This window comes from Pelophylax lessonae (genome assembly GCF_965119305.1).
Source record: "Pelophylax lessonae genome assembly, chromosome: 4".
NCBI classification, from domain to species: Eukaryota; Metazoa; Chordata; class Amphibia; order Anura; family Ranidae; genus Pelophylax; species Pelophylax lessonae.
Window position 1 is genome coordinate 405,842,276 of NC_138771.1, and position 72,089 is coordinate 405,914,364.

Sequence of the window (72,089 nt, forward strand, 5' to 3'; positions counted from 1 at the left end):
GTGTCATGAGGAAGTACACATCGGTGCAGTGGTGGTGTAATGAGGAAGTACACGTCGGTGCAGTGAAGGAGTGAAGAAGTAAACATCATTGCAGTGGAGGAGTGAAGAAGTACACATCGGTGCAGTGGAGGAGTGAAGAAGTACACATTGTTGCAGTGGTGGTGTAATGAGGATGTACACATCGATGCAGTGGTAGTGTAATGAGGAAGTACACGTTGGTGCAGTGAATGAGTGAAGAAGTACACATTGGTGCAGTGGAGGAGTGAAGAAGTACACATCGGTGCAGTGGCGGTGTAATGAAGAAGTACACATCGGTGCAGTGGCAGTGTAATGAGGAAGTACACATTGGTGCAGTGAATGAGTGGAGAAGTACACATCGGTTCAGTAGCGGTGTAATGAGGAAGTACACATCGGTGCAGTGGTGGTGTAATGAGGAAGTACACGTCAGTGCAGTGAAGGAGTGAAGAAGTACACATCGGTGCAGTGGAGGAGTGAAGAAGTACACATCGGTGCAGTGGCGGTGTAATGAAGAGGTACACATCGGTGCAGTGGCGGTGTCATGAGGAAGTACACATCAGTGCAGTGGTGGTGTAATGAGGAAGTACACGTCGCTGCAGTGAAGGAGTGAAGAAGTGTAATGAGGATGTACACATCAGTGCAGTGGTGTAATGAGGAAGTACACGGTGCAGTGAATGAGTGAAGAAGTACACATCGGTGCAGTGGAGGAGTGAAGAAGTACACATCGGTGCAGTGGAGGAGTGAAGAAGTACACATCAGTGCAGTGACAGTGTAATGAGGGAGCCATCACTGCACACCACCAACTATTAACAGTGAGGCATTTCTCGGCCCGCAGGTGCACATACACATGCCCAAACTAGGCTGCTCATGATTGGTGGTGTGCAGTAAAAGCTTCCTGGGGGGATTGCTCAGGTGGGTTGGGACTAGGATGTGAACACGCCTGAGCCCATCCCTAATTACATCCTGAAAGTCTAACACGCTGGTTGTACCAAAGTCGATTGATGGATCGACTTGGGTACAATCAGCCTGCCTATACATGGTTCAAATCTTGTGCAAATAACATTGCCATGATTTTAGTGAAGCTGTCTTTGAAATTAACTCCCCCCAGAGCTGGAGTTTGGTTTTATTTACAACACTTGAAGGGGAAGGCAAATAAATGTTCCAGCCAGCCTCACGGCAGCTCCAATAATGCTTTCATTTCAGCACAGCTTGTCTGTCAAATATAGGCCTGCCTAGTTGCATGAACGTGTTGCCTTCACACATTCTCTCTCTTTCTGGCCATCCTCAGTGTCCCTTGTAGCCCCACACCAGAAGACTTCCTGCGCCGGTGTCCTCCTGTCCTGTCCTGCCGAAATTGGTTTCCCCGAGAAAACGAATCGGAACTCCGCGAACACCGCCTCCGAGTTTTCCATCTTGCCGAGATCTCCGACCGGAAGTGACGTTGGTGGACCACCTGTGTTCCGTGAGAATTACCTACCCGTGAGAATTACCTACCCCTCGTCACTTCCGGTTGCACGGCACTGTATGTAATGCGGCGTTTACATTAAAACAGCTGTGCTGCAATACGAGTGATCTCCACTCCTATCCCTGTCACTTCCCTCATCTCGGCTACCAAATATAAAAGCGGCGGCGGGTGTATGAAAAGATAAATCACGGAGCCGCCAGCCGCTTTTATATTTACTAGCACAGATCAGGGAAGTCACAGGGACAGGAGCGGAGATGACTCGTATTGCAGCCGAGATGTTTTAATGTAACCGCCGCGTGGGTAGGTTTTATCCATGGAACACAGTGATAATTTCATACTAGTGCGCATGTGCACTAGTCTGCTCCTCATCTCTTCCATCAGGTATCCGGGGCTGTGAGCATGCGCACTGCTGCGCTGCTCAGCTTTTCCTGGCCGGAAGTGACGAGGGTAGGTTTTTCTCACGGGGTAGGTAATTCTAACGTTACACCGGTGTTGTGACAGAATGCTATACCCCCTCAGATTGCTATACCCTCGTCACTTCCGCCCCGGTGCGCATGCGCACAAGGCATTCTGGAGGTCCGCTGAGAAGAGTTCTTACAGGGGGCGGGGCAGGAGGCGGTACATGCAAATATCATCTAGTTCTTACAGGGGGCAGGGAGGATTAGTAGACATCGAGTTCTTACAGGGGGCGGGGCAGGGAGGATTAGGAGATTTGCGGCCGTGTAATAAATTTATTAAAAGTAGTTCCTTCGGTACCGCTGTATACTAAATAATAAAATAATAATAAAATAATGAATATTACTATTAAAAAAAAAAATTATATATACACACATATTCCTTCGGTACTGCATACTAAGTAATACAATAATAATAATAAAATAATGAATATTAGTATTAAAAAAAAAATATATATACACACATATTCCTTCGGTACTGCATACTAAATAATAAAATAATAATAATAATAAAGTAATGAATATTAGCATTAAAAACAATTATATACACACACACACACACACATATATATATAAGAATAAAAAAAATATGTATATATATATATATATATATATATATATATATATATATATATTGAAGATAAATATTAAAAACCAAATATGAAATATCAGAATAAAAAAAAATTAATTACATATATATATATATTTTTTTTTTCTAATACTGATATTTCATATTTGGTTTTTAATATTTATCTTTAGTGTGTATGTATATATATTTTTTTTTTTTATTCTTCCATTTATATATATGGAGCAGTGGGGGCCCGTCATGTAACTATAGGTGCAATCACGCTAGGGAAAGTAGAGGGGCCACAGCTCAGGCCCTGAATAAGTCCAGGGTCCCAAATTTGGCAAAGAGATAGGGGAGATCTTCATTTACCACTCTTAAAATGTTGGAGTAGCTAGCCTCAAATTTTTTGGTCAACTTTTTCAGGGGCCTCTTGGCAGGGGCGTCACAAGGGGGGTACGGGAGGGCGTCGAAAACCTTGGCTACCGAGCGGGAGGGGGGGTCGGCGGGACCGGGCGCACCCGATCGGGGGGCGGCCGCGCCGTCCTGCACCCCCCAGGGTGCGGTCGCGGGAGTTGCTGGCGATGTGCGCACCGCCGCCGGGGCGGGAGGCCATGGTCGCGAGGTCAGGACGCCCTCGGATGACGGCCCGGGAGGAGGAGTGGGGCCGGAGGCCACCGTTCTCCCGCAGGGCGTGCTCCTAGGGCGGACCCGGCCGTCCGGCGGCGTCTGTCTGGCCGTCTGGAAGCTGATTCGGGTCCTGGCAGACTCACTTGGCCCTCTGCGGTGGAGGTCCGGCAGACCGGAGGAGGAGCGCCTCCGACCACGGGGGCCGCAGGGAACCATCGCCTGGTTGGCGGGACCGGCGCTCCCGAGGCGGACGGGAGGGGGGGCGAGGCGCCCTGGGCGGTGGGCCAACATCTGTCGCTTCGCCGTGGTCGAGGGCTCCGATAAACCACCCTCTCATATATCCGCAGCAGCAATTCCCTCCGACCCCCCCTGCCCGACCGGAGTTCCAGGCGCGACCGGCCGAAAACCAGAATTTCGGTCCGCTCCCCTGGAACTCCCTGCCGGCCCTGGCCGGCAAATCCGTCCTCATCCGCCACTTCCGCGGGCCGCCGGCGGAAAATCGCGCAAAGTCCCGGGGCCAGCTTGGATCGCGCGGCCAGCCTGGCGCGCGGTACCGTTTCACGGCCAGGGGACGGCAAAGTCCCGGCGGGCCAGCTTGGATCGAGCGGCCAGCATGGCGCAGGGTGCCGTTTCGTGGCCGGAGGGCGGCAGCCCTGGCGGGCCAGCTTGGATCAAGCGGCCAGCATGGCGCAGGGTGCCGTTTCGTGGCCGGAGGACGGCAAAGTCCCACACAGTGCCAGGGTGTCTCTCCGGTCACCCTGGCACGGAAGCCGACTTCTCCCCACTGACGCCAAGAGCCACGGCCAGCAGGGCGAGCAGCTCCAGGCTCTCCCCGCCGGTCACCCTGACACGGAAGCCGTTTTTTCCCCTTTGACTTTTTCAACTTTTTGGCCCCCGGGGGGTACGGCCGGAGGTGGCCTTGACGTGCCCCCTTAAGGGGGACTTCCAGAAAATTTATCTCGGGACCCCTTGTGTCCAGGGACCCCCTCCGCTTCCAGCTGGGAACCCCAAATTTTTCAGGGAGGTCGCCCGCCCCCCTGGCGACGTAAAACACGGAGCTCGAACCTCCGGTCGCCCCGGGGTCCAGAGTTACGGCGGGTGTCCCAAAACCTTTGAACATCCGGACTTTGGACTTATTCTTGGACCTAGAGAGACAGAGCCAGCGGGTGCCTCGACGCACAGGCCGGACTGGGAATAAAATTCAGCCCTGGAAAAAATTTCATACCAGCCCATAGCATTATTATACCGGCCCAACAGCATAACGCCATTATTTTCTTGTTCATAAAAGGGAAAACCATGCATTTTAAAGCAAATTTGAAGAGTGTATTATATACAGATAAGATAGATATGAAAGCATATAGGGCTTTATATATAAAAGAGCAAATTCTAGTTAAAAGTGGTAAAAGTGCGGACATGGTAAAGGAAATGTCAGAGGCTGTGCGGACATGGTACAGGACATCAGGACATCCTGTACCATGTCCGCACAGGCCCATATGTCCTGTATCATGTCAGCACAGGCCCTGATGTCCTGTACCATGTCCGCACAGGCCCTGATGTCCTATATCATGTCAGCACAGGCCCTGATGTCCTGTACCATGTCTGCACAGGCTCTGATGTCCTGTATCATGTCCGCACAGGCCCTGATGTCCTGTACCATGTCCGCACAGGACCTGATGTCCTGTACCATGTCCGCACAGGCCCTGATGTCCTGTACCATGTCCGCACAGGCCCTGATGTCCTGTACCATGTCCGCACAGGCCCTGATGTCGTGTATCATGTCAGCACAGGCCCTGATGTCCTGTACCATGTCCGCACAGGCCCTGATGTCCTGTACCATGTCCGCACAGCCCTGATGTCCTGTACCATGTCCGCACAGGCCCTGATGTCCTGTACCATGTCCGCACAGGCCCTGATGTCCTGTATCATGTCCGCACAGGCCCTGATGTCCTGTATCATGTCCGCACAGGCCCTGATGTCCTGTACCATGTCCGCACAGCCTCTGACATTTCCTTTACCATGTCCGCACTTTTACCACTTTTAACTAGAATTTGCTCTTTTATATATAAAGCCCTATATGCTTTCATATCTATCTTATCTGTATATAATACACTCTTCAAATTTGCTTTAAAATGCATGGTTTTCCCTTTTATGAACAAGAAAATAATGGCGTTATGCTGTTGGGCCGGTATAATAATGCTATGGGGCTGGTATGAAATTTTTTCCAGGGCTGAATTTTATTCCCAGTCCGGCCTGTGCGTCGAGGCACCCGCTGGCTCTGTCTCTCTAGGTCCAAGAATAAGTCCAAAGTCCGGATGTTCAAAGGTTTTGGGACACCCGCCGTAACTCCGGATCCCGGGGCGACCGGAGGTTCGAGCTCCGTGTTTTACGTCGCCAGGGGGGCGGGCGACCTCCCTGAAAAATTTGGGGTTCCCAGCTGGAAGCGGAGGGGGAGAACCGACCCCGGACGCGGGAGCCCCCGGCGGCCGGGGGCGCCGCGATTTAGCTGCGGCCTCGGCGGATCGAACTTGCGGTTTTTACCGGTCGATATCTCTGGAACCGTAGCGGCAGGGACGCGAAACTCGCTGGACCGGGGGTTCGGGACCCCCTCTGGGTCTGGTGCAAGTTTGGGGTCCCTGGACACAAGAGGTCCCAAGATAAATTTTCTGGAAGTCCCCCTTAAGGGGGCACGTCAAGGCCACCTCCGGCCGTACCCCCCGGGGGCCAAAAAGTTGAAAAAGTCAAAGGGGAAAAAACGTCTTCCGTGTCAGGGTGACCTGCGCGGAGAGCCTGGAGCTGCTCGCCCTGCTGGCCGTGGCTCTTGGCGTCAGTGGGGAGAAGTCGGCTTCCGTGCCAGGGTGACCGGAGAGACACCCTGGCACTGTGTGGGACTTTGCCGTCCTCCGGCCGCGAAACGGCACCCTGCGCCATGCTGGCCGCTTGATCCAAGCTGGTCCGCCGGGGCTGCCGCCCTCCGGCCGCGGAACGGAACCGCGCGCCATGCTGGCCGCTCGATCCAAGCTGGCCGCTCGATCCAAGCTGGCCCGCCGGGACTTTGCCGTCCCCCGGCTGCGAAACGGCACCGCGCGCCAGGCTGGCCGCGCGATCCAAGCTGGCCCCCGGGACTTTGCGCGATTTTTCGCCGGCGGCTCGCGGAAGTGGCGGATGAGGAGGGAGTTCCAGGGGAGCGGACCGAAATTCCGGTTTTCGGCCGGTTGCGCCTGGAACTCCGGTCGGGCAGAGGGGTCGGAGGGAATTGCTGCTGCGGATATATGAGAGGGTGGTTTATCGGAGCCCTCGACCACGGCGAAGCGACAGATGTTGGCCCACCGCCCAGGGTGCCTCGCCCCCTCCCATCCGCCTCGGGAGCGCCGGTCCCGCCGACCAGGCGACGGTTCCCTGCGGCCCCCGTGGTCGGAGGCGCCCCGCCTCCGGTTCGCCGGACCTCCACCGCAGAGGGCCAGGTGAGTCTGCCAGGACCCGAATCAGCTTCCAGACGGCCAGACAGACGCCGCCGGACGGCCGGCAGGTCCGTCGCGGCCGGGTCCGCCCTAGGAGCGCGCCCCGCGGGAGAACGGTGGCCTCCGGCCCCACTCCTCCTCCCGGGCCGTCATCCGAGGGCATCCCGACCTCGCGACCATGGCCTCCCGCCCTGGCGGCGGTGCGCACATCGCCAGCAACTCCCGTGACCGCACCCTGGGGGGTGCGAGACGGCGCGGCCGCCCCCCGATCGGGTGCGCCCGGTCCCGCCGACCCCCCCTCCCGCTCGGCAGCCACGGATTTCGACACCCTCCCGCACCCCCCTTGTGACGCCCCTGCCAAGAGGCCCCTGAAAAAGTTGACCAAAAAATTTGAGGCTAGCTACTCCAACATTTTAAGAGTGGTAAATGAAGATCTCCCCTATCTCTTTGCCAAATTTGGGACCCTGGACTTATTCAGGTCCTGAGCTGTGGCCCCTCTACTTTCCCTAGCGTGATTGCACCTATAGTTACATGACGGGCCCCCCACTCCTCCATATATATAAATGGAAGAATAAAAAAAAAAAAATATATATATATATATATATATATATATACATACACACTAAAGAAAAATATTAAAAACCAAATATGAAATATCAGAATAAAAAAAAAATCAATTACATATATATATAATTTTTTTTCTAATACTGATATTTCATATTTGGTTTTTAATATTTATCTTTAGTGTGTATGTATATATATATATATATATATATATATATATATATTTTTTTTTTTTTATCTTCTATATATATATATATATATATATATATATATATATATATATATATATATATGTATATTTTTTTTATTCTTGTATATGTGTGTATATATATATATATTTTTTTTAATACTAATATTCATTATTTTATTATTATTATTTTATTACTTAGTATGCAGTACCGAAGGAATATGTGTGTATATATAATTTTTTTTTTTTAATAGTAATATTCATTATTTTATTATTATTTAGTATACAACGGTACCGAAGGAACTACTTTTAACCACTTGCCGACCGCCGCACGACTATCTACGTCGGCGGTCAGCCCCTCACAGGCAAACTAACGTAGGGCTACGTTGCTTGCTTGTGAGGGTCTAGGGAGCGAGCGCGCGCCCCCGGAGGCGCGCTCCCGCTCCCGCGTGGTCACGGACCCCCCCGCGCGTGTGACCAGCGGACCCGATGTCCGCCGGCCACTCGGCGATCGGCGGGGGAGAGGGAGAATGTCAGGCAGCTTGTGTAAACAAGCTGCCTGTCATTCTCCTTGCTGCAAAGACACTGATCACATGGATCTACTATGTAGATCCGTTGATCAGTGTCCTTACAGCTGAAGCCACAGCCAATCACAGTAGAAAGCACGCCCCTAGGGACACACACAGCCCCTCCCTCCCAAATAAAGTTAACCCCTTCACTACCAGTGTATTTTTACAGTAACAGTGCATTTATATAGCACTGATTACTGTAGAAATGTCACTGGTAACCCCAAAAGTGTCAAAAATGTCAGTCAAGGGTCCGATCTGTCCGCCGCAATGTCGCAGTACCGCAAAAAAAATCGAAGATCGCCGCCATTAGGCGTTAAAAAAAAAAACAACAAAAATGACAAAAATCTTTCCCTTTGTTAGTAAGCGCGATAACTTTTGCGCAAACCAATCAAAATACGCTTTTTGCGATTTTTTTTACCAAACATAGGTAGCATAAAACAAATTGGCCGAAAATGTTAAAAAATTTTGATTTTTAAATTTTTTTTTGGGGGGAATTTCATATAAAAAAATGTGAAAAATATTGTTATTTTTGCAAAATTGACGCTCTTTTTTTGTTTATAGCGCGTGATCAAAAAAATCGCACAGGTGATCAAATACCACCAAAAGAAAGCTCTGTTTGTGGGAAAAAAAGGATGCCAAATTCGTTTAGGTACAGCGTCGCACGACCGCGCAATTGTCCGTTAAAGTCACGCAGTGCCGAATCGCAAAATACCCCCTGGTCAGAACGGGGGTAAAATCTTCCGGGGCTTAAGTGGTTAATAAATTTATTACACGGCCGCAAATCTCCTAATCCTCCCTGCCCCGCCCCCTGTAAGAACTCGATGTCTACTAATCCTCCCCGACCCCTGTAAGAACTAGATGATATTTGCATGTACTGCCTCCCGCCCCGCCCCCTGTAAGAACTCTTCTCAGCGGACCTCCAGAATGCCTTGTGCGCATGCACACCGGGGCGGAAGTGACGAGGGTATAGCAATCTGAGGGGGTATAGCATTCTGTCACAACACCAAACAGGTGTTTCCCACAGGAAGTGACGAGGGTATGGTTTCTTCACGGGGTATGGAATTCTAACGTTACACCGGTGTAACGTTAAAAAACCATACCCCGTGAAGAAACCATACCCTCGTCACTTCCTGTGTCAAACAGCTGAGCAGCGCAGCAGTGCGCATGCTCAGAGCCCCGGAGACGTAACAGAACAGCAAAGAAGAACACAAGTGCGCATGCTCAGAGGGTAGGAAAAACTCACGGCACTGTGTGAAATGTCATACTTGCGGCGGTATAATTAAAACAGTTCGGCTGCAACATTAAACATCTCCTCTTCTATCGCTGTGACTTCCCTGATCTCCCCTAATAAATATAAAAGCGGCGGCGGGTGTATGAGATGAAAATGACGCCGATCTCGGCTCCGTGATCCGCTTTTATATTTATTAGGCGACATGCGGGAAGTGACAGGGGAAGGAGCGGAGATGACTGATGTTGCAGAGGATTTGTTTTAATGTAACGGCGGCAAGTGTAAGGACCGTGAGAAATCCATACCCTCCGTAGTAGCACCGGAAGTGACGAGGGTATGGTTTTCTCACGGGTATGGTTTTTTCACGGAACACCGGTGTAACGTGAGAATTACCTACCCCGTGAGAAAAACCTACCCTCGTCATTTCCGGCCAGGAACAGCTGAGCAGCGCAGCAGTGCGCATGCTCACAGACCCGGATACCTCTAGGAACAGATGAGGAGCTGTGTAGTGCGCATGCGCACTAGCATGAATTGATGAGGGTGTCCGTGAGAAAAACCTACCCACGCGGCGGGTACATTAAAACAGCTGGGCTACTATACGAGTAATCTCCGCTCCTGACCCTGTGACTTCCCTCATCTTGGCTAGTAAATATAAAAGCGGCTAGTGGGTCCGTGAATTATGTTTTCATACACCCGCCGCCGCTTTTATATTTACTTGCCGAGATGAGGGAAGTCACAGGGTCAGGAGCGGAGATTACTCGTATTGTAGCCCAGCTGTTTTAATGTACTCGCCGCGTTACACACACTGAGGGTGAACCGGAAGTGACGAGGGTAGGTTTTTCTCACGGGTAGGTAATTCTCACGGAACACCGGTGTTGTAAGGATAAATAATACGATAATTGCTAAAGATAATAAAACAAGGAGTCGCTAAAGTCCTGCATATATTACACGGCCGCACCTCCGTCCCGCCTCCTCTATTCAGCTCTGCAGATGACGCGGCGGTATCTTCCGTCCCACCTCAGCCCCGCCTCCTCTCATTCAGCTGCCCGCTATGTGTTATAAGTTTACCAAACCAAGATAATGTCTTATGCGCATGCGCACTTGAGACTCCCATAACCGGAAGTGACGAGGTCCGATTTTTTCACGGGTCCGAGAAAATTTTAGAAAACAGGACAAAGGACTTCAACAAAATGGTTGCTCGGTGGAATGAACTTCCTGGTGTGCAGGTCTATGTATAGGAAGCGGAATGTTGTTTCCTGGGAACCCGGAAGAGATTTGTGCAGTGTGTCCGTAAAGCAGCAGACAGAGATGTATAGGTGGAATTGTTAGTGTGGAGGATGGAAGTGTCTCCTCTGTGTGTGCGGACTGTCTTCACATTCGGATTGCTTGCTTTAGCACTAGGTGAGCCTGTGTGTGTGTGTGTGTGTGTGTAACCGAGGGGTGGCAGTGTGTTTGTATGCAGGGAGACATCCATGAAGAATATGTCTGCTGTGAATGGCTGGACTTTGTAGTCCCACACCAGCACTGACCAGCATTGTATCTCCTGGCAGGGTCAGCTAGTATTGCGGAAAGGACAGCATGTAGTATTTTAATTCCACACTGTATTGGCTGTGACATCCTCTGGAATAGGTATGAGCTTCAACCAGAACTTGGCTTGTTTGCAGTTTGGCACAAACATGTCATTGTTGGCCAGTTCATCTGCCCGATCCCCCAGCTGATGTTTGTAAATAAATCTCAGCCCTTTCTTTCCTGATCACTCAGGCTGCATGTCTGCATACAAATCTAGTATGATTTTCAAGGGGTGTCCCCCCCCCCCCCCTCCACAGGGAGAGATCAGTCTACACATTTCAGTTAGCACAGGTTTCCTTTTAAAGTGCTTGTTAACCCAGCATTTCAAATTTCTGATATGTGCATGCTGTACCGTGTACTTTCATTAAAATAATATCCTGTTCTTTTTTTTTTTTTTGCTTCATTTGTGTGAAATCCCTGGTGTTCCTGTCAGTCCCTGTGCTTTCCATTTAACCACTTAAGCCCGGGAAGATTTTACCCCCTTCCTGACCAGGGGGTATTTTGCGATTCGGCACTGCATGATTTTAACGGACAATTGCGCGGTCGTGCGACGCTGTACCTAAACGAATTTGGCGTCCTTTCTTTCCCACAAACCGAGCTTTCTTTTGGTGGTATTTGATCACCTGTGCGATTTTTTTTTTTTTTGATCATGCGCTATAAAGAAAAAAAGCGTAAATTTTGCAAAAATAACAATATTTTTCAAATTTTTTTTATATGAAATTCCCCCCCCCCCAAAAAAAAATGTAAAAATCAAAATTTTTTAACATTTTAGGCCAATTTTATTTTTTTTTTACCATATGTTTGGTAAAAAAAAAAAAAAAAAAAATCGCAAAAAGCGTATTTTGATTGGTTTTTGCAAAAATTATTGCGTTTACTAACAAGGGGAAAGAGTTTTGTCATTTTTGTTGTTTTTTTTTTGCGTGAAATTGCGGGACTGCGATATTGGGGCGGACAGATCGGACCCTTGACTGACATTTGACACTTTTGGGGTTACCAGTGACATTTCTACAGTAATCAGTGCTATACATATACACTGTTAGTGTAAAAATGACACTGGCAGTGTGTCCTAGGGGCGTGATTCTAACTGTGATTGGCTGTGGCTTGATGTGTAAGAACAGTGATCAACGGTCCTACATAGTAGAACCATTTGATCACCATTCATACACAGGGGAGAATGACAGGCGGCTTTGTTTACATTAGACGCCTGCCTTTCTCCCACTGTCACGGACGATCGCGAGTGATGTCCGCCGGGCACACGCGTGGGGTGGTCCGTGACCGCGCGGGAGCGCGCATCCGGCGGCGCTCGCTCCCAAAACCCTTACAGGCTAACGACGTAGCCCTAAGTCGTTTTGCCTGTGAGGGCTGACTGCCGACGTAAATAGTCATGCGGCAGTTGGCAAGTGGTTAAAACTGACCACCCTTGGCAGGAGAGCTCATTGTAGTCCTTGAACTGTCCTGGGAACTCTCCTCGTGATGATCAGACATGTCCTGACATGCCCCCCCCCCCCTCCAAGCCTTTCACTGGAAAGCTCAGTGTGCTGATGCTTCTCCTCCCCCAGCTCTTATGCAGCTGAGGACAGAGGAATCGTGATCACTTATAAAAAGAGAAAAAAAAATGGAATTTATAATGTGTGTGTTTTTTTTTTTTAACCGCTTCCGGACAGCCCGCCGCAGATTTACTGCGGCAGGACGACCCTCCTGCATGAACCAACGTAGGTCTACGTCGGTCGCGCGCCTGTAGCTAGGGTGCTTTGATGCACGGGGCAGGTGGCTCCGATTGTCGCGTGACACCCGCGATCCTTCCCCGCTGAAAAAGAAGAACGGTCAGCTGTTGTAAACACAGCTGACCATTCTTCTCCCTGTAATGATCACAGAGCTCGTGTGATCCTTCTATATACGAGCACAGGTTTCTGTGATCATTTCAAACCCCCATACAGTTAGAAACACACCCCTAGGTACACATTTAACCCTTTGATCACTCAGTGTTAACCCCTTCCCTGCCAGTGTCATTATTACAGTAACAGTGCATATTTTTAGCACTGATTACTGTAGTAATGTCACTGGTCCCCCCAAAAGTGTCAAAAATGTCAGAGGTCCGATCTGTCTGCCGCAATGTCGCAGTCCTGCTAAAAATCGCAGATCGCTGCTATTACTAGTAAAAAACCCCAAAAAACAATATTATTGCAATATTATTATTGTACCAAAAATATGTAGCAGAAAACAAGTTGGCCTAAAATGTTAAATTTTGATTTTTAATTTTTTTTTGGGAATGTTATATAGCAGAAAGTGAAAAATATTGTCGTTTTTTTTTTTTCAGAATTGTCGCTCTTTTTTTGTTTATAGCGCAGAAGATAAAAATTGCAGAGGTGATCAAATACCACCAAAAGAAAGCTCTATTTGTGGGGAAGAAAAGGACATCAATTTTATTTGTGTTCAGTGTCGCACGACTGCGCAATTGTCCGTTAAATTAACACAGTGCCAAATCGCAAAAATGGCCTGGTCATTAAGGGGGAAATTCTTCCGGTCCAGAAGTGGTTAATATCTATACACAAATGGTGATAATTTACAATCACTTTAAACTCAAGGGAAAAACTTTTTTTTTTTTTTTTTTTTAATCCTAGTCATCAATAGCCACAAATAATAAAAAAATCAACATTGTGTGTACAATTGGCCTTTGCAAACCAAGGTATTGCCTTGTCAAATTAGCAGTGACGTCATTATGTCATGTATGTGGCCTGTGCAGAGAGCAGAGCTGTGTAAGTAAAGCCCCGTACACACGTACCGATGGTCGGCTTACAAATGTTCCTCTTTTCTCCCCGGGATGTCGGTGTCTGCTGAAAAGTGCAAAGACAGCACAAGGACAGCACAAGAATTTTGTCCGCCGACTGCAGAAGTGATGTCATGTAATGGTTAACTTTCCCTGTGTTTTCTATTTTCTGAGCATGCCCAGTCTTGCAAATCTGCGGTCTGTCGGCCGAATTGTGTACTGACAGGCGAACAATCGTCCGTTCTGGTGTCGGCATACAAATATTTTCATGTTTGCACAAAAGACTTTTGTCCGCGGATTGTGCGCAGACATCTGTCGGAGGCACCATACTAACACGCGTACAATCGGCAGATCCTTCGTCCACCGACGTTTGTATGCCGACGATCGGTACGTGTGTACGGGCCTTTAAGCCCCGTACACACGTACCGATCGTCGGCATACAAATGTTCGTCTTTTCTCCCCGGGATGTCGGTGTCTGTTGAAAAGTGCAAAGACAGCACAAGGACAGCACAAGAATTTTGTCTGCAGACTTCAGCTGACTGCAGAAGTGATGTCATGTAATGGTTAACTTTCCCTGTGTTTTTAATTTTCTGAGCATGCCCAGTCTTGCAAATCTGCGGTCTGTCGGCCGAATTCTGTACTGACAGGCGAACAATCGTCCGTTCTGGTGTCCGCAGACAAAAATTTTCATGTTTGCACGAAAGACTTTTGTCCGCGGATTGTGCGCAGACATCTGTCGGAGGCACCATACTAACACGCGTACAATCGGCAGATCTTTCGTCCGCCGACGTTTGTATGCCGACGATCGGTACGTGTGTACGGGCCTTAACCCAGAAGAGCCACAGACTACAGCCTGCCTGCAGAAAACTACTGGAGGAAGCTGGTACAAGACCAGCCACCCTGCTGTAGGAGAGCGAGCAGCAGTGATCAGTCTTTATTACAGGGAGCTCCTGCACACTGTATTACTGCATTGTTATGAAAGGAATACACAAAGTACAAGATGCAAGGAAGAAGATTTCAGTGACTGTAGTTGAATGTATATCTACCTGGATTGCTGTTAGACATGGATTTCTGGTGACAAATATTTTACCTGCAGAACCCTAAAATCAGTCAGTCTGAGCTGTTCTTATAAGGAACATGGTGTAAAGCACCCATAGCAACAAACCACAATTTGCTGGCTTTGCTAGGCATGTGAGTATTTTTATGAAGGACGCCCAGTAAAAAAAGGTAAGAGGGAATTGCAGATATGTAAAGGTATCAATCAATATATGCAGCTGGTTGGAGAAATGTAACACGCTGTAAGGGCTCATTCACACAGGCTCTTAGCCCCATACAGCGTGAAGAACCATTTGTTTATTTGTATGTACACTCTGAGCTGCACACATAAGTACGCATATAAGGCACGCTACATTCAGCTGTATTTGACAGGAATGTGGGGATGGATGCATGGCACAGACATGCAGGTTTTGCATCTCCTCGTGCTGTACAAGGCTCAGCACCCCTGTGAATGAGCTTTAAACAACACATTGATTTTACTAGATATGTCACGTCATTTCATTTTTGAGTTAAGCTGGCCAAAAACGTATCAAAATTTGTCTGATTCAGAAGGGGCCGACCAATTTTCAAGAGACATGCTGGAAATATTTTCTAGGGTCGAGTCCAGCTGTCAGAATACAATAGTCTAGCAAGAGGATTCCGTCATCCATCTCGCTTGTGCAGATGGAGGCCCACTGGCTGAAGGCTAAAAGAAAACTCCCTGTTTATGGCCAGTTTTAGTATATCAATGGTTGTTTGATAGAAAAAAAAATTGTAACATTTGTATGATTTTTACTCAGGGAGTTATAATGAAGATCTCTATTCAGAAGATAATGACACTGGAGTTGGGCACGATTTGGATGCCATTGCTGAGTCCACGAACCGTGAACGAGTTGGTGTTCCAGAGACTGTTCAGTACAAGACGGCTGAAATAGCAGATGCAATGCAGAGTTCAGACATTCAGACAGACCCAGCAGTGCTATTTTCTATGGTACCAAAGGAGATGAAGGACAAAGTTGTCATGGAAATTTCTGATGATACTGTGTATGAAAGCCAGAAAGCTGAAGGAGAGTGCAGTACCAATGAATGTCCACTTAGCACTTCAGATGAGCAAGTGAAAACAAAAATGCAAAACACTGCTTCAGATACATCAAATACAGAACAGATCAAAACAGAAGACTCAAACAGCACAGATGGCAATAAACCTCTGAAAGTAAACTGTGTGGAGCGAAATATCACCGGAATTGACAATTTCACTTTGCAGGTCCTCAATTCTTCCCAGGTATGACTATTCCTAATATGTAATCCAGCACTAGACTAAAGCCTGGTACCCACTAATAGACAGAACACACTCCGATCAGTGCTCTTAACCATTGGTTGAGAGCACTGACCTGGAGCTGATTGGCTGCAGGTCTTCCAGCATGCTTGTCCCAAAGAAGCCGGCCGAGCTTCTGGCTTCTGTCAGACTGGCTGACATACACATGGGCCGAATGTCGGCCTATATTTATTCAACTGGCTGATGTCTCCCGACATTCGATTTGTGTGTACAAGGCATAATTCTTAAAGCCAAACAGCCAGTTGGTCCAATAAGTTGCAACTGGTGCTGGCTTGCTAGTGATTTACCTGGTGTCTTTTTTAGTGGATTGACTGTCCTGACATCACACAATGGTCAGGTGTGCGTGCATGGCCTACCATCTCATGAAATGTTTGTGATTCAGTTTTGTGTCTAAAGAGGAATATTCATTTTTAGGCCATGAGCAGCGGTGGAGCCCATAGGTAGTCTAATCACAATCATATCTAGGGATTAGCAACAGTGACAGACCAAACAAGATATTTCTAACCTATCTCATTTCTTTGTCCCCTGAAAGTGGTTGGATTCTATTGTCTGAGGATGCTCCATAGACAAGAGATTGTGTCCTATATTGGCTGCAAATGGCCAGACTAGGTGACTGTCATTTGATGTCTGTGGTCTTTTGTGCTATGTTGTGCAATGTTTGCAAAATATTACAAGATTGTAAGTAAAGATAAATGGTGAATCAAAAGTTCTGCACAATTATTTATTAAATTAATTTTGACAAAGCACAATATACTCTAAATTATTAATGAAGTAAAAATGACAAATCTTTGCTAAGGTAATAAATTCAAAATACACTGCTCAAAAAAATTAAAGGAACGCTTTTTATATGGAGTATAACATCAAGTCAGTTAAACTCCTGGGATCTTGATCTGATCAGTTAGGTAGCAGAGGGGGTTGTTAATAAGTTTCAGCTGTTTTGGTGTTAATGAAATTAACAACAGGTGCACCAGATGGGCAACAATGAGATGACCCCCAAAACAGGAAGGATTTTACAGTTGGAGGCCAATTATTATTTTTTTTTCCCTACTCCACTTTTTTGACTGTTTGTTCACTTTCCCAGTTTTGCATTTGGCTAGGGTCAGTGTCACTACTGGTAGCATGAGGCGATACCTGGACCCTATAGAGATTGCACAGGCAGTCCAACTCATCCAGGATGACACATTAATACGTGCCATTGCCAAAAGGTTTGCTATGTCTCCCAGCACTGTATCAAGAGCATGGATGAGATTCCAGAAGACAGACAGTTACTCTAGGAGAGCTGGACAGGGTAGTAGAAGGTCCTTAACCCATCAGCAGGACTGGTATCTGCTCTTTTGTGCAAGGAGGAACAGGATGAGCACTGCCAGAGCCCTGCAAAATGACCTCTAGCAGGCCACTGGTGGGAATGTCTCTGACCAAACAATCAGAAACAGATTTCTTGAGGGTGGCCTGAGGGCCTGATGTCCTCTAGTGGGCCCTGTACTCACTTTCCGTCCCCGTGGAGCTCAATTAGCATTTGCCATTGAACACCAGATTTGGCAGGTCTGCCACTGGCGCCCTGTGCTTTTCACAGATGAGAGCAGGTTCACCCTGCGCACATGTGACAGATGTAAAAGGGTCTGGAGAAGCTGCAGAGAACATTCTACTGCCTGTAACATCATTTAGCATTACCGGTTTATTGGTGGGTCTGTGATGGTCTGGGGAGGCATATTCATGGAGGGACGCACAGCAATCTACATGCTAGACAATGGTGCCCTGACTGATATTAGGTATCAGGATAAAATCCTTGGACCCATTGTCAGACCCTACACTGGTGCAGTGGGTCCTAGGTTCCTCTTGCTGCATGACAATGCCCGGCCTCATGTGGTGAGAGTATGCAGCCAGTTCCTCGAGGATGAAGACATAGATACCATTGAATGGCCCCCACACTTGCCTGACCTAAATCGAATTGAACACCTCTGGGACATTATGTTTCGGTCCATCCGACGCCAAAAGGTTGCGCCTCAGTTTGTTCAGGAGCTCAGTGATGCCCTGGTCCAGATCTGGGAGGAAATATCCCAGGACACCAACCATCGTCTCATTAAGAGCATGCCCTGACATTGTCAGGCATGCATACAAGCACATGGGGGCAAAACAAACTACCTGGTACCATTTTGAGTTGCTGAAATGAAATTTCAGCAAAATAAACTAGCCCGTTGCATCATTTTTTCACTTTGATTTTCAGAGTGTCTTTAAATTCAGCCCTCTGTAGGTTGATCATTTTTATTTCTATTAACCACTTAGGCCCCGGAGAATTTGGCTGCTCAAAGACCAGCGTGATTTTAGCGGACAATTGCACGGTCGTGCGACGCTGTACCCAAATAAAATTGACGTCCTTTTTTTTCCCACAAACAGGGCTTTCTTTTGGTGGTATTTGATCACATGTTCGATTTTTATTTTTTGCGCTATAAATCAAAAAAAGAGCGTCAATTTTAAAAAAATAATATTTTTCACATTTTTTTATATGAAATTCCCCAAAAAAAATGTAAAAATCAAAATTTTTTAACACTTTAGGCCAATTTGTTTTCTGCTACATATTTTTGGTAAAAAAATCGCAATAAGCGTATTTTGATTGGTTTGCGTAAATGTTATTGCATTTACTAACTAAGGGAAAGATTTGTCTTTTTTTTTTTTTTTTTTTTTTTTGCGGGACTGCGACATTGTGGCGGACAGATCGGACCCCTGACTAACATTTTTCACACTTTTGGGGGTACCAGTGACATTACTACAGTAATCGGTGCTATACATATGCACTGTTACTGTAAAAATGACACTGGCAGGGAAGGGGTTAACTTAGTGATCAAGGGGTTAAGTTTGTCCCTAGGGGCATGATTCTAACTGTAAAGGGGCGTGGCTTGTGATGTAACCACAGAGACATACGATCCTACATAGCAGGATCGTATGATCTCTGCAGTTACACCAGGGAGAATGACAGGCCGCTTTGTTTACATCAGCCGCCTGCCTTTCTCCCTCTCCAGCGGGAGATTGCGAGTGGCCGGCGGACATCGGAGCCGCCGGTCACTCGCGCAGAGATGGCCGTGAACGAGCGGGAGCGCGCCTACAGGCTCCTGGGTGAGTGACTTAGTACTACGTCGTTTTGCCCAGGAGGGGCTGACTGCCGCAGTAAATATACTGTGGGCGGTCGGCAAGTGGTTAAACGATTTGGAAAAGAAAGAGGGGGGTTAAACCTGGCGCACAACTAGGGAAATGAGTGTCCAAAAACTTCCACAAGCTCCAATACAGACATATGCTACTTAAATGACACAGTAGCCTAAAGATATTAAATTGAATTAGAAGAGTCCATAAAAAGTCCATGTACATACGTCTCCATATGCTACACTCCGCAGGCTGCTCTGTAAGCAAGTAGAAGGGACTTGTGGCGAACTGTAAGAGGAAAAACAGGCGCCACACTAAGTGCAGTATATCTGGATAAACGTTTAATAGACCAAATAGAAAGGTACTCACAAAAGATGATATAAAAACAGCATATCAGTGGTAAAGGAAATGGTAATCCCAGTGTCCAAATTCAGGATGGCACAAGCGGTCTCAAAGCATCGGGCTGTAACGAGTGGAGGATCAATACTTCCCGTCTACTGGGGACACAGCGCTGGCCGCTCTGACGTCACTTCCGGGATACGTACTGGCGCCGGCGACGCGTTGTCGGAGCATGCGCTCCTTCCTCAGGCCGATAATGCGCCATTTTGCTCAAGGGCTTAAGTAGACCAGGAGGCAGAGCCAGCTGGGTCCTAAAGAGTGCCAATAATCCTCACTCAAGAGGAACCCGCTGTGATACTGAACAGGGGCAGTGTACATTATGAAAAGAAACCAGAGCAGTAGTCAAATATATAGTAACAAGAAATCTGTTACAACTAGTTCTCAACAAAATAAGAAATTTTGGAATAAATGGGAATAGGAATTAATGTGAAAATAAATAAGAATAAAAATAAAAATAAGAATAAAATAAATAATATAAATAATAAGGGAAATAATAATGATAATAATGGTTGGAGAAAATAAAAAATAAAAAAATATAAGAAAAAATGAAAAATTGAAAAAAAGGAATAATGAGAAAATAAAAATAAAAATAAAACTAAAAATAATAAAATAAAATAATATAATAAAATAATAATAAAAAATTAAAAAATGCTAAAATTAAATTATACAAGTTTAAAATGCACATTGTATATGTATACATCCACATATTGTTACACATAGGGATATAGTATCATAATACAATGATATAATAATAATAATAAAACCGTAAATATATGTATGGTATCATTATACTAAAGAATATCATTATTCTTTTTAAAAAATGTTTTTCTATATATATAAAATATATATATATATATATATATATATATATATATATATATATATATATATATATATATATATATATATATATATATATATATATATATATATATATATAAAAGACACCGTAGAAAAGAGGATAAAATCATCCAAAAGACCATCAGCCAATATAACCGTCCACTAATGTATCCTATTCTGGCTCCATACATAATTGTTATAAAAGGGTATAAACAAGGTGGTGGGGCATTACTCTCAGATGTCCAATCCAAAATTATTGGATGGAGTCATATGAGAGTGTTAGTCTCAATTTCTTCGTTCAAACCACCTGGCACTAAAGTGTCCAAAGTATATATCCAATAGGCCTCCCTTTGGCATAATCTCTTAAAACGTTCTGCAGGCGCCAAAGTAGCAGGTATGGACTCGATAATCCACACCCTGAGGCCGAGAGACAGGTGTTCATGATGCAGCAGGAAGTGGCGTGGGCCACTGTGCTTATCATTACCAGCCTCCACAAACCTGCGATGCTCACCGAATCTCTTCCTCAGGGTGCGGATTGTCCTTCCTACATAAAACAGCCCACACGGGCATGTGAGGCAATAAACAACAAACTCTGTGGAGCAATTGTAAAACTGTGTCAATGGGTATGTTTTTCCTTTTGCTAAAAACTTTTTCTGTCCATGAGTAACGTGTTTACAAGTCAGACACAATTTTTTGCGGCATTGGAACATTCCAATAAGTGGGATCAAACAAGGTCTCTCTAAAGATGATATAGGGGGACCCTTCAACTTACTGGGTGCCACCATGCTCTTAATGTTCCTTGCTCTTCTGTAAGTGACCTTGGGTTTGGGGGGTAGATTCTCCCTCAGATGGGGGTCTTCCAGTAAGATTGGCCAATGCTTGACCAGAATTTTCTCCATTTTTTTAAACTTAGTGTGAAATTGAGTCACAAATCTGGGTATAATAGCTTCTGTATCGGGTTTTACCTTTTTAATACTTTCGTGGCCGGCCAAATAGATGTTATGAGCATGGTTAATAAGGGTTTCCGGAAAAGCCTTATCGGTAAATTTTTTCTTTAGTTGGGCACTCTGTTCTATATAATCATTATCGTTGGTGCAGTTTCTTCTCAGTCTGCAGAACTGGCTCTTGGGGATGTTATTTATCCACCTTGGATGGTGGCAACTCTTGAAATGTAGGAAGGAATTGCCCGCTGTGGGCTTCGTGTAGTTTTTTGCTTCTATTCTCCCTTCATGATGATATAAGAGTAAATCTAGAAAAGCCAACTCTGCAGAATGATGAACTGAAGTAAAAGATAAATTGTACTCATTGCTATTGCAGTGACCAACGAATTCAAAGAGTAAAGATTCAGGGCCATCCCAGACAACAATAATGTCGTCTATATATCTCCCATAGAAAACAATGTGAGAGGCATACGGGTTGTTTTTCCAGATGTATTTATCCTCCCACATCCCCATAGTTAAATTGGCATAGCTGGGGGCAAAATTAGCCCCCATAGCAGTGCCATTTATTTGTACGTAGAAGTCTCCATCAAATAAAAAATAATTGTGAGTAAGACAAAATCTAGTTGCCTCCACAATAAACCGAGCTTGAGACGAATTAATAGTAGGATGATCCATGAGGGACTGAGTGACTGCTTCAGTTCATCATTCTGCAGAGTTGGCTTTTCTAGATTTACTCTTATATCATCATGAAGGGAGAATAGAAGCAAAAAACTACACGAAGCCCACAGCGGGCAATTCCTTCCTACATTTCAAGAGTTGCCACCATCCAAGGTGGATAAATAACATCCCCAAGAGCCAGTTCTGCAGACTGAGAAGAAACTGCACCAACGATAATGATTATATAGAACAGAGTGCCCAACTAAAGAAATTTACCGATAAGGCTTTTCCGGAAACCCTTATTAACCATGCTCATAACATCTATTTGGCCGGCCACGAAAGTATTAAAAAGGTAAAACCCGATACAGAAGCTATTCTACCCAGATTTGTGACTCAATTTCACACTAAGTTTAAAAAAATGGAGAAAATTCTGGTCAAGCATTGGCCAATCTTACTGGAAGACCCCCATCTGAGGGAGAATCTACCCCCCAAACCCAAGGTCACTTACAGAAGAGCAAGGAACATTAAGAGCATGGTGGCACCCAGTAAGTTGAAGGGTCCCCCTATATCATCTTTAGAGAGACCTTGTTTGATCCCACTTATTGGAATGTTCCAATGCCGCAAAAAATTGTGTCTGACTTGTAAACACGTTACTCATGGACAGAAAAAGTTTTTAGCAAAAGGAAAAACATACCCTTTGACACAGTTTTACAATTGCTCCACAGAGTTTGTTGTTTATTGCCTCACATGCCCGTGTGGGCTGTTTTATGTAGGAAGGACAATCCGCACCCTGAGGAAGAGATTCGGTGAGCATCGCAGGTTTGTGGAGGCTGGTAATGATAAGCACAGTGTCCCACGCCACTTCCTGCTGCATCATGAACACCTGTCTCTCGGCCTCAGGGTGTGGATTATCGAGTCCATACCTGCTACTTTGGCGCCTGCAGAACGTTTTAAGAGATTATGCCAAAGGGAGGCCTATTGGATATATACTTTGGACACTTTAGTGCCGGGTGGTTTGAACGAAGAAATTGAGACTAACACTCTCATATGACTCCATCCAATAATTTTGGATTGGACATCTGAGAGTAATGCCCCACCACCTTGTTTATACCCTTTTATAACAATTATGTATGGAGCCAGAATAGGATACATTAGTGGACGGTTATATTGGCTGATGGTCTTTTAGATGATTTTATCCTCTTTTCTACGGTGTCTTATATATATATATATATATATATATATATATATATATATATATATATATATATATATATATATATATATATATATATATATATATATATATATATATATATATATATATATATATATATATATATATATATATATATATATATATATTTTTTTATATATATTTTTATATATATATAGAAAAACATTTTTTAAAAAGAATGATATTCTTTAGTATAATGATACCATACATATATTTACGGTTTTATTATTATTATTATATCATTGTATTATGATAATATATCCCTATGTGTAACAATATGTGGATGTATACATATACAATGTGCATTTTAAACTTGTATAATTTAATTTTAGCATTTTTTAATTTTTTATTATTATTTTATTATATTTTATTTTATTATTTTTAGTTTTATTTTTATTTTTATTTTCTCATTATTCCTTTTTTTTCAATTTTTCATTTTTTCTTATTTTTTTATTTTTTATTTTCTCCAACCATTATTATCATTATTATTTTCCTTATTATTTATATTATTATTTATTTTATTCTTATTTTTATTCTTATTTATTTTCACATTAATTCCTATTCCCATTTATTCCAAAATTTCTTATTTTGTTGAGAACTAGTTATAACAGATTTCTTGTTACTATATATTTGACTACTGCTCTGGTTTCTTTTCATAATGTACACTGCCCCTGTTCAGTATCACAGCGGGTTCCTCTTGAGTGAGGATTATTGGCACTCTTTAGGACCCAGCTGGCTCTGCCTCCTGGTCTACTTAAGCCCTTGAGCAAAATGGCGCATTATCGGCCTGAGGAAGGAGCGCATGCTCCGACAACGCGTCGCCGGCGCCAGTACGTATCCCGGAAGTGACGTCAGAGCGGCCAGCGCTGTGTCCCCAGTAGACGGGAAGTATCGATCCTCCACTCGTTACAGCCCGATGCTTTGAGACCGCTTGTGCCATCCTGAATTTGGACACTGGGATTACCATTTCCTTTACCACTGATATGCTGTTTTTATATCATCTTTTGTGAGTACCTTTCTATTTGGTCTATTAAACGTTTATCCAGATATACTGCACTTAGTGTGGCGCCTGTTTTTCCTCTTACGGTTAAACGATTTGGCATCCTTTCCTTCCTAACACATTACCTAGTACATATCAATATAGATATCTAGCATGAGATTTTTACTCATTGAGATCCGATGTGTTTTTAAAGTGTTCCTTTAATTTTTTTGAGCAGTGTATATATTTATATTGGTAAGGTGAGTATCAGTGGATGTGAGGGGTCCCTTCTCATAGGTTAAGGGGGGGGTTGTAAAAAGAAAAACCAAAAAGTGTAAAGATCTATCCGCGCAATAAATGTACAATCTCAAAAATAAATCTGTGATAAAGCTGCAAACACTAAATTGTGATCCCACTACACAAAAAAGCAAACAAATCCAAGGTAAATGTGTTGCGCTAAATCATAAATAAATACATGTGATAATATGGTTCAACAATATAAAAAAAAATGTGAAAAAAAGTCCATAAATTCCAAATAAGATAATATAGTGCTAGATAAGCCCCTTAGGGTAAATATTATAAAGTCCACGTGTAAAAACAAATAGTGCTGTGATCAATTCATTCCAAAAGACACCTCCATGATTATAAGGATCCGCCACCAGATATACAAGCCTCTCACCTCAGTATCTGACCCAGGAGCCACCCAGGGTCAGAAACAGCAGTCCCCTGCAGGGGTGATATAAAGCCAGCTAAACGATATCTCAGGCGAGTCCAGGAACATGAAGCCCATAAATCCATAAAACCGGATGAATATGAGGACAGAAAACAAACAATCTAGTGCTCTCTGTCTATAAATCAATCGGCAAACGTTTATTTGAAGTAAAGGGTACTCACAATACACTCAATGGAGTCAGGCAGGGCAAACAAACAAGTCTCCTTGAAACAGTGTTTGGTGCCTCAAGCCAAAAATGGGTGGGACTTTAGGGGCTCAATCAAATAGTATAGTAAGTAGTATTTAAAAGTTTATTGAAAACAAAGTTTATAGGTGGTACATATAATACATTCAATATGTGGATGGGTTATAGACCCAAATGTGGTAGTGAATACAGATAGAAAGAAGTGACAAAGTGAATGGTGACAATGATTTTCTCTATTTTGTTCTTGCTAATGCGTGAGGTATTGGAACTGTTAAGAGAGAGAATATATCTGAGGTTTCCAACGCGTTTCGACATTTAAAATACGCTGCCTTTTTAAAGGAAAAAATTGTCCACCATGTCTGAAAGATATATAGTGGATAAAATGTTAGAAGATATGACATGTAAAAAATGGTCATTTTTCCATTATTGCATGGAAAAGTAGGTTTGCACAATCTTGTGACGTGTATGTCGGTTCCCGGACCCTTGCGTCTGTTTTCCCAAGTATATCACACAGGATTTGAGAGGAAAGGCTGACTCTGAGATATATGAAATAAAATGAAATATGTTGGGAATTGTTGTGATAGAAAAAGGGGAATATCAAAAAGTAGTTTTCCACAGACTTACATCGATGTATGGGTGCTTTCTTTGACTTGTGGGGAAAAAAGAAGTCCCTTCTTATGGTTTCCCTGGAATATTTATAAAATGGAGGTTCTCATTATGTAACAGCAGCTTGGTAAGTCTGAAAGAATCTCTTTAATAAACCATTTTTTTGAGAAACTGAAAATGTGTTACTTACAGTTATGGTATTGCAGGTGTACACCAGTAGGGGGTAGTCCCGGTCTGTGTTCCGGTTTTAGCCCTGGTGGTGAATAATTGGCAAGTGAGCCTAAAATCAAAAGGCATTTTTTGACACTTGAAAAAGGTCATCCGACGACAATGCATAAGTATAGCATTGTGGGATGGTAAACTTACTGTTGGTGAAACGGGTATAAGGGTAGGTATCCAGTTGGAGCGATTCCTGGGCGTCCGTCACGTTCCCTCTGCTGGAGGGAAGTGGCGCCCTGTTGCAAATCCCCGGCTATTTATGCCCACTCGCGCATGCGCACTGGCGCATCGGAGTGTCACATCGCGAACCCGACTTCCGGGTTAGCGTATCAGCGTGACGTGCGTCAGACTATGCTGCGCGCGCACCCTGTATGTGAAGATGGAAGGGAAAAGGATGTTCCGTAGCCGCCGACACAGATATCAGAGGAAGATGATGTTCCCTACTTGGGGAACATTCCCGGGGATGCGATCCTCCGGTTTTCCTCTGTTTGCCCCCGGAAAGATGTAACTTCGGGGTCACCTGTGCCGGGCGTGCTTGGGAAAACAGTGATTCAGCGCTAAGGGCTGTGACTTCTTCAGCAAGGGTCCTTGCTGAGCTTATTGACATCCCTTTACTAACAAGCCATGGAAGCTATAGCAGTGGCAAAACCCATTTTTATTATTATTATTAAAAATGTACAGGGCTCCCTACAGTATGAAATATTTAGCTTTTTGGCTTTACTTTATCTGAAATTGACTCAAAGCCAAGGGGTCCCCTGTAGTCGGACAATCTTTTCCCCATCAGCTGCCTAATTTTCATGTGGATTACATCCCCCCTGCTTCTAAGTGTGCATACGAGAGCTGCATAATTAAGATGAATGTACAGTGCCGTGAAAAAGTATTCATATCCCTTGAAATTTTCCACATTTTCTCATGATACAACTGTTAAACGTAAATGTATTTTATTGGGATTTTATGGGATAGACCAACACAAAGTGGCACATAATTGTAAAGTGGAAGTAAAATGATAAATGGTTTTCAACATTTGTAGAAAAAAATATCTAAAAAGTGCGGTGTGCATTTTTATTCAGAGTCAATACTTTGTAAAACCACCTTTTGCTGCAATTACAGCTGCAATTCTTTTGGGTATGTCTCTACCAGCTTTGCACGTCTAGAGAGTGAAATTGTTGCCCATTCTTTGCTGTTCACAGGCACTCTCAATTCAATCTGATAGAGCTTGAGCTATTTTGCCATTTTCAAGTATTGCAATTCTCAATTGGAATAAGTATTGACTTTGACTGGGCCATTCTAACACATGAATATGCTTTAATCTAAACCATTCCATTGTAGCTCAGGCTGTATGTTTAGGGTCGTTGTCCTGCTGGAAAGTGAACCTCCGCCCTAGTCTCAAGTCTTTTGCAGACTCTAATAGGTTATCTACTAAGATTGCCCTGTACTTGGCTCCATCCATCTTTCCATCAATTCTATCCAGCTTCCCTATCCCTGTTGAAGAAAAGCATCCCCACAACATGATGCTGCCACCACCATGTTTCACGGTGTGTTCGAGGTGATGTGCAGTGTTTCGTTTTCTGCCACACATAGCATTTTGCTTTTAGGCCAAAACTTTCAATTTTGGTCTCATCTGACCAGAGCACCTTCTTCCACATTTTTGCCGTGGCCCTCGCATGGCTTCTCGCAAACTGCAAACGTGACTTCTTATGGCTCTCTTTCAAAATGGCTTTCTTCTTTGCACTCTTCCATAAAGGACAGATTTTTGGAGTTCATGACTAACAGTTGTCCTGTGGACAGATTCTCCCACCTGAACTGTGGATCTCTGCGGCTCCTCTAGGGTTACTATGGGCCTCTTGTCTGCTTCTCTGAATAATGCTCTCCTTGCCCAGCCTGTCAGTTTAGGTGGATGGCCATGTCTTGGTAGGTTTGCACTTGTGCCATACTCCTTTCCATTTTCGGTTGATGGATTGAACCGTGCTTCATGAGATGTACAAAGCTTGGGATATATTTTAGAACCTAACCCTGCTTTAAACTTCTCCACAATTTTATCTCTGACCTATCTGATGTGTTCCTTGACCTTCATGATGCTGTTTGTTCACTAAGGTTCTCTAACAAGCCTCTGAGGGCTTCACAGAACAGCTGTATTTATACAGAGATTAAATTACACACACAGGTGGACTCTATTTACTAATTAGGTGATTATTAGCAATTGTTTCCACTAGAATTTAGGGTTATCAGAGTAAAGGGGGCTCAATACAAATATGCGCGACACTTTTCACATATTTAATTGTAAAAAATGTGGAAAACCATTTATCATTTTCCTTCCACTTCACAATTATGTACAACTTCAAAGGGTATGAATACTTTAAGGCGCTACATATACATACATACATACATACATACATACATACATACATACATTATATATATATATATATATATATATATATATATATATATATATATATATATAATATAATATAGTGTGTGTGTGTGTGTGTGTGTGTATACAGCAACAAACGGCTCAAGAGGGAAAAGAACCGCTCAAGTGAGGGGATAGTTCCAAACGCATCCAACCCAGGTGCAGGCACGGATCCGCAGTCCTGATAGCAGCAAATGGAAGAGCACAAAAATTGAAGATGCAAAAAGATAAAATCATCCAAGATGAAACCAAAACAGTCGGAGACATGGGGGGAAAAGGGGAGCACGGCGGTTGACGCGTTTCACGGAGTCTTCCGCTTAGTCGTAACCATGCTGTACAATACAAGACACTGCTATATATAGAGGAAAAGGCATTTCAAATAACATGTACCTCCCAGAATGTGCTTGATTGAGCCCACACAGCTGCAGATACTAAATCCCAATTAAGGGCACACAAACAGCCCGGCAGGAATTGTATGTTTGTTTTTGCTTCACCGATTGTGCAAAAACGCATAGCAAAAAAGTTCTATAAATGCATATGCGAAAAAGCTTTCAATAAAGAAACACTAAGACATAGAATGGTCAATCAAAGAAACATGTACCATGTATGCGTATGGGATACAGGTAGCCCTCTCTGTATGTATAGTTAAATGTATGTACCCACGAATAGATACATGAATCATTATTGGGAATAAAAGTGAGTAACATCCCATTCAAAGCTTAAACCGCCAGGTAAGCGGGTCTGGAGTTTATGAATCCAGAAATCCTCCCCCTTACACAGAAGGCAGAACACATCGCCCCCTCTTACAGGAGCAACCACACGTTCGATCACTTGGACCGATATCAAAGACAGATTACCGTCATGTTCTGAATTAAAATGTCGGGCCACATTCGTGGATTTCCTCAATCTGACATCACTAAGGTGTTCCCTAAATCTGTCTTTAAGTTTTCGTGTGGTGCGACCCACATATTGTACAAAACATTCTCTGCAAGTAATGAGATAAATAAGGTATGTAGTGTTACAATTAAAAAACCTGTTGATTTTGTATGTTTTGTTCTCAATAGAGGATTGAAAGTTAACACCCCCTAGAATATGGGGACATGTAATGCAGTCCTTAGCCCCACATCGGAAATTACCTTTCAGATGCAACCATGTTTCTGATGTATTTTTAATTGTAGTGCTAAACAGACTTGGGAATAACTGGTTTCCCAGTGTTTTGGCCCTCTTGGCGACAATATTCACTCCTCCCTCTAAGATCCTGGCACAGTCCTTATCACCATACAGAATGGGAATATGTTTATTGATAATTTGTTTGATCCTGTTAAATTCCAAACTGTATGGGATGGTGAGATTAATGGAGCCATTATTGCCAGAATTCTTAGATTCATTGAAATGTCTCTTTGATGTAAGGAGGCTTTTCCTGTCCCTATTAAGGGCAATAGAGTATGCCCTGTCAAGGGTCCATTTTGGATAACCCCTAGCCAAAAAGCGTCTATACAAAAGTGCTGACTCTTTATTGAAAACATCCAAGTCACTGCATATCCTTCTGATACGAAGGAATTGACCTACCGGTATACCCTTTCGAGTATGAAATGGGTGACTGGAGTCAGCATGTAACAAATTGTTACCAGCTGAGGGTTTCCTATATAGGCTAGTGACCACCTGATTTTGTCGATGCTCAAGGGTAACATCTAGGAAATCAATCCTATCAACATTGAATTGGCCAGTAAATGCCAGATTGTAATCATTGCGATTAAGATATTCCAAAAATAGGTCAAAAGGAAGGCCTTGTCTAGTGATAAAGATCAAATCATCTATATAACGAAAGAATATGACAATTTGATTCCTGTAGGGGTTACTATCTCCAAAAATGTGGACCCTCTCCCACCACCCCATGTAAAGGTTGGCCAGGGAGGGTGAAAAAATAGCCCCCATGGCTGCCCCACACTTCTGGATATAGTAAACCCCATCAAACATTAAATAATTGTGCCCAAGAGGTATTCCAAGACCTCCAAAATGTATGTCTTGGCCACCTCAGCCAGATCAGTATAGTGGGTAAGTGAAAAATGTACAGCTACTAGAGCTAGATTGTGGGGAATCGAAGAGCAGAGACTCACTACATCACAACTCATCCACTGGTAATCTGGCTGCCAACAAATCTCACTGGTGATATTTAAGAGGTGCATGGTATATCTTAGGTAACTGGGTAGAGTGTGCACAATGGGTTGAAGCTGGCCATCAAGCCACTCTCCCAGTCGTTCATTGAGAGACCCGATGCCAGCGACAATGGGCCTCCCCCGAACTGGGCGTGCCCTCTTGTGCACCTTAGGGAGGTGATGAAAAATTGGGGTGATGGGATATTCCGGTATCAGTTTATCAGACTCCTTAGGGGTAAGGATACCCATAGAGGCACCTCTATCAATAAGCTCTCACAAAATGGCTCTGAACCTATTCAAGGGGTCACCACTTAGTCTTATATATGTATCCGTATCAGACAATTGCCTGAGAGCTTCCATTTTGTATTCACCTTTGTCTAATATGACTACCGATCCCCCTTTATCCGCATTCCTAATAACAATAGAGTCATCCTCCATCAAAGATATTAAAGCATTCCTTTCCTGTACATTCAGATTGTCATTTCTCACCTGTACCTTATTGGGAACCGTTTGTTTCAGTTCAAAAATGTCCTCTTCGATTCGTTTTTGAAAGGTGTCCATCTGGGGTACCCGTGACTGAACAGGATAAAAATATGAGGGTACTTTGAATGAAACTTTGTTGACATTATCCTCTTTCTCCTGTACAGCATCTCGATTTTCCATCATTAAGTCCTCCAGATCGATGGTCGCACAATGTTCTCTAAAAGATCTCGGTGATTCTGGGCCATTATCCCCCAATATTGTCACAGGTTGATCCACACCCAAACCATTGTCCACATCCTGAGAAACCTGTAAAGCTGTATCATCCTTCAGAAAATGCTTGCGTAAGGTCAAGTTCCGGACAAATTTATTAATATCCAAGATCGTGGAAAACGGATCGAAATGTGTATGAGGGCAAAAGTTCAATCCTTTCGATAAAAGGCTCAATTCCCCCACGGTTAGGATCTTTTGTGATAGATTAATCACAATGAATTGTGGTGATCCCGTTGGCCTCCGGTGCTTCTTTCCTCCCCTCCTTGTTTTCTTTGCGGTTTTTTCTTTTTCTGGGGCTTTTTCTCCCTTCTCTGACCATTTTTTGAAAAAGGGGTATTGTACGGTGTACCTCCTGATCTAGGGGGTTGAGCATGATCAGGAAAGAGCTATCCGAGCCAGGTGTACAATAGGGACTCTCTGATGCTTGTTTCTGGATCGGAAAAGCTCACTCTTTTCTTAAATTGGTGGCGATTCCATCACTGCGATTTTTTTCCACACATATACATTGTCCATTTCATAATCCACTTTATCACGCTGAAACTTTTCTTTTTTGCCATTCATGATCTCCTTTTCAAATTTGTCAGTTTTAGCACTGAGATTCTGATCAAACTCCGAAAATGAAGGCAAATCTTTAAAAGTGGATAGCTCCTGTTGTAACATTGTTATATCCTCTTGTAGCTTTTTTAATTCCAGGGTTCTAGATGTTATGATTATTTTCATTAGTTCAATAGAACAAGTAGAGTATCTGTCCACAATTTTTTTAAGACCCTGGTTGAAAAGATCAAACGTTGGAAATTCTCAAGCCACGAGGGATACGCTGAACCTCTACATACTCCGCAAGCGTAGTTTTCTCCCAATAGGCTTTAATCTCTTTAATTATTAGTTTTTCCAGTTTTCTGAAAGAAGCGTCCTTAGGGGCCGAGGAATTATCTGAGTCTTCTCTCAAGAGAGATGTTGCTCCTGTTCTGAGGGGGTTAGCGTCATGTTTCCTAAGTGATCGGCCATTCACAGTCTCATCCATGTCTCCGGCTGAGTGGTATAATGATACAAAAATGTCAAGTCTATAGTAGCTCACATATGTAAAAGGGAATTCACCGAGCCGGTATCCAAAAGCGGAAACAGCAACAAACGGTCAAGAGGGAAAAGAACCGCTCAAGTGAGGGGATAGTTCCAAACACATCCAACCCAGGTGCAGGCACGGATCCGCAGTCCTGATAGCAGCAAATGGAAGAGCACAAAAAGCCGCACAACCGGTTGAAGATGCAAAAAGTTAAAATCCAAATTTATTTTACAGGCAAAAAGATAAAACCATCCAAGATGAAACCAAAACAGTCGGAGACATGGGGGGGAAAAGGGGAGCACGGCGGTTGACGCGTTTCACGGAGTCTTCCGCTTAGTCGAAAGCTTTTTCGCATATGCATTTATAGAACTTTTTTGCTATGCGTTTTTGGACAAAAGGTGAAGCAAAAACAAACATACAATTCCTGCTGGGCTGTTTGTGTGCCCTTAATTGGGATTTAGTATCTGCAGCTGTGTGGGCTCAATCAAGCACATTCTGGGAGGTACATGTTATTTGAAATGCCTTTTCCTCTATATATAGCAGTGTCTTGTATTGTACAGCATGGTTACGACTAAGCGGAAGACTCCGTGAAACGTGTCAACCACCGTGCTCCCCTTTTCCCCCCCATGTCTCCGACTGTTTTGGTTTCATCTTGGATGATTTTATCTTTTTGCCTGTAAAATAAATTTGGATTTTAACTTTTTGCATCTTCAACCGGTTGTGCGGCTTTTTGTGCTCTTCCATTTGTGTGTGTATACAGACAGTATCTCACAAAAGTGAGTACATCCCTCACATTTTTGTAAATATTTTATTATATCTTTTCATGTGACAACACTAAAGAGATGACACTTTGCTACAATGTAAAAAGTAGGGAGTATACAGCTGGTATAACAGTGTACATTTGCTGTCCCCTTCAAAATAACAACACACAGCCATTCATGTCTAAACCGCTGCCAACAAAAGTGAGTACACCCCTAAGTGAAAATATCCAAACTGGGCCATTTTCCCTCCCTGGTGTCATGTGACTCATTACTGTTTAAAAGGTCTCAGGTGTGAATGGGGAGCAGGTGTGTTAAATTTGGTCACTGGAAGTTCAACATGGCACCTCATGGCAAGAAACTCTCTGAGGATCTGAAAAAAAAAATTGTTGCTCTACATAAAGATGGCCTCGGCTATAAGAAGATTGCCAAAACCCTGAAACTGAGTTGCAGCACAGAGGCCAAGACCATACAGAGGTTTAACAGGACAGGTTCCACTCGGAACAGACCTCGCCATGGTCGACCAAAGAAGTTGAGTGCACGTGCTCAGCGTCCTATACAGAGGTTGTCTTTGGAAAATAGACATATGAGTGCTGCCAGCATTGCTGCAGAGGTTGAAGGGGGGGAGGGGGGGTCAGCCTGTCAGTGCTCAGACCATACGTTACACACTGCATCAAATTGGTCTGCATGGCTGTCGTCCCAGAAAGAAGTCTCTTCTAAAGATGATGCACAAGAAAGCCTGCATAGGGTTTGCTGAAGACAAGCAGACTAATGGCGCTTTTCCACTATGAGTACCGGCTCAGCTCCACTCGGCACTGCTTGGCCCAGCTCGGCTTGGTTTGCTTTTCCACTGCGTGGTACGAGTCGGCACGTTTCAGCACTGTATAGGCTCTACTCTGCTTGGGTTTGCTTTTCCACTAAAGTAGTAAGTGGGTGGGATTACAATGATTCTCTGACCAATCAGTGGCTAGTAGTGACAAACAATCAAGGCTGGAAGGATTGTGGGTTATGGTATAGGTACGGCCCGCTTGGAACCCCAACCGAGGTGGTACTGTTTAAGAGAGCCGTACCGTGCCGTACCATGTAGTGGAAAAGCGCCGTTGTACCAAACTGTACCGAACCGTTCAAACATGTACCATGCAGCGGAAAAGCGCCAAAACAAACCATACCAAGCCGTACCATGCAGTGGAAAAGCGCCATTAGGACATGGATTACTGGAACCATGTCCTGTGGTCTGATGAGACCAAGATAAACTTATTTGGTTCAGATGGTGTCAAGCTTGTGTGGCGGCAACCAGGTGAGGAGTACAAAGACAAGTGTGTCTTGACTACAGTCAAGCATAGTGGTGGGAGTGTCATGGTCTGGGGCTGCATGAGCGCTGCCGTCACTAGGGAGCTACAGTTTGAGGGAACCATGAATGCCAACATGTACTGTGACATGTGGCAGAGCATGATCCCCTCCCTTCGGAGACTGGACCCCAGGGCAGTATTCCAACGCAACGACCTCAAACACACTTTCAAGATGACCACTTCCTTGCTAAAGAAGCTGAGGGCAAAGGTGTTGGACTGGCCAAGCCTGTCTCCAGACCTAAACCGTATTGAGTATCTATGGGGGCATCCTCAAACGGAAGGTGGAGAAGCGCAAGGTCTCTAACATCCACCAGCCCTGTGATGTCATGGAGGAATAGAAGAGGACTTCAGTGGCAACCTGTGAAGCTCTGGTGAACTCCATGCCCAAGAGGGTTAAGGCAGTACTGGAAAATAATGGTAGCCACACAAAATATTGACACTTTGGGCCCACTTTGGACATTTCCACTTAGGGGTGTACTCACTTTTGTTGCCACCGGTTTAGACAATAATGGCTGTGTGTTATTTTGAGGAGACAGCAAATTTACACTGTTATACAAGCTGTACACTCACTACTTTACATTGTAGTAAAGTAATTTCTTCAGTGTTGTCACATGAAAATATATTCTAAAATATTTACAAAAATGTCAGGGGTGTACTCACTTTTTTTAAATTGAATAATAAAACACATTATTGAAATATTTTTTTTTTTTTTCCTTTGGAGTTGGGTTGAGCCCCCTAATTACCAGGGGATGTATATGTTATGAGTGATGGTTATAAGTAGGGATTGACTGATTATCGGCAACACCAATATATTGGGGGCCGATCTGCACTTTCCCCGATATATCGGAATCGGCCCCGGAAGTTACCGATATTGCCGATATTTCAGGAAAGTGCTTGTACCGGAGTGATGCCTGCATCTAGAGGCATAACCCCAGTACCGGCGTCCATAGCTGACGGCCGGCTGTCTTGTAATGACAACCGATGCGGCTGAGAAGCCGCTCGGCTGTCATTACAAGGAGCGGGAGGGGATGCCCTACTCCCGCCGCCTTCCACGGCTTGCCCGGGTCTCCCGTCCCACCAGGAGACCCGAGCATCCTACCTCCACCGCCGCCGAAGAGAAGGCCCGATCAAAGCCACATTCGGCTCTGATCGGGTCTCCATGTAAAAAACCCAGAAGTGATGTCATGACATCACTCCTGGGTACTCTGCGCCGAATTAAAAAAACTGACAGCATTCAAAACAGCCAAACTTGGCGTTTTTGAATCTTTTTCAATGCCGAGGAGGGGTTTGGGGTTTCAGACCCCCAGATCCCTCCACAAGGAGTACCTTTGTAATAAATTATTTTTTTTTTTTATATGTCCAAAAATATCGGCCTATACCGATATCCAAAATATTGGCATTAAAAAAAAACGTTATCGGTTGATCACTAGTTATAGGATGTACTTATTCGTTTTTTGTGTGCCACTTTGTGTTGGTCTATCACATAAAATCCCAATAAAATACATTTATGCTTTTGCTTGTAACATGAGAAAATGTGGAACATTTCAAGTGGTATGAATACTTTTTCAATGTACTGTAAACAACTGTGGAGCATTCTTAATATGTATTCTGTTAGTACAAGTGCCTAGAAATGAACAGGTGTCTATTCTACATGTTAGTTCAAATTTAGTGGGCAACTTGTGGCAAAGTCAGGGTTTGCTTTTGCATACACACAAAAGTATACAGCTATTTAATCTTGGGCTTTATTTTGTATTTTATAGGACCTTATGGAATTGCTTAACCCCAATAACAGCGAATGCACCATGGTTCTATTTTTCACTCCATGGTGCCGCTTTTCTTCTGCTTTGGCACCTCATTTTAATGCATTACCTAGAGCATTCCCAACTTTGCATTTTTTGGCCCTGGATGCTTCTCAGCACAGCAGGTATGATGTATGAATAAAACATGTTTGTGTTTTTTTTTTTTTTTTTTTTACACAACAGTTTACCGGTGCATATTTATGGCTGTGGCAGGTCTGTTGCATGAAAATGATCCTAACAAATATAGTTTCCAAAAGTGGGTTCGGAGTGACATGTTGTGTATGTATTGCCATCATCCTTTTTTAAGAGAAGCATTGTCCGATAGCTACCCATCTGTATGTTGCAAATTTGTATTATTTTTTTCTGGACAGTCTACTTTCCATATTGGAGCAAATATAGATAGCTATCTATTCCTGCACTAACCATTTTTCGTAACAAAAGCATGGGCATTTGGGACTTTTCAGATTCACACATAAGATTTTTTTAAAGAGCATTTCTCAATCCCTTTGAACTAGCACCTGAAAAGTACCAGTGCACAACAATAAGTGTTATTAAACTGTAGATCGGAATGTCATGACTAGTCTAGGGGTAGTATATTAACCATTTTTGACAACATATATTTTAGCTTGAAAAAGGGTTTCATGGAGAAATGTGTTTTTCCCCATATTCTGGTAAGGCAGTCTCATACTGAAGGGTTTAGGGAAAGGAGGAACCCATAATGATATTAAGAGAAAATTTATATTCTTTTTCAGAGGTTGCAATTTTAAAGGAAAACTCCAGTCAAAATGAAATTTTCCTATTAAAAGTATGTTAAATATCTTTATCTTTTGATGTTATTCACGTGACCGGTGCGATATATGAAAGGGAAAAAAAGGGACAAAGGAACATTTTGAAAGTTTAGATGGATACAAATCCATTTCTATTGCTCAATACATGTGAGTAATGAGTTTTAAGCTCAGTTTCCACTAGTGTGATGTGACTTTGGACACAAGAGTCGCATGACAAATCGCAGCCTGTTGATTTCAATGGCACCCGTTCCCATCTATGCCACTTTTAAAATCCACGACTTTGAAAAGGTGCCGACACTACTTTGATCCAGAGAGTGTAAAGTTGGATCAAAGCTGCTCTCAGTCACACTCTAAATCGCACAGTTACGCTAGTGGAAACTTAGCCAGTAGGCTAGAGTGGTACTTTGATGCGACTCTTTAATCCATCTACACACTGGATCAAAGTCGCATCAAAAGTTGTATTAAAGTAGTGCAGGTACCATTTTCAAAGTCGCTGATTTTCAAAGCCGCATAGATGGGAATGGGTGCCATTGAAATCAATGGGCTGTGACTTGTCATGTGACTGTGTGTCCAAAGTCGCATGACGAGTCGCACTAGTGGAAATGACGACTTAGTGTGGTTGCCTGTACTATGATCATTGTAGACTGTGAGCTGAGACCCCAGAGCACTTCCAGCTACACTGACAGCCCCCCCCCCCCCCTCAGTCCAGCTTCCTTATTTTATGGGAGTCTTCATTCAAAGCCCAGCACAGCTATACTGCATATGTGCACCTCCCACTGTGTCCTGTGTCATTGGCTCTTTTTTTTTATTCATTTTCTCACAATGCATCCTTATTGATGAGAACACTGGGTGGGAACCTATGATCAGTTTCTCCCATTTTGTATACGCCCAGTAGCTACACAGGAACAGTGCCCCTCCCTGGAAGTGATGTTACTAGTTTTGAGTAACCACACCCACTTGCTGCTCTTGGACTCAGAAGGAAGAGGAACTGAAGTCATGTGACAGCACTGAATATTTCAAAATAAAGGTAGAAAAACTGTGATTTTTTTTTTCATTTTGACACATAAGGCAGAAGTCCGCTCACATTAATGATTGCAGGGGAGAATTTAGGGTATTACCGTAGGATGTACTTCGGCTTTAAGGGCAAAATGAAATGCAAGATGCTTATATTAAGAGCTTGCATTGGATCCTTTTAAAATGAAGTTGCAGACCTGGGAGTAAAATACGTTCTAAACAAATTTATATCTACCCTCTACTCTCTATCTCTAATCTCCACTACGTATAGAAAGAGAAGGTTGTAGGATTATACAGTAGTTAGGTTGGGACTTTTAAATATATATTGGACCAGTCTTTTGCATTATCGTGACCAAGATCAACCTTACTTTGGTAGTTTAGATCTCTGTGCAATTATTCAGTTTTACATTGGAGAAGATTTAATATATAGATTCTCATATTATATATTTATGCTCCTAAAGCTGGATATACACTAGTAGATTTTTTGATGGGGTGGGATTTAATGGGGTGAAATTGGTGTTCACCATAGTGACAGGAAAATTTGAAGTAGCAGGAAGGAAAAACATTTCTCGTATGTACCTATTAACAGTATATGTGGTTTTCATTCAGGAAATTAAATCAGGCCAGTGGGAAGCGTTCAGAGATGTGAGATTTGGGTTCCATTGTACTAAAAGAAAGGGTAGAATTACTTTTTTTCCATTGTGTTTTTAAAAGTGGAAAACCTCTTTTTAAAGTGTGTTTTAAGCTCAAGAACAAAAATGGTATATATTGCAGCTTAGAAAAAATAGTGGGGTGATAAATGCGCTGTCACGTATATGTATCCGAGTGGGAGGATTCCTCTAATATGCCGCAGCTCGTTTATAAATGAATAAATAATGACTCTGAGATTCGGATTCAATCCGATTCTATATGCAGCCAACTCTAGTATTAATTACTAAATACCAATACAAATAGGAAGACACAATGAGTCGGCGCACGACAGAAGAGATCTCAGAAAAGACTCTGACCAAGTCTACCAATGTCAGAATCGCAGCGAGACGTCTTAAGATATAGGAAGATGCTGAATGAAAAAGGGGGTCTCACTACTTATAATATATAGACAGACCAGATAATAAATCAGAAGTCAGCAGGTATACGAAACATATATGATCCAACTTTTGCAAACTAATCTGATTCCTTTAAAGTCCTTAAAAAATCCCTATATCTGTCTGAGGTGTATGAAGGTGGGAAGTAAATCCTACTTGTAGACAACTTTCATCAGGTCAATCTATAAACAAAGGAGGTATAAGACGACATATATAATGCGAATCTTTAAAAACATCCAAATCCGATTCCTTGACACTAATTAAAAATTCTAAAATAATAATTCCCAGTAGAATAAAAAGCCTCCTTTTCTAAAAACGACACATGAAGATAAAATGACCTTGATAATCGCAACAGCCAACTGAATCACAGTAATAGTTTGCTAATTCACAAATGGTGCATGTGTGACCAAATAAATATGTATATATATAAAGTGCTATGATGAATAAATAATATAAAATAAATCAATAAATATCTAAAAGGTGTATAACTAATTCGTGTGTAATCCTGATAAATAATTTAAAGTGCATATATCAATCTGGTGCAGTGATCAAAAATGAATATATATCAATAATTCTATGTGCACTCAACAGTCCATGTGCATAAAAGGTGTGTGTGTGTATAATATATATATAAACAAATCTTTGTGCAAATGATGATCCGTGTGTGGTGAATACAGTTGGTGCAGTGATAAAAATAAAGTTCATCCGTGCACAATTAATAGGTGACAATTAGTGATTTTCTAAGGCACTATTGTGAATATCCCGCGCTGTGATCCAGAGTGAGCCGTGATGGTATAGGCACAGTGGCCACTCACCTCACTGCGCCTTAATAGGCGCTTTAAGCTGGTCTCTCCCCTAGGGGTGTACTGCTGGGTTCTTCAGCGAGGGATACTCCAACCTCCACTCTGTACTCCACAGTTATCGGTTCCAGATTATCTCCAAACGGTACCAGTGTGTCCCAGAAAAAGAGAATAATCCCCAATCGTGAAGCATGTAAAAACTGTCTTTATTATGTAAAGCAAAGAAATACACTCACATTTAAAACGAATGGTATAGGCAGAGACGATATAATGTTGCCGCACTCTTGCGGCGTTGATTCCCGGGTACTTCCGGTTACGGCCGTCCAACCGGAAGCTGATGTCACCCAAAGCCTCCTGACCGGTTGCGTCACAGATACGTGACTTTCTCAAGGGATCCTTTGAGAAAGTCACGTATCTGTGATGCAACCAGTCGGGAGGCTTTGGGTGACATCAGCTTCCGGTTGGACGGCCGTAACCGGAAGTACCCGGGAATCAACGCCGCAAGAGTGCGGCAACATTATATCGTCTCTGCCTATACCATTCGTTTTAAATGTGAGTGTATTTCTTTGCTTTACATAATAAAGACAGTTTTTACATGCTTCACGATTGGGGATTATTCTCTTTTTCTGGGACACACTGGTACCGTTTGGAGATAATCTGGAACCGATAACTGTGGAGTACAGAGTGGAGGTTGGAGTATCCCTCGCTGAAGAACCCAGCAGTACACCCCTAGGGGAGAGACCAGCTTAAAGCGCCTATTAAGGCGCAGTGAGGTGGGCGGCCACTGCGCCTATACTATCACGGCTCACTCTGGATCACAGCGCGGGATATTCACAATAGTGCCTTAGAAAATCACTAATTGTCACTTATTAATTGTGCACGGATGAACTTTATTTTTATCACTGCACCAACTGTATTCACCGCACACGGATCATCATTTGCACAAAGATTTGTTTATTTATATATACACCTTTTATGCACACGGACTGTTGAGTGCACATAGAATTATTGATATATATTCATTTTTGATCACTGCACCATATTGATATATGCACTTTAAATTATTTATCAGGATTACACACGAATTTGTTATACACCTTTTAGATATTTATTGATATTTGATTATTTTATTATTGATATTTGATTATTTTATATTATTTATTCATCATAGCACTATATATATATATATATATATATATATATATATATATATATATATATATATATATATATATATATATATATATTTGGTCACACATGCACCAATTGTGAATTAGCAAACTATTACTGCGATTCAGTTGGCTGTTGCGATTATCAAGGTCATTTTATCTTCATGTGTCGTTTTTAGAAAAGGAGGCTTTTTATTCTACTGGGAATTATTATTTTAGAATTTTTAATTGGTGTCAAGGAATCGGATTTGGATGTTTTTAAAGATTTGCATTATATATGTCGTCTTATACCTCCTTTGTTTATAGATTGACCTGATGAAAGTTGTCTACAAGTAGGATTTACTTCCCACCTTCATACACCTCAGACAGATATAGGGATTTTTTAAGGATTTTAAAGGAATCCGATTAGTTTGCAAAAGTTGGATCATATATGTTTCGTATACCTGCTGACTTCTGATTTATTATCTGGTCTGTCTATATATTATAAGTAGTGAGACCCCCTTTTTTCTTCAGCATCTTCCTATATCTTAAGACGTCTCGCTGCGATTCTGATATATTGCAGCTTACCCAGTTATTCTGCCAGTTACACAACTCAACAACTCTGATAACGCTCACTCACTGTACTGTATAGGCAAGCAGGGTTGTTACCCTAGGAGAGGAAGTAGGTTAAGACTACAGGATATCAAAAATTGTGGTTGTTGGGGTTGGTGCGGACCTAGGATAAATTACCTGTGTCTGTGTATACACCTAAGTGTATTCATTAAGTATTGTATTCACCGTCTAAACCAAAATAGCATACAAGGGAAAAGTGTTCTGCATAGGTCGCAGACAAAAGTTGGTTATATGGAGGGTGAATGATGCACAAGGTAACACATAAATGATGTGATAATAGGTCAATTTATTATAATAATATTGTGTGGAATGCACACTGTGCAGTACAAGTCATGATATTTCAACGTTGAACAGAAAACAAGACGGACAACATGTAACAGAAATACAAAAACCGGCCGGTACAAAAATGGCTTATCAGGGTGAAAAATAGGGCATTTTGGGAAGTTCACATGGAGTATCTCAATATTGAGCTTGTTCCTCTCACATAATTGTGTATGGCCTGATAAGTTCCTTGTGGAAGCTCGGGTGCGACGGGGGGAGCGATAACACTCAATGTATGGTGCAGAGGGGCTGATCCGGTAAGACAGGGGTTAATTGGAGAGGAGTTCGATCCAGATGGAGGATATGCTGGAGGGATAGTTAATCCTTTTGCATATTCCTCTGCATTGCCTACCAGGGCTGGGCTGTATAGCAGTTGAGTGTCCTGGTATGTGGGGAATGCCTAGAGGGTGTATGCATGCATCGTGGCGACAGTGAGCAGCTGAGTGGCTGGTGTGTATGCAATTGCACTGGTATGGTGCCAGGGTTTCTGGGGGACTTTGTAAGGTACAATGGTCCTGCTGACAGTATAGCTTATACTCAGTGTATGTACCTGTAAATTCTGGCTGTGTCTTCGCCCCGCAAAAAGTACCTGTCCTGTCGGATGTCCTGTGCTTTTCTGCTTGCTGAGCTGCTGCTGCTGCTGCCTGCCGCTCTCCTGACCTTTCTTACGGTCGGTGTCCTCCTGACTCGGCTTTCTCAGTCTGTGAGAACCGTGCGCTCCTTTCTCTTGCATCCGCCATCCACTACAGGAGTGTAGTGTGTGTACGGCCGGGCTGATGACGTCAACTAGTTTCGTTGGGCGTGGCGTAGCTTCGTCTGGACGTTCGTGAGGTCGGCAGCTGGCCCCTCTAAGTAGTCTTCACAGCTGCACGAACTCAAGTAATCAAGTAGGCGGGGAAGTTTCTGCAGTGTTTTTTTTCCAATAAATGCTTGGGGCATGTCTGGATGATTTTAGCAGGTAGGGGTACATGCATTCTTTGCATTTAAAAAGGACATTAGATGGATTCCTCATGTAGCAGCAATAAGAAGGGGTTATTATCATGGAAAAGAAGAGAGGTGCTATGAAACATGTGGGTCAGCATTGGATGATAAAGACTACAGGATACCCTTTCTACTCATCTACAAAACATTTTGGAAGGTGGTTTGTAGCTTACATTAGGTGAACTGGGCAGAACTGATAACGTGCACAGAAAAGTCTTCGATTTTTGGCAGGCTCAAAAGGATAATTTTTTTCATTTATAACAAAACTTTTTCAATCATATATATTTAAAGCGGTAGTATCCAAAAAGTGTAAATGGTGTATTAATACTTGGGTACAACTCTTGGTTATTATGTTAATATTACATTTTTGCCTGAGATGTCTTCTAAACTTTTCATTTTTTTTTTTTTGTAGTCTGTCCACCAGATTTGGTACGGTTGCTGTTCCAAATATCCTGTTATTTCAAGGTGCCAAGCCAATGGCCAGATTTAATCACACAGAACGTACACTGGAACCTTTGAAGGCTTTCATATTCAACCAGTCAGGTATAGTATATCTAGGCCAATTCATTTTTATTTTTCTTTTGTTTGCAGGTGTTTTACTGGAATACATTTTTATATACTGAACAAAAAATAAACGCAACACTTGTTTTTGCCCCCATTTTTTCATGAGCTGAACTCAAAGATCTAAGAAAACTGGGATTCATTTGTGAAGATAACACCCCTTTCAATGAGGACGACGAGCATGCAGATGAGCTTCCCTGAGATGGTTTCTGTCAGTTTGTGCAGAAATTCTTTGGTTATGCAAACTGATTGTTGCAGCAGCTGTCCGGGTGGCTGGTCTCCGATGATCTTGAAGGTGAAGATTCTGGAGGTCCTGGGCTGATGTGGTTACACGTAGTCTGCGGTTGTGAGGTCGGTTGGATGTACTGCCAAATTCTGTGAAACGGCTTTGGAGACAGCTTATGGTAGAGAAATAAACAATCAACTCACAGGCAACAGCTCTGGCGGACATTCCTGCAGTCAGCATGAAAATTGCACGCTCCCTCAAAACTTGCGACATCTGTGGCATTGTGCTATGTGATAAAATTGCACATTTTACAGCAGAATTTTATTGTGGCCAGCCTAAGGCACACCTGTGCAATAATCATGCTGTCTAATCAGCATCTTAATATGCCACACCTGTAAGGTGAACGGATTATTTTGGCAAAGGAGAAGTGCTCACTAAAGCCCCGTACACACGCACAGATTGTCGGCCAACGTCTGATCGGCTTGTTAGTATGATGCTTCCGACAACCAACTGCGAATTTTCGGCCGAAAAAAAATCAGGTGTGCATGCTATAAAATTTGTTGGCCAACAACAGAATGGCCGATTTGTTCCTCAGTCAGTACAGATTTCGGCAGACAAAAATCAGATGAGCAAGACTGGGCATGCTCAGAGAAGAAAACACACACTGAAAGTCAACCATCACATGACATCACTTCTGAAGTTGGTTTTTGTTGGCCAACAAAAGTCCAGTGCAAGTCTAGAGCACATTTCAACCAACAAACACTGGACAAAAGACGGCCGATCGGTTGGCCAACAATCTGTGCGTGTGTACGAGGCTTAACACAGATTGAGCCAGATTTGTGAAAAATATTTGAGAGAAATAGGCCTTTTGTGTACATCGAAAAAGTCTTAGATCTTTGAGTTCAGCTCATGAAAAATGGGGGCAAAACCAAAAGTGTTGCGTTTTTTTATAATTTTGTTCAGTGTGTGAGTATGTGTGTGTTTGTATATATGTATGTGTGTATATATATATATATATAATATACACAGTGCCTTGCGAAAGTATTCCGCCCCCTTGAACTTTGCGACCTTTTGCCACATTTCAGGCTTCAAACATAAAGATATAAAACTGTAATTTTTTGTGAAGAATCAACAAGTGGGACACAATCATGAAGTGAAATGAAATTTATTGGATATTTCAAACTTTTTTAACAAATAAACTGAAAAATTGGGCGTGCAAAATTATTCAGCCCCCTTAAGTTAATACTTTGTAGAGACACCTTTTGCTGCGATTACAGCTATAAGTCGCTTGGGGTATGTCTCTATCAGTTTTGCACATCGAGAGACTGAAATTTTTGTCCATTCCTCCTTGCAAAACAGCTCAAGCTCAGTGAGGTTGGATGGAGAGCGTTTGTGAACAGCAGTTTTCAGTTCTCTCCACAGATTCTCGATTGGATTCAGGTCAGGACTTTGACTTGGCCATTCCAAAACCTGGATATGTTTATTTGTGAACCATTCCATTGTAGATTTTGTTTTATGTTTTTGGATCATTGTCTTGCTGGAAGACAAATCTCCATCCCAGTCTCAGGTCTTTTGCAGACTCCATCAGGTTTTCTTCCAGAATGGTCCTGTATTTGGCTCCATCCATCTTCCCATCAATTTTAACCATCTTCCCTGTCCCTGCTGAAGAAAAGCAGGCCCAAACCATGATGCTGCCACCGCCATGTTTGACAGTGGGGATGGTGTGTTCAGGGTGATGAGCTGTGTTGCTTTTACGCCAAACATAACGTTTTACATTGTTGCCAAAAAGTTTGATTTTGGTTTCATCTGACCAGAGCACCTTCTTCCACGTTTGGTGTGTCTCCCAGGTGGCTTGAGGCAAACTTTAAACGACACTTTTTATGGATATCTTTTAAGAAATGGTTTTCTTCTTGCCACTCTTCCATAAAGGCCAGATTTGTGCAGTATACGACTGATTGTTGTCCTATGGACAGAGTCTCCCACCTCAGCTGTAGATCTCTGCAGTTCATCCAGAGTGATCATGGGCCTCTTGGCTGCATCTCTGATCAGTCTTCTCCTTGTATGAGCTGAAAGTTTAGAGGGACAGCCAGGTCTTCGTAGATTTGCAGTGGTCTTCCATTTCAATAATATCGCTTGCACAATGCTCCTTGGGATGTTAAAAGCTTGGGAAATCTTTTTGTATCCAAATCCGGCTTTAAACTTCTCCACAACAGTATCTCGGACCTGCCTGGTGTGTTCCTTGTTCTTCATGATGCTCTCTGCGCTTTAAACGGACCTCTGAGACTATCACAGTGCAGATGCATTTATACGGAGACTTGATTACACACAGGTGGATTCTATTTATCATCATTAGTCATTTAGGTCAACATTGGATCATTCAGAGATCCTCACTGAACTTCTGGAGAGAGTTTGCTGCACTGAAAGTAAAGGGGCTGAATAATTTTGCACGTCCAATTTTTCAGTTTTTTATTTGTTAAAGTTTGAAATATCCAAGAAATTCTGTTCCACTTCACATGATTGTGTCCCATTTGTTGTTGATTCTTCACAAAAAATTACAGTTTTATATCTTTATGTTTGAAGCCTGAAATGTGGCAAAAGGTTGCAAAGTTCAAGGGGGCCGAATACTAAGGCACTGTATGTATATGTGTATGTATATGTGTGTGTGTGTGTATATATATATATATATATATATATAATTTTTTTTTTGCAGAGACCCTAGAAAATAAAATGGAGATCATTGCAATATTTTTTATCACACCGTATTTGCGCAGCAGTCTTCCAAATGTATTTTTTTTGGAAAAAAAAATCACTTTTTTTGAATTCAATAAGAAAACAGTAAAGTTAGCCCAATTTTTTTCCATAATGTGAAAGATAATGTTACGCCAAGTAAATAGATACCCAACATGTCATGCTTCAAAATTGCTGGGGCTCAAATTATTGCTGGGGCTCAAATTATTGCTCTCGCTCTAACGATTGCGGCGATACCTCACATGTGTGATTTGAACACAGTTTACATATGTGGGCGGGACTTGCATATGCGTTCGCTTCTTCGCGTGAGCTAACGGGGACAGGGCGCTTTAAGTTTTTTTTTTTTTTTCTTTTATTTATTTTTTATTTTTACGCAGTTTTAAAAAAAAAAAAAAAATAATAATTTTTGATCATTTTTATTTTGATCATTTTTATTCCTATTACAAGGAATGTAAACATCCCTTGTAATAGAAATAGGCAGAACAGGACCTCTTTATTGTGAGATCTGGGGTCAAAAAGAAAAAGAAAAAAATTGCTGAAAAAAAATCAGCCCTTTAAACCGGTTGCTAGGCAACAGCGTTTGACGTTGCTCCTGTCCAGCAAGACCATAGAGTCGAGTGGGGGGCATCTTGCCCTAACTTGACTTCCTGTCTGTGAGGAGCAGGAACCGGATCGTTTTCCCCGGTAAGCGGGGAAAACGACTGGGAGGGAGGGGGGAGGCACCTCTTCCGCCGCACCGTAAGGGTGATCCCGCGGCGGATTCCACTGTTATTTTAAAGAGGACCGACCGCCGTTTAAATACTGGGGTTATGGCAGCTATCTGCTGCCATAACCCCAGGATTTAGCGTCAAAGGACCGATGTAAAATGGCGGGCAGTCAGTAAGTGGTTAATGAGAAACCCTGAAACAACAAAGCGATCTTGCAGAGTTGTAGCTACCATGAGATTGGCTGGCAAAAATGAAAAAACTGAATTTTTGTAAAACCTTACCATAAAATTCCTTTCTCTGAGTCCTCCGACAGTCGCCCGCCCACTCATACAGTCTTCACCAATGGGTATTGACTTCATCTCCACAGAAGTAACTAGGCATAAGACTTGTTAAAAAAACAAAGCATTTTACATAGACACACCTATGGGGGCTGTCCCACTGGTCCAATACCCCCCTGCAATCAGCCATCCCAACTAAGTTTGGTAGCAAGCAGTTAAGTCTATAAGAACCCCAATAGAGGGGCGGGGGCGGCACCTGTCGGAGGACTCTGAGAAAGGAATTTTACGGTAAGATATTACAAAAATTCAGTTTTCTCTTACGTCCTCCGACAGTCGCCGCCCACTCAATACAGTCTTCACCAATGGGATGTCCCAAAGCAGTGTAGACATGAGGGGTGGGAAACGCAACCGTCAGAAAGGCAACGCAGTACCCACATCGGAGAAAGGAACCTTACATGAACAGAAAGTTAACCCTCTGGGAAACAAAAAGCTTAACAGGAGCAACAACCCAGGAAAGCAAATAACCAAGGGGATAAATAACCCCCAACAGCCAGGGACCCGCAATAAAACCAGGGTCCCCTTACGGTACTGCCGCACAGAGAACTTTGCGGCCAAAGGAGGCATCAGCCGATGCCAGAAGATCAATTTTGTAGAATTTAGAAAAGGTGTGCACCGACGACCAAGTCGCAGCCTTACATGCCTGGGCCACACCGAAGCCTGATGTCGGAAAGCCCATGACGCACTCACCGCTCTGGTAGAGTGCGCCTTGACGGAAGGGCGGTACCCGTTCCTTTAAAGAATAGGCCTGTACAATTGTCTGCCTGATCCATTTTGAAATGGTCGCCGCAGACGCAGCCATACCCTTCCAAGGTCCCTCAGGAAGGACAAAGCGAGAATCCGATTTCCGAAAGGATACAGTCGACAAGTAAACCCTGATCGCCCTGACAACATCCAAGGAATGCAAAGCAACCTCCTTAGGATGCTTAGGATTCGCACAGAGCGAAGGCAGAACAATGTCCTCATTAAGGTGAAAATCAGAAACCACCTTTGGAAGAAAGGACGGGTTAAGTCGCAAGACCACCTTATCCCTATGAACCACCAGGTAAGGGGAGCGGCAAGACAAGGCCGACACTCTGTGAGCAGAAGTGATTGCCACAAGAAAGGCAACCTTTTTTGACAGCAGAGGCAACGAGATTTCCCTGATGTTTTCAAACGGGGAACGTTGTAACACGGACAGGACCAAGTTCAAGTCCCACGGAGGTAAGGGCTCCCTTCAAGGAGGGGCCAAATGACGCACACCTTGAAGGAAGGTGCGAATCAAACGCCACGGGGCGCTGGAAAAGGACAGCCAGAGCAGATACCTGGCCCTTAATTGTGGCCAACGCAAGGCGCTGGTCCAAACCAGACTGAAGGAAAGCCAACACTCTCGCCACCGAGTATGAACGAGGAGTGAAGCCCCTAGACTCACACCAGGCAAAATAAGCTTTCCATGTACGGTAATAAATCTTACCAGACGAGGCTTTTCTAGCCTTGAGTAAGGTAGGAATGACCTCTGAGGAGAGACCCCTGTCTCTCAGGACCTGGCTTTCAACAGCCATGCCGTTAAAGCCAGCGACTGTAAAGCAGGATGGAAGATCGGTCCCTGAGACAGTAGATCTTCTCGCATCGGTAGCCGCCATGGAGGCTCGACTGCCAGGTGAACGATGTCCGCGTACCAGGACTGGGGTGGCCAGTCCGGCGCACTGGCTGTGAGCAAACGGTATCGCCTCCAAGGCTGACACCATCAACCCCAGGGACCGCATACAGGTCCTGAGTGACGAGGATTCGTTTTCCCTGACCTCGTCCTGTAGGGTCCGGAGCTTGTCCTCCGGCAGGAACACCTTCGCTTGAGCAGAGTCCAGAACCATTCCCAAATATGGGAGACAAACCGAAGGAGACAAGGTCGACTTCTGCACCTTGATGGTCCATCCAAACTCCTGATGTGTTTGAACTGTAGTGGACAGATCGTGCAGCAGGCTCTGGCTGGCACTCGATCTTAACAGGAGATCGTCCAGATACCCCAAGACCGCAATGCCCTGTGCCCGTAACAGGCCCAGAACGGGAGCCAGCACTTTGGTGAACACCCTTGGAGCCGAAGCGAGACCGAAAGGTAACGCCACAAACTGATAATGTTCCTCCGCAATAGCGAATCGGAGGTACCTCGGATGACCCTCGAAAATGGGGATGTGTAGATGATACGCATCCTTCAGGTTGATAGAGGCCAGGAATTCGCCTGGACTCAGGGAAGCTACCACAGAGCAAAGCGATTCCATGCGGAACTTACGAACGCGTACAAAACGGTTCAGAGCTTTTAAGTCCAGAATAGGACGCACCTTGAACCGATTCGAGTAAAACCCCCGAAACCTGTCCGATGAGGCACCGGGACGATCACCCCCTGGGCGAGGAGATCTTGAACCGCCTGATGCAGGTCCTGTAACCGCCCTGGGGTCAAATGAAGATTTGAGGGAAAGAATCTGTCCGCCGGCCGCGAAAGGAATTCGATCTTGTAACCTGATCTAATGATTTCCTGAACCCACCTGTCCGGAATTCGGAGCAGCCAAGGCTGGAGGAAACAGCGCAAACGTCCCCCCACCCTTGAAACGGGCAAGGGCGCCCCATCAGGCAGAGGCGGACTGGGCCGCCGCACCAGCTTGGCCGGATTTAGGTTTGCCCGCCCAGGGCTTCCTCTGGCCCTTGAAGGGTTTCCCCTTGTTCTGTGCCTTGAAGGCACGAAAGGACCCCTGATTTGGTTCAAAGGAGGGGGCCCGCTTACCGTGGAAAAACTTGCCTTTTGGATTCTGGGGCAGCAGAGTGCTCTTGCCCCCAGTGACCCCTTTTACCAATTCATCCAGGGATTCCCCAAACAGGCGAGACCCCGCATAGGGGATGTCAGCCACCGTTTTTCTTGAAGTCTGGTCAGCCGACCAGCTTTTCAACCATATCAGGCGCTGGTTAATCACCGCGACACTGGACAGGCGCGCAGCTAATGGGGCCTCATTCAAGGCTGCATTGCACAAATACATGACTCCTTGATAGATCTGGTCCACCATCGCCACGGTAGTAGGGGGAGTAGAATCAGCCACGAGGGTGCGTCTTAGCACCTTGGTCCAATCCGCCACAGCCTGAGCCGCCATGACAGAGGCGAAAATAGGCTTTAGCAGGGAACCCGCCACCATGTAGGCATGCTGGGCAAGGGATTCCATCCTCCTATCTGTAGGATCCCTAAACACCGGAGAATCTTCGGTGGGTACCAGAGTGGCCTTGTTCAATCTGGCCACAGTGTGATCCACCTGAGGGGCCACACACCAGCGCGAATCCGTAGGAGACGCAAAGGGATAAAGGAGTTGAAACCGCTTAGGCACCACAAAGGTGCGCTTTAAATGACGCCATTGATCATTCACAGTAGCGTGAAACTCAGCGGGGCAAGGGAACACCTGCGCCGCCTTGCGGGTCCTGTGTGTACCAAAAGAGGACACAATGCCCGGAGGATTGGGCTCATCCTCTAAATGTAGTGTTTCCTTAATGGCAAGAATTAGCGCATCCATAGCTGCGCGGTCCTCGGCCGTCCCAGGGGGGGAATCATCCACCCCTGCAACCTCCGCCTCCCCCTCAGACAAAGAAGAGCGAGACCCTTCAAGGGGAACGCCACCTACGGCAACCATATCCGATTCAGAATCAGAAGACAAGGAAAAACTAGGCCTTTTTCTGTCGGCACGTTCAGTCATCAGAATATCAACTTTGGACACCAAAGTCGCCACTGCAGCAGACAAAGTAGACAGAGCAGAGGAGTCAGAGGAACCTGAATCCCCCACTACTAAGGCTGTGGAAAATTTGCTGTCCTGAGATTCCATAGTAAAAAAAGTTGTGTTTTTTTTTTTTTTTTAAGGTACTGGACCTTTTAAGTGCGCAGCCCCGCAGCACACCGCTACTAGACTGTGACAAACAGACCCCTGAGCAGGATAAACTGATAGCCAGAAGTATTTGCACACAAGAAAAGGACAGCAGACAGACCCCCCACAAGTGTTACCACCGCAGCCGATCTCTTCTGAACAGAAGGAGGAAGTGATGTGACCGCAGGAGACTGAACTGAGACTGCAGGCCAAGGAAAAATGGTTGCCTATAGAAAGTATGGGAGGCTTCGGGAAAATGCCTGCCGACATGTGCTCGGAACGAACGTTTTGCCACACACAAGATGGTGCCGCAAGGCACCAAAACACACCACATACAATGCTGTATAAGCGCCCACAGTGAAGCCAGACATGCTGCCCACACCTAAAATGGCGTACCGGCGGTGTTTAACCCTGCAGCGGTCGCCACACGTGTCTGTACCTCCAAATAGCACCCTAAAGTGACACAGGAGAGGGACCCCCACAAACGCACACAGCGCACTGGCTGTGAGAAAAAACCCACGCAGGGACCGGGATCAGGGAGCCCAAAAACGCACAGACATGAGGGAATAACGCAGACACACAGGACTGCCAGCCCCAGACAGAGGCCCCACACAGGATGTACTTACCTGTACTCAATGGCGTGGGGTGCCTCTCATTGACGGGAAACCGCCCACCCTCAGATGGCAGGGGTGCCGTCAGCCAAAAAACGCAGGACGCTAGCAGTGCACGGAGAGCCGTGGATGAGGTGTTCAGGCGGGGTAGCTACCTCGCAGGCTGCATCCCTGAGGACAGGGGTGGGTCGTTTGCGAGGCCAGGGCGAACACATAGCCCGCTAAACGCTTGATGGCGGGCTGGGATTCCATAAGGCCCTCTGTCCTGGAAAACCAGGATGACCAATCCGACTCCCAGCTCCGCAAACGCCGTCTTCATCCGAAGATCCGACTAACTAACGCTGACAAAATAAACAGCTAGTAGTGCAAAGAAAAAACACATTTGCAGCAAATAAAATCATAAAATAGAAGAAAGGCTGAGACTGTAGCCCCAACACAGGGAAGCCTATCTTACTCCTTAACTAGGCAGTAGACAAACTGAGTTGGGATGGCTGATTGCAGGGGGGTATTGGACCAGTGGGACAGCCCCTATAGGTGTGTCTATGTAAATGCTTTGTTTTTTAACAAGTCTTATGCCTAGTTACTCCTGTGCAGATGAAGTCAATACCCATTGGTGAAGACTGTATGAGTAGGCGGCGACTGTCGGAGGACGTAAGAGAAATCATTTTGTAGGCACTATTTTTGTTCGTCTTCCTAAAGATATGTTTTTAAAATAAATTTTGTTCTGAACATAATACTAAGCACAGAGGTTCTTTAGAAAGTATAATAATAAACTGTATACAAGCAGCTTACCTCCTACTGTCTTTAGTGCTTTACCCAAGGTTAGGCTCGATTCACACCTATGCTTGTTGCTTTTGAGCGTTTCTGTAATGCTTTTTGCTGTGCTTTCCACGGTTTTTACCGCATTTTTTTTGTGGAACATTTTGTTGTTGGGCAGATTTAAAAACGCAATACTTGCAATTTGGATGCAAAACATTGCATTTTTTGCAGGGAAAAAGTCACCGACCCTTTCCAAAAATGCAGAAGCAGAAAAATGCATTGATGTGAACGTGTTCCATAGGAACCCATGTTAAAAAAATTTCTCCAAAAAGCGTGAAAAAACGCATTAGTGTGAATGGAGCCTAAGTTTGGATTGTCTCTCGTTATATTTGCAACTAGCTGACACATGCACGGGTATTAAATCCGATGTTTAATTTTTTGTGGCCTGAATTGCCAAGCCTGTAGTCTCAGTTGGCTGCACAGACGAGAGCACAAAGGGAAAATCTGAATGAAAATGATTAATAGGGGAAGATTTACTAAAACTGGGGCACACAGAATTTGGTGCAGCTATCCATAGTAACCAATCAGCTTCTAGGATTTATTGTCAATGCATAATTGAGCAAGCTGATGTTAGAAGCTGATTGGTTACTATGGACAGCTGTACCAGATTCTGTGTGCACCAGTTTTAGTAAATCTAGTAAATTTCCCTTATTGTTTCCAGGATATTCTGCTTAACCTGAGATGTTTTTCTTTTCTAATTCAGGAATTGAAGCAAAGCCTGATGTCACAGTAACAGAAGCAGACTATGAAGGACCATTGCCCTGCACTCCTCAAACAGGAATTGACTGGCTTTTAGTGTTCTCCGTTCTCTATGTGGCAGCTTTTGTAGTATACGCCACCATGCAAACAGACCGGATTCGCTGGATTATACCTGGTCAAGAGCATGAACACCAGGAGTGAATTTATCAGAAGCTTGACTCTTGGATAAACTCTACAATGCTGGTTCATGCATCCAAATACAGCTGTGATAGGCATTTGAATGCCTAACCAATCCCTGAATTTCTTTTTGAGTCAAAAGGGTTGATTTACTAAAGGAGTATAGACTGTTCAATTAGCTTGGCAACTATGGTGAAGTTTTGCTCACTTTGAATACGCAATAATGTGCAAGGGAAAAAAAAACAGGATTTTTACCTGCCCATAAACATCTTCATTCGCTAAGTGTACATACACTAAACAAAGTGAACATGCTCTATTCTTGTTAATCAATCCCTGTGCTTCAGAAACTGGTTTAATGCTTCCACAAGACTGTTTTTGTTTTTAAATTATTTGCCTGTTGAACTGTTTCCTGCCTGAAAGTGGAAAATTATGCCTATATTTTATTTTATCAGCATATATCTCTTATGGAGATATAATTTAACAAATGAAATAAAACCACATGGAATACAAAATATTCTCTTTTCAGACTTTATTTTGACACTGAAAATCTTTGAAAGATTTAAAATTGATTTACTTTTATCTGAGGGTTTTGGGTTCCTGGAGAACTGGGTCGACTTCTCAGTCGGCCACCGGCTCTTTGGTAGGGACGGATTGCACCTAAATGGGGAGGGTGCAGCCGTACTGGGGGAGAGGATGGCCGAAAAGTTATAGGGGCTTTTAAACTATGTGACGGGGGGGGGGGGGGGTACAGATGTAGAATTAGTCAGTGGAAAGCAAGATTCAGAGGGCACAAATGGGGGAATTAGCGGTAGGGTGTTCGGAGTTCCTAAACCCAGGGTGGGTATGGTGAAAAATCAGGAGAGCAGCCTAAAAACATCAAATGAGGATATATGTAACCGGTCAAAATTAAGAGGTTTGTATACCAATGCCAGAAGCCTGGCCAACAAGATGGGATAGCTGGAGCTACTGATGTTTGAGGAGGACTTCGATTTTGTGGGGATAACAGAGACTTGGTTTGACAGCTCTCATGACTGGATGGCGACCATTCAGGGGTATTCCCTTTATCGCAGAGATGGAGAAGGTAAAAAAGGGGGAGGGGTATGTCTGTATATTAAGAACAGTATACAGGTAAATATGAGGGATGATATTAATAATAGAGCTATGGACGAGGCAGAATCCCTATGGGTAGAGCTTCAAAGGGAAGGCACGGTGGGGAAGGTAATATTGGGCGTATGCTATAGGCCCCCCAACCAAAGGGAGGAGGGGGAGGCGGGCCTCATTTTACAGATAGGATTGGCAGCAAGGATGGGAAATGTCATTATAATGGAGGACTTTAATTATCCAGATATAGACTGGGCAGAAGGAACCGCGCATTCAGCCAAGGCTCGGCAGTTCCTAAATGTTTTGCAGGACAATTTCATGGGTCAGATGGTGAATGCACCGACAAGAAACAATGCGGTACTTGACCTACTGATTACCAACAATACAGACCTGCTCATGGATATAGAAATACGGGGCAACTTAGGAAACAGTGACCATAGGTCAATAAGTTTCTGTATTAATTACAGTAATAGGAAACACAAGGGTAATATAAGGATACTGAATTTCAAAAGAGCCAATTTCCCAAAACTGCGCTCGCTGCTAGAAAATATCAAATGGGATAGAACCCTGGGAACAAAGAACACGGAGGAAAAGTGGGAGTGCTTCAAGAGCATACTTAACAAGGGGATTGGCCAGTGCATTCCAAAGGGAAATAAATTTAAAAGAGCAAAACTAAACCCTGGGTGGCTAAACTCCAACATAAAAATGCATATTAATACTAAAGAAAAGGCCTTCAAAAAATACAAGACTGAGGGGTCATTGGCAGCATTTAAGCATTACAAAGAGTGCAATAAGAAATGTAAAGACCAAATCAGGGTGGCTAAAATAGAACACGAGAGACATATAGCTGAGGAGAGTAAAAAGAACCCCAAGAAATTCTTTAAGTATATAAACAGTAAGAAAGTGAGGCCAGAACACATTGGCCCCATAAAAGATGACAAAGGAAATATGGCCACTGAGGACAGAGAAAAGGCGGAAGTGTTAAATAATTTCTTCTCTTCAGTCTTGACAAAAGAATCAGGGGGGCTACACGAACCCAGCTTGTAAGGCCAAACTAAACAACACACCTCAGGAACTGCCGCCATGGCTAACAGAAGATAGACTCAGAACTAAACTAGAAAAACTTAACATAAATAAATCACCGGGACCGGATGGCTTGCACCCGAGGGTTCTTAAAGAGCTCAGCCAGGTGATTGCCAGACCATTATTCTTGATCTTTAAGGATAGTTTACAGATGGATATGGTGCCAGCTGATTGGAAAAAAGCCAACGTGGTACCAATATTTAAAAAGGGGCCGAGATATATCCCGGGTAACTATAGGCCGGTCAGCCTAACATCTGTAGTCTGCAAGATTTTGGAGGGGATGTTAAGGGACCACATACAAGACTTTAGTAATGAAAATGGTATTATTAGTAGTAATCAGCATGGATTCATGAAAAATCGTTCTTGCCAAACCAATCTCTTAACCTTCTACGATGAAGTGAGCTGCAACCTAGATAAAGGAAAGCCTGTGGATGTGGTGTATCTGGACTTTGCAAAGGCCTTTGACACCGTTCCCCACAAACGCTTACTGTACAAACTAAGGAAGGTAGGTATGGACCATAAGGTGAGTACCCGGATAGAGAACTGGCTCCAGGGGAGAGTCCAGAGGGTGGTGATAAATGGGGAGTACTCGGATTGGGCAGATGTGGAAAGTGGGGTCCCCCAGGGTTCTGTCCTGGGACCAATCCTGTTTAATTTATTCATAAATGATCTAGAGGAGAGGATATCTAGTACAATCTCAGTATTTGCAGATGATACTAAACTAGGCATGCCAATATCTTCTATGCAGGATGTGGAAACCTTACAAGCGGACCTGAACAAAATAATGGGGTGGGCAACTACATGGCAGATGAGGTTTAATGTTGAAAAATGTAAAGTAATGCACTTGGGTGCCAGAAACCAGAAAGCAAGCTACTCACTAGGGGGGGGGGGGGGGACCTCTGGGTGAGTCTAGGATGGAAAAGGACCTGGGGGTACTGGTAGACAATAGGCTTGGCAGTGGCATGCAATGCCAAGCTGCTGCAAGCAAAGTCAACAGAATGCTGGGATGCAGAAAAAAGGGGATTCACTCCAGAAATAAAGAGATTATTCTCCCGCTCTTCAAGACTCTGGTCCGGCCACATCTGGAGTATGCTGTCTAGTTCTGGGCACCAGTCCTCAGGAAGGATGTGCTGGAACTGGAAAGAGTCCAGAAAAGGGCAACAAAAATAATTAGGGGAATGGAGGACATCAGCTATGAGGAAAGACTACAAGCACTGAACCTATTCTCTCTGGAGAAGAGACGATTGAGGGGGGATATGATATCAATGTACAAATACTGTACTGGCGACCCTAGCATAAGGAACAAACTATTCAGAGAAAATACAATAAGACACGTGGCCACTCACTAAAACTAGAGGAAAAGCGGTTTAACCTTAAAGTGCGTAAGGGGTTCTTCACTGTAAGTGCGGTAAGGGTGTGGAATTCTCTTCCACAGGCAGTCGTATCAGCAGGGAGCATTGATAGTTTCAAAAAACTATTAGATGGGCACCTTTAAAGACCACACCATACAGGGGTATACAATGTACGGTTAACAGCAAACACACACACACACATCATAGGTTGAACTGGATGGACGGTTGTCTTTTTTCAACCTCACTATGTAAATAAGGTAGAGGTTAATACATTACTAGTTACTTTAATTCTGAGACTTGTCTTTTCTCTTCATAATGTCTCCCTGGAATCTTAAGCTGGCTGAGAAGTTTGTCAGGCTACTGATGAACCAACCTAAAATTCAAAGCAGGGGGTGATCATGTGGGCACCCTACTGGATGAAAAATGTTGGGCTAAACAGTGACCAGTGACTGCACAATCAGCTGCAGTAACTGTTTTGCAGCGCCCACTGCATTCTAACAGGTGGCGGCTGTCAAAATGCCATAAAACATTTGTCCATCTTATTCTTTTAGCATGGATGGAAGAATCTGCATGCTGAATTAAAAAAAAAAAAAAAAAAAGCTAAATAATAAAGTTACTCTGTTGTTCTACACCAAAGGTGCTCAACCTTTTGAAGAGCGCAGGCCACTTAAGTGATTTGGTAACTAGTCGCTGGCCACAATGAAATCAAATGGTTCAGAATTTCACATTTTTTTTAAGTTTTATTTTGAATAGCTAAATTTAAGATTTTAACCACTTCCACTCTGGAAGATTACCCCCCTACATGACCAGGCCATTTTTTTGCTATACAGCACTGTGTTACTTTAACTGACAATTACACGGTAATGCAACACTACATAAATTAAATTTATGTCCTTTTCTCCTCACAAATAGAGCCTTCTTTTGGTGGTATTTAATCACCTGTTTGTTTTTTGTGCTATAAAAAAAAAATTGCCGCCCATTTTGAAAAAAAAAAATGTTTCTATTAAACATTTTCAATAAAAAAAAAAAAACACATTTCTTCATACATTTAGGACAATATGTATTCTGCTACAAATTTTTGGTAACCAAAAAATCCCACAAAGTGCATATTGATTGATTTGCGCAAACGTTATAGTGTCTACAAACTGATGTGTGTATATACTCCGGTACATCTCCTAAAATTAGAATATCATCAAAAAAAGGATTTTTAATACAGAAATGTTGGCTTACTGAAAAGTAAGTTCATGTACAGTATAGTATGCACTCAATACTTGGTTGGGGCACCTTTTGCATGAATTACTGCATCAATGCGGTGTGGCATGGAGGCAATCAGCCTTTGTCACTGCTGACCTGTAGCACTGCTGAGATTGCCATGGGCAATAAGTTTAACCACTTGCCTACAGTGCACTTTCACCCCCTTCCTGCCCAGGCCAATTTTCAGCTTTCAGCGCTCTCACACTTTGAATGACAATTGGGCGATCATGCTACACTGTACCCATATGAAATTTTTATCATTTTTTTCACACAAATTGAGCTTTCTTTTGGAGGTATTTATTCACCTCTGGTTTTTTTTATTTCTTACAAAGAAAAAAAAGACAAACTTTTGAAAAAGTTTTTCTTATTATTTTGAAAATAAATACATTTTTCTCCTTCACTGATGTGCGCTGATGCGGCACTGATGGGCACTGATGAGGAGGTACTAATATGCCGCACTGATAGGTGGCACCATCAGTGCCCACACTCAGTGCCCATAGTGCTGCCAGTCAGTGCCTAGATGAGCAGGCACTGACTGGCAGCACTTTGGGCTATGAATGTGGGCACTGATGGTGGGCAGTTATGGCACTTTATTTCACTCTTGTGTAATCAGGGCACTGGTGATCAGTGCCCTGATTACATTTCCTTGTGTCCCCTATGAGGAGGAGTCGCTGATCAGCTCTCCTCGCCACATACACTGACGATGTGAGCCTAGGAGAGCGGAATAACTGCACTTCCTCATTTACATGTGACCAGCTGTGATTGGACACAGCTGATCACGTGGGTAAAGAGTCATGTCATTGACTCTTTACCGAGATCGGGATTGCGCCGTGTCCTAGCAACACGGCACGGTCACGATCGCCGCTCCCCTCGCCCCCGGGGGTGCACGAAAGAGGCTGTTCTGGTGCGCCGTCATATGACGGCGTCCCAGGATAATAGCTACACCGCTCCGCTTTGACGGCGGGCGGGTAGTAAGTGGTTAAAAAGGCTAAAAATAAAACCTATGTGGCTCAGTTCCAGTTAAAAAAGCTATAAATAATAAGAAAAGAGCTTTTAAAAAATATAAAAATTAAGGAATACTATCTATGTTTAAATGTTACAAAGAATATAAAAGAAAATTATAAAAATAAATCAAGAACGCAAAAATTCAAAATGAACGACAGATTGCAAAAGATAGGACAAACCCCAAAACATTCTTCAAAAAATAAATATAAAAATATATATTGAACAAAATTATAAACGCAACACTTTTTTTATCCCCACTTTTCATTAGCTGAACTCAAAGATCTAAGACTTTTTCTATGTACACAAAAGGCCTATTTCTCTCAAATATTGTTCACAATTCTAAATCAGTGTTAGTGAGCACTTCTCCTTTGCCAAGATAATCCATCCACCTCACAGGTGTGGCATATGAAGATGCTGATTAGACAGCATGATTATTGTACAGGTGTGCCTTAGGCTGGCCACAATAAAAAGCCACTCTAAAATGTGAAGTTTTATCACACAGCACAATGCCACAGATGTGGCAAGTTTTGAGGGAGCGTGCAATTGGCTGCAGGAATGTCCACCAGAGCTGTTGCCCGTGAGTTGAATGTTAATTTCTCTACCATAAGCAGTCTCCAAAAGCATTTCAGAGAATTTGGCAGTGCATCCAACCGGCCTCACAACTGCAGACTACGTGTAACTACACCAGCCCAGGACCTCAACATCCAGATTCTTCACCTTTAAGATCGTCTGAGACCAGCCATCGAGACAGCTACTGCAACAATCAGTTTGCGTAACCAAAGCATTTCTGCACAAACTGTCAGAAACCATCTCAGGGAAGCTCATCTGCATGCTTGTCGTCCTCATCAGGATCTCGACCTGACTGCAGTTCGTCGTCGTAACCGACTTGAGTGGGCAAATGCTCACATTTCAATGGCATCTGGCACTTTGGAGAGGTGTTCCCTTAACGGATGAATTCTGATTTTCGCTGTACAGGGCAGATGGCAGACAGCGTGTATGGTGTTGTGTGGGTGAGCGATTTGCTGATGTCAACGTTGTGGATTGAGTAGTACATGGTGGCGGTAGGGTTATGGTTATGGTATGGACAGGTGTATGTTATGGACAACGAACACAGGTGCATTTTATTGAGATACCGTGATGAGATCCTGAGGCCCATTGTTGTGCCATTCATACACAGCCATCACCTCATGTTGCAGCATGATAATGCACACCCCCATGTTGCAAGGATCGGTACACTGGTCAGCATACTCCCCAGACGTGTCACCCATTGAGCATGTTTGGGATGCTCTGGATCGGCGTATACGACAGCATGTTCTAGGTCCTGGCAATATCCAGCAACTTCGCACAGCCATTGAAGAGGAGTGGACCAACATTCCACAGGCCACAATCAACAACCCAATTAACTCTATGCGAAGGAGATGCATTGCACTGCGTGAGGCAAATTGGTGGTCACACCAGATACTGACTGGTTTTCGGACCCTCCCCCTAGTACAGTAAAACTTCGCATTTTAGAGTGGCCTTTATTGTGGCCAGCCTAAAGCAAACCTGTGCAATAATCATGCTGTCTAATCAGCATTTTGATATGCCACAAATACCAGCAGCGCCACGCTGCTCACACAGGCAGCCCCCATACAAAATGGACAGTCGGAGACTCTGGGAGATGCGGGGGAAGTTCTAGATCCACACGATAGGACACTTTCAGCCTCTACCCCTCGATCTGCCTGTGCCAGCCCTGCTAAGTCGAAAATTAGGCTACAATTTACAGATGGCAGCATGGCATCCGGGGCTGGAGTGGATGATACCCTAGAGTTTCATGACACCATATCATCTTTCCCTACAACAGGCCAGCCTGTCATGGACTCCTTATTAAAGGACATGTTGATGTCCCTCAGAAGCTCTATTCATGCAGATAAAGAAAAAAAAAAAAAGATGTGGAGTGGCATTACTCTTTAGAGATACTCTTGAATTTTCCCTGCTCTAGCCATTCCCAGATCCGGAGGGCAGGTTCCTAGTGATATCCTGCATCATCAATAACTCCCCATATACTATTGTGACAGGAGAAAAAAAACATATAAATTTAAGTGTTTTATCACAACCTTGCAGACATTATGGATTATAGCAACATAGTGATATAGATATAATATACAGTAGGTGTATGCCACATGGTAAATATTAATAATGTGTGGATTTTGTGAATACATCATATACAATACATGAGGTATACTTGTTTCATTATCATTTGAGTTTGCAGACAGGGCACTAGCAAACCATGTGTTTACTACAAAGTGTGCCAGTTCCTGGAATGGCTAATTTGGAATGCTGTGACTTACAGTGTTTAAGTGTAAGGCCTTATTTACACCTCCAAATCTGCTTTGCTGTGGCATGCATCCTTCAGTAAAGCGGCCGGTGTATGCAAACAACCAGGACTGGTAGCCCTAAACAAAGAAATGGCACTCTGACAGAGGTCACAGCTGTCCATTGGTAATTGCACAGGGTGCAATCGATTACCTGTGGTTAAGGATTTTGGAGGAAACTGAAATAGCTGTTACGTCACAGGGGACCCCTGCTAAAAATGAATTTATCCACAGCTCTTGTTACATTTGCATGATCACTAAATTGTAGAAAGTTTAAATAAAAGAATTACATGGCATACCTAGAGTATCTGACAACCAGGGCGGATCCTTTTACAGCACCCCCCCCCCCTGTGCTATAGAAATATTTTTCAGTACTAATCACTGAAATAAAAAAAATAATAGCCCCAATAAGGAATTTGGACAAAGAAAATTGTTGTGCCCCTTACAATAGGGATCCATTAAGAAATGCCCCTTTAAACTGGTAGTCAGTGTAGGGCACCCATACATAGTTACATATATATACTACAAGAGAGTACAACTACCTGGAGTATATACCTTACTATATACATATTACAGGGACCAATATATACTACAAGAGAGCACAACTACCTGGAGTATATACATTACAGGGACCAATATATACTACAAGAGAGTACAACTACCTGGAGTATATACCTTACTATATACATATTACAGGGACCAATATATAGTACGAGAGTACAACTACCTGGAGTATATACCTTACTATATACATATTACAGGGAACACTATATACTACAAGAGTCTCTTGTAGTATATAGTGTTCCCTGTAATATGTATATAGACTATATACACATTACAGGGAACACTATATACTACAAGAGAGTACAACTACTAACTGGAGGATATACCTTACTATATACATATTACAGGGACCAATATATACTACAAGAGAGTACAACTACTACCTGGAGTATATACCTTACTATATACATATTACAGGGAACACTATATACTACAAGAGAGTACAACTACTACCTGGAGTATATACCTTACTATATACATATTACAGGGAACACTATATACTACAAGAGAGTACAACTACTACCTGGAGTATATACCTTACCATATACATATTACAGGGACCAATATATAGTACAAGAGAGTACAACTACCTGCAGTATATACCTTACTATATACATATTAGAGGGAACACTATATACTACAAGAGTCTCTTGTAGTATATAGTGTTCCCTGTAATATTTATATAGTAAGGTATATCCTCCAGGTAGTTGTCTCTTGTAGTATATATTTGTCCCTGTAATATGTATATAGTAAGGTATATACTCCAGCCTGAGCCTAGTTGTACTCTCTTGTAGTATATATTGGTCACTGTAATATGTATATAGTAAGGTATATACTCCAGGTAGTAGTTGTACTCTCTTGTAGTATATAGTGTTCCCTGTAATATGTATATAGACTATATACACATTACAGGGAACACTATATACTACAAGAGAGTACAACTACTACCTGGAGTATATACCTTACTACAGGGCTCAAAATTTCAAGTCATGAGCTACTAGCCAGCAGAGATGTATAGTAACGAAGTAGAACTACTTAAGTACTGTACTTAAGTACCGAAATGCGGTATCTGTACTTTCCTAGAGTAGAATTTTTTTCTCCTACTTCTACTTTTACTTCACTACATTTTTTCGATGATTTCGATACTTCTACTCAAGTATTTTTTTTTTGTGCTGCATAGTTACTCGTTACTTTTAAAAAAATTACCACTGCCAGAACAGTAGATGGCAGGTTGCATAAAGCTCAAAAAAATGTGTATAATGTCATTTGTAAATCAGCGCATACGAAAATAAAGGCTGTGTATAATAAAAGCTGCTATACCAAATCTTTCCAATAAAAAGAAAATATGAAACAAAAAAATAAATGGTGCTACAGCGCTTAAAGTGCATCAAGAAACTACTAACAAACACAGGTTAATCATTTGATTAAATCATTTGAAATAATAAAAACAATATGATGTTCAAACCTTTGACTTATTTCTTTAATAACTACATAACACAGTACTTGTACTTTTACTTTCAGTACTTGAGTAGAAATTTTTTTTCAAAACTACTGGTACTTTTTACTTTTAGTACTTAAGTAGCAAATTTTTTGAAAAAACTACTTGCAATACTTAAGTAAAAAAAATGTTGAATACTTTAGTACTTCTACTTAAGTAACTTTTTCTGCGAGCACTTCCACTTCTACTCAAGTAATTTTTTGATCGAGCACTTGTACTTTTACTCAAGTAGAAATTTAGAGTACTTTATACAAGTCTGCTAGCCAGGCCTTGAGAGTTACTCGCCACTTGTTGCCCCACCCAAACCCTACCCTGCTCCGCCCCTAAACACGCCCTCGTAAAATATCTCATAAAAATTACACTGTTAAATGCTTTAGCATGTCCTTTCATTGCAGAGCGCCCACAGCATGTCCCCTTTCATTGCAGAGCGATCACAGCATGTCCCCTTTCATTGCAGAGCGCCCACAGCATGTCCCCTTAAATTGCAGAGCGCCCACAGCATGTCCCCTTTCATTGCAGAGCACCCACAGCATGTCCCCTTTCATTGCAGAGCGCCCACAGCATGTCCCCTTTCATTGCAGAACGCCCACAACATGTCACCTTTCATTGCAGAGCGATCACAGCATGTCCCCTTTCATTGCAGAGCGCCCACAGCATGTCCCCTTAAATTGCAGAGCGCCCACAGCATGTCCCCTTTCATTGCAGAGCACCCACAGCATGTCCCCTTTCATTGCAGAGCGCCCACAGCATGTCCCCTTTCATTGCAGAACGCCCACAACATGTCACCTTTCATTGCAGAGCGATCACAGCATGTCCCCTTTCATTGCAGAGCGCCCACAGCATGTCCCCTTAAATTGAAGAGCGCCCACAGCATGTCCCCTTAAATTGCAGAGTGCCCACAGCATGTCCCCTTTCATTGCAGAGCGCCCACAGCATGTCCTTTCATTGCAGAGCGATCACAGCATGTCCCCTTTCATTGCAGAGTGCTCACAGCATGTCCCCTTTCATTGCAGAGTGCCCACAGCATGTCCCCTTTCATTGCAGAGCACCCACAGCATGTCCCCTTACATTGCAGAGCGATCACAGCATGTCCCCTTTCATTGCAGAGCGCCCACAGCATGTCCCCTTAAATTGCAGAGTGCCCACAGCATGTCCCCTTTCATTGCAGAGCGCCCACAGCATGTCCCCTTTCATTGCAGAGCGCCCACAGCATGTCCTTTCATTGCAGAGCGATCACAGCATGTTCCCTTTCATTGCAGAGTGCTCACAGCATGTCCCCTTTCATTGCAGAGTGCCCACAGCATGTCCCCTTTCATTGCAGAGCACCCACAGCATGTCCCCTTTCATTGCAGAGCGATCACAGTGTGCAAAGAGACCAGCGTGCACTTACCTGCAGCGGGCGGCTTCTCATCAATCCTGCGCGTCCTCCGTGTCTCCCGAGTCCTCCTCCTCCTCCTCGGCCAGTTACAATCGTTCGCCTTTCGGCCAATCAGGAAACACCTGCCTCCTGATTGGCCAGTAGGAGGATCAGGGGGAGGATCCCTGTGACAATAGCGAATATTCATTCGCTATTGTCACACAATGGGTGGGCTCAGGGCGCAGTGCTCTGCTCCCAGAGCCCATCCTTTTTTAAAAAAGAAAGTAATCGCAAGCTGCTGTGAACGGCGGCGGCGGTGGCGGCAGGCACAGCTCGCCATCCTCAAAATTACACTCGCAAAATGCGAGCAGGCGAGTGGAATTTTTTAGGGCTGCCTTACTATATACATATTACAGGGACCAATATATACTACAAGAGAGTACAACTACCTGGAGTATATACATTACTATATACATATTACAGGAAACACTATATACTACAAGAGTCTCTTGTAGTATATAGTGTTCCATGTAATATGTATATAGTAAGGTATATCCTCCAGGTAGTAGTTGTACTCTCTTGTAGTATATATTGGTCCCTGTAATATATATATAGTAAGGTATATACTCCAGGTAGTAGTTGTACTCTCTTGTAGTATATAGTGTTCCCTGTAATATGTATATAGACTATATACACATTACAGGGAACACTATACTACAAGAGAGTACAACTACTACCTGGAGGATATATACCTTACTATATACATATTACAGGGACCAATATATAGTAAAGTATATCCTCCAGGACAGGTAGTTGTCTGTCTTTTGTGTCATCGATCATCATCATGCCATCATTGCCATGAGAGAGTTAAAAAAAGAATATCATTTAATCAAGCAGCTGGGCTGGCTGCCTTATCTTTACAATGGCTGCACATGGGAGGAGGTGGGTGGAGGCGGAGGCGGAGCCAGTCTTCTAGGGTCGAGACGGAGGAGAGGAGGACGAGCCGACGAGGAGGAGGATCCTCCTCCGAGTCCTCCGCTGCGGCGCTGTGCATCCTGGGTCTGCACTCTGCTCTGCTAACGTCACTGGTTGCTAGATGCCAATCGGGCTGGCCTTAGCAACCAGTGTGCACTGCAGTGCAGACTCAAGCCACGGCCGCCGCCGGCGGGCGGAAAACAACAAGGGGGGGCCGGAGCCGGCGGACAACAGAATGGGGGGGCTCTAGACCACCAGGGACATGCCACCATCCATGTGGGGCCCCTTGGCAAGTGGGGCCCCCGGGCAACCGCCAGGCATGCCCAGTGGAAAAGACGGCCCTGACCCCTTTATGTTATGGTCTTTAAGGTGCCCATCTAATAGTTTTTTGAAACTATCGATGCTCCCTGCTGATACCACTGCTTGTGGAAGAAATCCACATCTTTACTGCTCTGACAGTAAAGAAACCCTTACGTATTTTAAGGTTAAACCGTTTTTCCTCTAGTTTTAGTGAGTGGCCACGTGTCTTATTGTATTTCCTTTCTCTGAAAAGTTTGCTTCTTATGCCTCTTTCGCTGTTAACTCTGCTACACACAGTGACAAAAGTTACTAGAAAATATTTTAATAACTGGGTGTGATAAACCAGTGGCCCCCCAAAAACGACAGATTGAAGCGGGGTGTTATACTTTCATAAGTGTTTTTGGGTACAGTGACAAAAGTTACTAAAAAATATTTTTCATAACTGGTGTGATAAACCAGTGGCCCCTCAAAACGACAAATTGAAGCGGGGTGTTATACTTTCATAATAGTTACAATTATCATTGGGAAAGTGCCTCTTCGCGCAGGTGGGTAATTAGGAAGTGCTCCCCTGCACTGGATATTAGCGTAGTGGCTCTCATTGGTAGGTTGATGGTTAATGTAGACGGGGCCTCCTTTATGCTGGAGGTTAGTGGAAAATGAACCCCCATTGTATTTGTATCAGTTTAGGCAGTGAATGACCAAACCCTGGAGGAACCAACATGACCCTGATTCAGAAAGGCTACTATAAAGGATATGTCCGAGATTTGTTTTATTACATACAGTATGTAATAAAATGTGATTTGATTGCACCATCTGCCTGTCAGTATGTAGATGTTTGTAGACATCTAGATATAATTATATATTGGGTCAACCATCCAGTAAACTATTCCACCCACACTTGAACATTGGTGTACCAGGTACCTGATATTCAACTTGTGGAACAGTTAACCATGTTTACTAAAAATCAGTCAGAGAAACATCTTAAGATTTGGATGCCTTGGTGGCTATACTTGTATTCTCTGTGAGTAGGCCTTTGAGCCGGAATGGAGTTTTTCGCTGCCCCCTTCCCCTCCATTCTTTTTTTTTTTTAACCTCTATTTTCCATGATTGCCAGTTTCTGTCTAATATTAATTAATAATAATATATAAAAAAAAAAAAAAGGTTATATGCTTGATAAAGCTTTTTTTCTTTTTACCATTTATTTTGATGGTAGTTGGTTCTTGACATAAGAGTAGCTGGATTATTAGTTGATTGCTGTAAAATGTATCATTTACCCTGTAACTTGGTCAAAGTAACTTAAGTATTACATTTTTAGATATTTTTTTTTATTAACACTGAGTAAGGTCTGTGGCAATTGTTCCTTGGTCTAGCTCCAGGTTCCTTGAGTATCTGTTTCTTTTTGCACTTTAAAGTGGTTCTAAAGGCAGAAGATATATATATTTTTAAACAGTCAGATTTTTTAATGCATTTTGGAAATAGATATACAATACAGTAAAGTGAGACATAGTATTGTAAGGTTTTTGCAGCTTCCCCTCAGCCCCCCTTATACTCACCTAAGCCCAATCTCGACTCAGTGATTTGCACGAGAGCCGAGGTTCTCCTGGGTCTCTCCCGGGCCTTTCCCTCCTTATTGGCTAAGATGCAGCAGCAGGAGCCATTGGCTTCCGCTGCTGTCAATCGCAGCCAGTGAGGAGGGGCAGGGCCAAGCCATGCTCTCTGTGTCTTATGGACATAGACTGCTGGATTGGAAGCAAGCATGCACGAGTGGCCCCAAAGCAACTTGCTATGGGGGCACTCAGCAAGGGGGAGGGGCCCAGAGTTCCAGCGGTAGATCCAAGGAGAGGAGGAACCGGGCTGCTCTGTGTAAAACTAGTGCACAGATCAGGTAAGTATAATATGTTTGGGGGCTTTTTTCCGTTTTATTTTTCCTTTACAAACACTTTAAGCCCCGGTTCACACTTGTGCGTGTGCGGGGTTCGCATGTAATGTCGGAGCGCACTGCTCCGACATTACATGCGATCGGCTGTGCGGTGCGAGTTTAGCCATACAGTTTGTATGGCTAAATTCGCACCGCAGCCGCACCAAACACGCACAGGGACCCTTTTTGGCAGCCGCATCAGGATCGGATCGCACAGCGGTTTACACTTGTACGATCCGATCCTGTGCGAACTGCACGATCGCACTGCGATATGCGATCAAACTGGGGGTGTCGTTAAGATTACATTGACACCCCCAGCGTATCGCATATGGCAGTTTGAACTGCCGGGGGTGCGTGTGCGATGCGGGAACAGGCTGCGGATTCGCAGCCTTCCCGCACTCGCATAAGTGTGAACCGGGGCTAAATAACTTTTGCAGCTAATTAAAAAAGCATTTACTGTGTACATGTGTAACTACGCCTTCCAGCAGGTTGTTAGATCAGATCCTTCAGGACTATTTTCCTTATCAGGCAGTTAATGTGGTTCTACAGACTAATGTTTTTTCTATGCATTCACTGGATTAGGGTAAAAAAACAACTAGCCCTGCCTGTTACCCCTCCCCCTCCCTAACACTTACCTGTATTGATCCAGCACTGTGCCCGGCTGCAGGTCTTCTCTCCTACTTTTCCTAGTCTCACAGGCTTTGCTAATAGCAGTGAGCCCCATTGGCTCCTGCTGCTGTCAATCAAATGCTGTGAGCGGGAAGTAAAGATAGGGCCAAGCCACGCTGTGTGTGTCTATGTATACACAGCCCAGCTTGGGATTGAGCCTGCATGTGTGCCCTCATAGCAAGCAGCTTGCTATTGGGCACACACAGAAGGGGAGGAATGGACAGTGGCGTTGGGGGACCCAAGAGATGCTGTAAGTGGCTCTCCTGTGCAATATCATTGCACAGAGCAGATACGTATAAACCTAGTTATTATTTTAATTTGACTTTACAATCATTTTAAAGAAGGTAAAAAATCTTTTAACTCTGTTGACTTCATAACATCAATAATATCTCAGGAACACGTTTCCTGGTAGCTTCAAGCCACCACACAGGGGGTCCTCTGAAACCCCAGTGTTGTTGAAATGACAGAGCCCAAGGTTAGTGGTGCATTACAGGAGGCAGTAAACCTAATTTACTGCATATTTTAGCAGTGCATACCACCCAGCAGCCAACTACCCCTTTCCCAAACTGAACACATTAACCTCAAGTGATCCAACTTCTACAGAATAGATTATTTGGTGCATTTGCATGCTTCCATTCAGGGCTATCTTTGATCATTTCCCTGAACTCAGGACTTTTTTCTCCTACTTCATATCCCAGGGAGCAACACTGAATATCCCAAATTCTTAGGGCTATAACAGTGGACACTAACATGCTGGACCACGCCCTCCAGAGACGAACGTTCATTGTGACAAACTCATATTAGTCTACACAACTTACAGTGCTCCATCACACAAAATACTACTTCTCCTCACGCAGGACCTTTCCCAATAAGGAATGTCCCAAATGGAATTTACTTGCATTACTAACAATCTTTACTGAGGTACAAATCTTCAACTCAAACAGGTATGTACACGTAAAGGTTGAATGGAAACAATGTTTGCTTGTAGAATTCATCAAACACAAAACTATGATTTTATGGAGGAAACTGGTGCTCACACAGTCTTTGTCTTCAGAAAGGTAAACGTTGTACTCTTAGATCCCTGTCCTCAGCCAGAGCAGCATTGCACTCCTAATTGAGAGCAAATGTTCCTAAACAGCTTGATGGTGGCTTACTAGAGTGAAAAATGGAAAATTGATATCAAATACTTACCGTAATTTTTTTTTCCTGATGGACTCCATGGCAGCATACATTTGGGTAGGCCCCGCCTCCTCTCCTACCCTATAGGACCCCACTCCCATAAATCTTTGCTCCCTTTCAGCATCCGTGTTCTGTAACTAGCCTACTCAGGAATTGGGAGGGGACTCCTGCTGCCATGGAGTCCATCAGGAAAGGAAAATTACGGTAAGTATTTGATATCAATTTTCCGTTTTCCTGACAGACTCAATGGCAGCATACGTTCGGGAAATAACTCGCTATACACTCCCGGGTGGGAAGATGCTGAACAAAAAAAGCTTTAATTGGAACCGTCAACTGACAATACTTGAACACCAAAATTAACAGAGGACAGTGCGGCTGGTTCAACACAATAATGAGAAAGAAAAGTGTTGATAGATGACCAGGAGGCTGTCCTGCAGATCACATCAGGAGCGACATGCTTAGAGACTGCCCATAACGTGGAAATACTTCTAGTTGAATGTGCCGTGACCGCCTCCGGAGGAGCCAAGCCCTTCGCTCTGTAGGCCCATTGGATGGCCTGAACAATCCAAGCAGCTACCGCTCTAGAAGAAGCACGCATTCCTCTCTTCTTTCCTTGAAGGAGGACAAAGAGAAAATCTGACTGACGGAAGGAGGATGTGGCCGCCAAATATTGCTTTAAGGTGTTACCCACATCTAGAGGATGGACTGGAGATCCTTCATCAGTCCTGAAGGTGGGAAGGACTATATCCGTGTTTTCATGGAAGACGGAGGTCACCTTAGGTTTGACCCTAGCATAGGGATTAGAACCACTCTGTCTTGGAAGAAAGTTAAGAAAGGTTCTTTTGATCCTAGATTATGAATCTCTGAGACTCTCTTAGCGGAGGTAATAGCCACCAAAAATACTGTCTTCAGCGTAAGCTCTTTTACTAAAAGAGAGGCCACATCAACAGACGAGAAAAAGTCCAAGACTAGAGGGAGATCCCATTTGGGGAATCTTGGTCTCCTCTGAGGCCTTAGCCTGACTGCTCCTTTGAAGAATTGCTGGACTAACTGATGTCTTGCCCATGATATCCCAGGTGAAGGCCGAGATGGCCGAGACCTGCACCCGGAGCGAGCTGACCGACAGGGGGAGATCCAAGCCAGACTGTAGGAAACTCAGAACCTATTGAACCGTAGGTGTATTCACTGAACCAGATCCAGGAATTTGATGGCTCACAAATTTTGACCAGATTCTTTCATAGATCCTGCTGGTGCTACCCCTTCTGGAACTCATTAGTGTAGGAATTACTTCCTCTGGGCATCCGAGGGCCTCCAACCTCCCCCTCTCAAGAACCAAGCCTTGAGGTGCAGACATGCAGGACATGGATGCAGATTAGGACCTTGTGACAGCAGGTCTGGCCTGAGGAGAAGTGAGATTGGATCCCGGAAAATGAGGAGAGACAACAGAGGAAACCAGGGTCTGTTGGGCCAAAAGGGAATTACCGCCAAGATTTCTACCGTCTCCATTCTCAATCTCCGTAGGAATTGGAGGATTATTGGCACTGGAGGAAAGGCATAAGCTGTTTGAAAATTCCAGCTGTCTGTGAGGGCATCTACTCCGAATGCCTGAGGATCCCCGGAACCTCGCATAGTATCTCCGAAGTTTTCTGTTGCAGAGTAGAGACAGGCTGCGGGTCCCTCCCTGCCTTTTCATGTATGCCACTGCTGTTGTGTTGTCCAATCTGAGCATAACTGAGGCTCCTTAGATCAGGTGACGGAAGGCTTGAAGGGCTTTGAAGGTGGCCCACAGCTCCAAGATATTGGGCACTATTCCGCGTGATGGGAATTCCCATCTGCCTTGAGCCACTTCTGACCGACAGTGGGCTCCCCAACCAGTACTGCTGGCGTCGGAGGT

The 72,089-nt window shown here is 43.7% G+C and overlaps 1 protein-coding gene across 1 annotated transcript; it reads left to right on the top strand.

The window, feature by feature from the left end:
• The first annotated feature begins 10,383 nt into the window (after nucleotides 1–10,383).
• Nucleotides 10,384–53,732, top strand: TXNDC15 (thioredoxin domain containing 15). Its single transcript, XM_082254878.1, has 5 exons — nucleotides 10,384–10,540; nucleotides 15,311–15,792; nucleotides 36,023–36,186; nucleotides 43,244–43,374; nucleotides 53,414–53,732. The coding sequence occupies exons 1-5, from the start codon at nucleotides 10,477–10,479 to the stop codon at nucleotides 53,608–53,610; spliced, it is 1,038 nt and encodes a 345-aa protein (XP_082111004.1). The 5' UTR covers nucleotides 10,384–10,476; the 3' UTR covers nucleotides 53,611–53,732.
• The last annotated feature ends 18,357 nt before the right edge of the window (nucleotides 53,733–72,089 follow it).

What these genes read in the sequence shown, in the direction of transcription:
- TXNDC15 (XM_082254878.1), top strand. Translation starts at nt 10,477, where the DNA reads ATGGAAGTGTCTCCTCTGTGTGTGCGGACTGTCTTCACATTCGGATTG. An exon ending in AGGTCCTCAATTCTTCCCAG is followed by an intron (nt 15,793 to 36,022) that starts GTATGACTATTC and finishes TGTATTTTATAG; the next exon opens with GACCTTATGGAATTGCTTAA. An exon ending in GATGCTTCTCAGCACAGCAG is followed by an intron (nt 36,187 to 43,243) that starts GTATGATGTATG and finishes TTTTTTTTGTAG; the next exon opens with TCTGTCCACCAGATTTGGTA.